This window comes from Triticum aestivum, chromosome 2A (genome assembly GCF_018294505.1).
Source record: "Triticum aestivum cultivar Chinese Spring chromosome 2A, IWGSC CS RefSeq v2.1, whole genome shotgun sequence".
NCBI lineage: Eukaryota > Viridiplantae > Streptophyta > Magnoliopsida > Poales > Poaceae > Triticum > Triticum aestivum.
The window spans coordinates 31813628-31876308 of record NC_057797.1 but is presented as its reverse complement, the minus strand read 5'-3'; the positions used below and the strand labels follow the sequence as shown (position 1 = coordinate 31876308).

Below are 62681 nucleotides of genomic sequence, written 5' to 3'. Positions count from 1 at the left end.
CCCCGTCCCGCCTAACCCTGTAGCGTTTGACCACGGGATCTAGCCCTTTGACTTTGCACGGACGGGCTTTGACCAGTGGACCTCCCCACCCGGTTGTGTTAGGTCAGCCCATAGGAACACTTTGGAGCAACATCCGGGCCAGACCCACAACAAGATCCCCTCCGTGTAGACCCCACGCCTCCGTTTTCCCCCTCCAAGTGCCGGCGGCGGCGCCGTCCGTGAGGGGCGGCACACCCCGGACACGCGTGCCGGGCGTTTGCAACCGCTACAACACTTCCAGACTTGTGAGAGGCCACCTACACAAGATTTGGCGGCATGCTAGCCCTCGGAGGCCGCCGGCCATAGCCATAGACGCGCGAAGGGCAATCTGCGTAGAGGGAATTTTTCGGATACTTCTCCATCACCAAAAATTATGAATAAATACCATCATTCCGATAGCACATGTGCCCACATCGTGCAAAAAAAACTCATGATTTTATCGCGCTCCGAGTATTTAGTAATATTGAGGCCACATCGTTACCGCAGAACGTCTACTACCGTGTCATCGCCGTCCGTGAGGGGGGGCCACGCCCCGGAGACGCGTCCCGCCTCTTCGGACATGCCACCACACCACCCCGCATGTATGAGGGCCCGGTGCGACGCTCCGTTGGCATTGCTACCCCCCTAGTGCCCCCGTCCCGCCTAACCCTGTAGCGTTTGACCACGGGATCTAGCCCTTTGACTTTGCACGGACGGGCTTTGACCAGTGGACCTCCCCACCCGGTTGTGTTAGGTCAGCCCATAGGAACACTTTGGAGCAACATCCGGGCCAGACCCACAGCAAGATCCCCTCCGTGTAGACCCCACGCGTCCGTTTCCCCCCTCCAGGTGCCGGCGGCGGCGCCGTCCGTGAGGGGGGCACACCCCGGACACGCGTGCCGGGCGTTTGCAACCGCCACAACACTTCTAGACTTGTGAGAGGCTACTACGCAAGATTTGGCGGCATGCTAGCCCCCGGAGGCCGCCGGCCACAGCCGTAGACGCGCGAAGGGCAATCCACGTAGAGGGAATTTTTCGGATACTTCTCCATCACCAAAAATTATGAAAAAATACCATCGTTCCTATAGCACATGTGCCCGCATCGTGCAAAAAAACTCATGATTTTATCGCGCTCCGAGTATTTAGTAATATTGACGCCGCATCGTTACCGCCGAACGTCTACTACCGTGTCATCGCCGTCCGTGAGGGGGGGCCACGCCCCGGAGACACGTCCCGCCTCTTCGGACATGCCACCACACCACCCCGCATGTATGAGGGCCCGGTGCAACGCTCCGGTGGCATTGCTACCCCCCCCCCCAAGTGCCCCCGTCCCGCCTAACCCTGTAGCGTTTGACCAAGGGATCTAGCCCTTTGACTTTGCACGGACGGGCTTTGACCAGTGGACCTCCCCACCCGGTTGTGTTAGGTCAGCCCATAGGAACACTTTGGAGCAACATCCGGGCCAGACCCACAACAAGATCCCCTCCGTGTAGACCCCACGCCTCCGTTTCCCCCCTCCAAGTGCCGGCGGCGGCGCCGTCCGTGAGGGGCGGCACACCCCGGACACGCGTGCCGGGCGTTTGCAACCGCCACAACACTTCCAGACTTGTGAGAGGCCACCTACGCAAGATTTGGCGGCATGCTAGCCCTCGGACGCCGCCGGCCATAGCCATAGACGCGCGAAGGGCAATCTGCGTAGAGGGAATTTTTCGGATACTTCTCCATCACCAAAAATTATGAATAAATACCATCATTCCGATAGCACATGTGCCCGCATCGTGCAAAAAAAACTCATGATTTTATCGCGCTCCGAGTATTTAGTAATATTGACGCCACATCGTTACCGCAGAACGTCTACTACCGTGTCATCGCCGTCCGTGAGGGGGGGCCACGCCCCGGAGACGCGTCCCGCCTCTTCGGACATGCCACCACACCATCCCGCATGTATGAGGGCCCGGTGCGACGCTCCGGTGGCATTGCTACCCCCCTAGTGCCCCCGTCCCGCCTAACCCTGTAGCGTTTGACCACGGGATCTAGCCCTTTGACTTTGCACGGACGGGCTTTGACCAGTGGACCTCCCCATCCGGTTGTGTTAGGTCAGCCCATAGGAACACTTTGGAGCAACATCCGGGCCAGACCCACAGCAAGATCCCCTCCGTGTAGACCCCACGCGTCCGTTTCCCCCCTCCAGGTGCCGGCGGCGGCGCCGTCCGTGAGGGGGGCACACCCCGGACACGCGTGCCGGGCGTTTGCAACCGCCACAACACTTCTAGACTTGTGAGAGGCTGCTACGCAAGATTTGGCGGCATGCTAGCCCCCGGAGGCCGCCGGCCACAGCCGTAGACGCGCGAAGGGCAATCCGCGTAGAGGGAATTTTTCGGATACTTCTCCATCACCAAAAATTATGAAAAAATACCATCGTTCCTATAGCACATGTGCCCGCATCGTGCAAAAAAACTCATGATTTTATCGCGCTCCGAGTATTTAGTAATATTGACGCCGCATCGTTACCGCAGAACGTCTACTACCGTGTCATCGCCGTCCGTGAGGGGGGGGCCACGCCCCGGAGACGCGTCCCGCCTCTTCGGACATGCCACCACACCACCCCGCATGTATGAGGGCCCGGTGCGACGCTCCGGTGGCATTGCTACCCCCCCCCCAAGTGCCCCCGTCTCGCCTAACCCTGTAGCGTTTGACCACGGGATCTAGCCCTTTGACTTTGCATGGACGGGCTTTGACCAGTGGACCTCCCCACCCGGTTGTGTTAGGTCAGCCGATAGGAACACTTTGGAGCAACATCCGGGCCAGACCCACAGCAAGATCCCCTCCGTGTAGACCCCACGCGTCCGTTTCCCCCCTCCAAGTGCCGGCGGCGGCGCCGTCCGTGAGGGGGGGCACACCCCGGACACGCGTGCCGGGCGTTTGCAACTGCCACAACACTTCCAGACTTGTGAGAGGCCACCTACGCAAGATTTGGCGGCATGCTAGCCCCCGGAGGCCGCCGGCCACAGCCGTAGACGCGCGAAGGGCAATCCGCGTAGAGGGAATTTTTCGGATACTTCTCCATCACCAAAAATTATGAAAAAATACCATCATTCCTATAGCACATTGCCCGTGTCATGCAAAAAAAAACTCATGATTTTATCGCGCTCTGAGTATTTAGTAATATTGACGCCGCATCGTTACCGCAGAACGTCTACTACCGTGTCATCGCCGTCCGTGAGGGGGGGCCACGCCCCGGAGACGCGTCCCACCTCTTCGGACATGCCACCGCACCACCCCGCATGTATGAGAGCCCGGTGCGACGCTCCGGTGGCATTCCTACCCCCCCAAGTGCCCCCGTCCCGCCTAACCCTGTAGCGTTTGACCACGGGATCTAGCCCTTTGACTTTGCACGGACGGACTTTGACCAGTGGACCTCCCCACCCGGTTGTGTTAGGTCAGCCCATAGGAACACTTTGGAGCAATATCCGGGCCAGACCCACAGCAAGATCCCCTCCGTGTAGACCCCACGCGTCCGTTACCCCCCTCCAGGTGGCGGCGGCGGCGCCGTCCGTGAGGGGGGGCACACCCCGGACACGCGTGTCGGGCGTCTATGCATGCATGAACACTTTCACATATGCATCGGGACCCGTGCGATGTTTCGGTGATATAGCTACACCCCGAACCCCCCCACCAACCAGAATTCCTTCCGTGTCGACCGTTTCCCCCCTCCGTGACACGGCGATAGCGACTTTCGTAACGGGGGGCAATCGATATACCATCGGGTATGTTTTTTAGATAAGGCATAATTATCTTATGCAAAAGCAAAAACTAAAATAAAGTAAAAATAACAAAACAAAGTAAAAATAAAAAAATAAAGTAATGCCCACGTATGCCGGCGGCAAGGCCATCGGCATACTTGCGCACACACGGATCGATGACGTGGCGTGGCACACGGATCGTTGACGTGGCAGAGGGGCCTATGCCGACGGCTGTGCCGTAGGCATACCTCTACCACAGATATGCCGACGGCCGCCGTTACCACCCGTCGGCGTAGGTTCAACGCCGTCAAATGGTCAGCGCTGACCGGGCAGGTGGGCCCGTGCTATGCCGACGGCCTGACCTATGCCGACGGGCCCCGTAGGCGTATCTCGGGCGGTCCCGACGGCCTGGTCTATGCCGACGGCCCCGTCGGCATAGATGGATGTATGCCGACGGCTTTTCTACGCCTACGGCCTATCCTTGGCCGTCGGCATAGGTCCGGCGATGCCGACGGTGGCCATTGGCATAGATTTGGCCGTCGGCAACCCCAGTTTTTCTGGTAGTGTCTCCGGCTGCCACATCACCCTCGCCGGCTTCCCGCGCCCGAAGTCCGTCGCCTCCAGCCCAAGCTTCTGCCAGCTGGAGACGGCGATCGCATGGTACCTCGGGGACGACATGAGCCTGCCCAGATCCACCACCGTGGCGGCACCGGCGTCCATCAACAGGTCCAGTATGTCCGCGTGGCCCTTCACAAGCTTCACCAGGTCCCTGATCTCGGCGCTCGCCACCGCGCTGCTCGTCGCCAGGACCAGCTGGCTGCCGAAGCAGTTGCCGTAGTAGCCACACTCGGCGCCGACCTTCTCGCGCATGTTTTTGGGGAAGAAGAGCATCGCGGGGGCGTCGGGGTCGGAGCCGGAGAAGATCGCGCGGGTGCGGCTCCGCCAGAGCGCCGCGGCCACGACCTCGAACGTCGTGCAGTCGCCGCCGCACTCGGCCTTGACGCGGCTGATCAGGCTGGAGGGGATCGTGACGTCCAGGGTCGCGAGCTCCTCAGTTAGGACCTGCATCTGGGACCTCAGCGCGGCGACCACGGGCGTCGGCATGGGCGGGATCGTGGCGCCCGACCTGACGGGGACAACGGACGGCGCCCCCATCCCGCGGGCGAGCTCGCCGAGGGCTTGCAGGAACTGCGCGATCCTGGCGCCGTCCGCCATGACGTGGTTCCACGTCACCCCGACGACGAACCCGCCGCAGGAGAACTCCGTCACCTGCATCAGCAGCAAGGCGTCGCTGAGGCAATAGAGCTCGCCAGGGTAACGGACGGTGAGCTCCTTGAGGAACGACGGCGACGTCATGGCTTCCTCCAGGGCACAGCTAGCCGACGCGGCCACGAAAGGCACGCCCTCGCCGGTGCACGCGATGCTGAGGTACGCGTCTTCATCGGCTCCGGCGACGAGCCGGCCGGCCATCGGGTAGTAGGGCACCAGCGCCCGCGACAGGGCCTTCTTGATGCTCTCGGCCAGGGGCGGAGCCAGGCTGGCCGCGTGCCCCGGGCCGCCTTCAAGCATTTCTCCTGGATTTGGGCCTCACGTATTAGGTAGCAGTACATTCACCAAAGAAGTTGGGCCTCACGCCCCAGGCCCAGGCCCTGGGGCCCTGGGGCCTGTCTCCGCCCCTGCTCTCGGCAGGGTCGTCGATCGGTTCGTCGAAGACGAGGAGGAGCGCCATCGGGATAGGAATCTGAACCTTGTCGAAGGAGGAGAGGCTGATGATGGCGGTTGGCGTCCCCGGCTCCGACGGGCCGACGACCACCGCCGGCGACTTTGTCACTACAGCGTCACTCATCATGGGAATGCGATGATGTTCTCTCAGATTAATTTGATTTGATGCTCCTAACACCCGGCTGGCCTGGCTGTTTATATAGGCACACAGAGCTTTGTGCTTGCGTCATTGCATGCATGGTGTGCCACTGTGCTTGTGCGAGAGTAGCATGCACATAGTTTAACACTCGTGATCCAGGCATCCAGCTCACGTTGCTTCGCGGTTGAGAATGAGATATATTTGTAAACAAAAACAGTGTGGCATGGCATGTGCATGGCATAATCAATCCAGTTCATCATTTTTATGCAGTTGACCCGGATATTCGGATAAGATTTTTGTGCAGGTTGCGAGGGGAGAGTATCTGGTAAACAAATTGGGGCGTGGGACGTGTGCGTGGCATAATCAATCCAGCCGCGATCTCCATCTGAAGATTTTGCCACAAGTAGGCATGTTCACCTGTCTCTTCTCTTTTTTCTAGAAATTTCATCGATCGTTATATCGAGCTGGTACAACCGCATTTATTGAATTTTTTTCCTTACCATGACTGTAGCCTCTCGATGCCTGGACGCGAACTTGGTGCTCTCGTGTACCCGTGCATCCTACATGTGGAAAAAAATTAGTAATTCAAAAAAAGTTCAAAAAATTTCAAATCTTTTTTGGAATCAAACATGATCAGGTATTGTACTCGTATAAAAAGTTTGGACACGAAATGATTCATATTGACTCCACGGCAAAAAAGACAAGTTTATGACGACAATATAGCGTGTATAGTACTTGTATATAGCGTTTTTTGCCGAATCTTCGACCCAAGATGCAACGAAAGTCATTCTCTGACAAATCTTTTTATATGACTACAATATTTGATCATGTTTAATACCAAAAGAGATTTGGAGTTTTTTGAACTTTTTTTGAATTACTATTTTTTTTGCATATAGGGTGCGCTGGTACCCAGGTTCTCCTTCATATTTTCCCTCGATGCCCACACTTCTATCGGATCGTGCCATCCCACGACTGAGCTCTCACATTGGGCACTCCTCTAGCGATTTCTGCAACTGGAGCTATGTTTCTGAAACATGCATCGTGTTGCAATGCTTGGCCTCATATGCTCTAACATTGGGCGCTCCTCCGATGCTTTGAAACTTTGTGAAGTAGACCCTGTTGATGAAAAAAACTTCACCACCGAACCTTTCTTTTTTCTTCTTAAACAAAACCTCTGTTGCAGAAACCTTCTGAAATAATACGTTTGTTGGAAAAAGAAACTGGCTGCACGGGACTGGTGGCCAGCGTGAGCACTCGGCCAAAATTGATCTCACAGCTACGTAGGTGGCGGACGTTGCGCGTGCATCAGCCAGCTGATGGATAGTGCTTTCCTTTTAGAAATTACAACTTACAATAGTGGAAACTTTCATGATTTTTGAAACTTCTAAAAAAATAACTTTAGAAATTGAATTTCTTGAAATTTCAAATTTTGTGAACGTTTAATTTTTTGGAACTTACAACAAAAAACTGGAATGCTACATGGGTGTGGGCCCAACCATGAAAATGAGAAGAGATGATAGAGAAGGGTTAAAATCATATGTGTGCCCCTCACCCACCGCGTCTCAATAGAGAAGCTCACCTCCTCCTCCCCACAGCTGCGTCCCAACAGAGATATCCCTCCCCAACGCGTGAGATGTGTGCACTCACACGCCAGGGAGTTAATCTAGAAGTATTGACCTTAGCCTTTCCATGCATTTATTAGCTGGAAGCCATTGTGCTAAAGAGATGTATATCTAACTCCAACCATTGTACCTTAACATGAATTTCACATAACAACAACAATCCTCCTTTTTCTTTCATCACTAATACAAACACATTTTTGATCCATCTTCAATCTTCACCTTGAGCATCTAGCCGGGTAGCTATCTAAGTGAGTCTCCGATAAAAACATCCAGATCCACATCTCGCTATACATCCAGCAAAGCTCAAACTACCGATCCGTTCCCGAAGCCCCGACAGTTCCAAGATAAGAGTATCATTGCTACTGGGGGTCACCTTCGTGGGTTGCTGCCAATTCTTTCAAAGTTTCACCGCGGCAAGGAAGCTATGCCTGGAAAATAAGCTTTGGTGTGGCGGCTGATGCAAGGCGAGGATGTTAATAAGAGATTTGCGCGAGAGGAGAGGCCTGATCAGACGGTTGTGAAGCGGATTGATTTTCTCAAAAATCGGCCGGTACATTTGTAGCGGCCGCCTAAAAAGGAGAAACACAAAGCAACGGTTTATGGAAGATATATATAAAAAAGAGCCTTTTATGGTTCCTTGTACTTTTTTTTAGAACGAAGGCTCAAGGGGAGCCCGACTTTGAATTAACAAAGCCATCAACCGGCCAGGGATTACACAAGGCCATCGTTACAAACACTAGACAGCTGCGAAAAGGAAAAGAAAAAGAAAAAAGCAGCGGGTACATAGTGTTGCCGAAGCAGCTTACACCAAAGACTACAAGTCCTATAGGGATAAGCAAAATAAGCACTAGCTAGAAGTTGATGGAGTCCCCCAAGAGAAGTAGATCAAGCTGAACAAAACGGAGGGGTTCTTCATACGGAGACAAAGTCCAGCGATGGTCGCATCCTCATCTACACCGAAGGTGACACCTTGTTCGGTCTGCTCCTCTCCAAATCCAGAAGGGACCCCTGCCCCTCGCGTTGGCTCGAAAGGCGCCGGACCGCTAGAAGATGGAGAAGCTCACCCTAGAGCCAGGATTGGACACGATGCCGGCCACCATGGGAGGTACTCAACCCGACACAGCGCTGCACGAGGATAACCAGACGAATTGCCACACCGCAAGTCACCGCTACCAGCACCAAGGAGAGAAAAAACTGCGCAAAGGCACTGACACTGAACAAACGAACAGCGAGCCAGATGAAGCAACCTTACAGGAAGCAGATCAAGCCCGTATGGCTAGGCTCCATGCCCACGCCACCGCATCAAGTTGCTGCTAGCAAAAGAGGGGAGCCCTCTCCCCTCCCTGCCCAAGAATGGCGCCAACCGGCGAGCAAGCAAGCAAGGATCCGGTGAGCAAGCCAAAGCAGAGCAACGCTGCTACATAAACAGAGCACCAAGCTTCATCTTCCTCGCTGCTGACGCAGCCAACCCGACACCCACCTCACAGCACTCTGCACACTCCTACCATGCCCAAGACGACACCTTCAAGAAGGTGGCGACGGCCGTTGCGCCGTTGCCGTCCAGTCTTGAAAAGACAAGGGTTTTCACCCGGGTCATGGAGCAGGAGGGAGAGGAAACGGACCTCGACGAAGCCTCCGAGGAGGAAAACAGCACCTTCTTGTGTCGCCGACGCCGTGGCTGGAGACCCAGCCAAGGATTTCTCTTGGTCCAGTTCCGAAGCTCCAGGCAACCCCACCAGCCATGGATCCGGCGTCTTGAGGCCACCGACGACCAGATCCGGCGAGGAGGAGCGCTCTAAGGGGAAGTGGGAGCCGCCTTCAGATCTAGGCGCGAACAGGGGCCGCGCCCCCGCTGCGACCGGCGCCAGCGCCCGCCGTCACTCGCCGCCCTCGCGACCAAGGAGACGGGGGGCAACACCCACGACGCCGCTCGCCGCAGAAACGGCGCCGCCGCACCACCCGAGGCCGCTGCCTCGGCGCCCGAAGCCCTCCGCGAGGAGCGAAGCAGCCAGATCCTCGCCGCCGCCGTCCTAGGCGACCACGCGGGCTTCGCCGGAGGCCTCCTCGGGCGGCGGCGAGGGAGGGAGGAGGGGGGGAGGGGGGCGGCGGCTAGGGTTTTCGTCGCCACCCGAGTCGCCCCGAGCGGAGCGATGCGGGGAACTTCACTTGTGTTATGTACTGGCGACTATCGGCCGTTCCTTGTACTGCTAGAGGGGGTCAAAGTATACATATCATTCGTCGCTGATTTTTTTTAGGATAGTACAGATGTTATGACCATGTATGAACTCCGCGTCTACCAATCGACTCTCACCGCAGCATGGCGCATGTTATAGCCTTGCCACCAAGCTAGTCCGCCGTGCTACCTCCATCGGCCTTCCACTGGCACCTTTGTTGTTGCCGTGCTAGTCGCTAAGAACATTGCTACTGAGGTGCGCAATGGGTGGCGACGGGGTTTGCAACATCGCTTTGTTGCAGGGATCGTTGGCGGTTGCAGTATTGCCTATGCTGCAGTGGCAACAAGGCTCGTGTTGCAAACGTTCTGATACGGCTGGCGGTGGCTCGCCGATCGGACGTCTCACGTTCATGAAATCTAATAAATCAGGAGACGGCTGATTTTCTCCTCACGTTAGCCGACAACCATAGCGCGCACTGGAGAAAAATCACAGCCACTGTTCCATGGAAGTGAAACCCAAATTGTAGATAAAAAAACAACTTCTTTGGCAAAAAAAAAAAAACAACTTAACCCAGCAGTTCACCCGTTTGGAATTTGTGTGTGTTATTGGGAGTTCATATGGGACGACCATTGAAGGAACCCTAAAACTGTATACTTGGCAACTAGTACTCCCGGTCCCCTAAAAAAACAAGTACTCTGGGTATTATTGGTGATCGATCGGGAGATCTTAACAGGCAGGGGAATGCCACTGTGACGACGACACTTGAACACCACTAAAAACTTGAGATACCCGTGGTACATCAAGCGCTCGTGGTACATCGAGCGCATATAAGCCGTCGCGAGCTCGACCACTAAGTAGAACGGTCCTCGTGTCCCGGTCCTTAACAAAAAAATGGAAAGGGTGAAACTCAACAAACACATTGTTGTCATACGTCAATTTAGGAACTGAGAGTAAATTACGTGTGACTGAAGGAACACGAAGGACATCAAGGAGACACAAAGTTTTAGTGGTACGCGAAAGAAGAGATGTCTGACCAACATGTGAGATGGGCATACCTGATCCATTGGCAGTGCGGACCTGATCATGACCGGTGTAGGGCTGGCGAGTAGCCAACTTGTCAAGCTGGCTCGTCAGGTGATCCGTTGCGCCTGTGTCCATGTACCAGGCAGGATCCACAAAATATGAAGGAGTGAACCCAGGCTCCTGTGTGACGAGAGCAGCTTGCTTCTCGTTACCCTTCCCATTGTTCCCAATGCCAAGGAAGTCACGTTTAAACCGACGATGGCACCGAGACGCCAAGTGTCCCTCAATGCCGCAAAGCTGACACTCCACCCCACCGCCACACGCCTCGCAGTGGAGCTGCTTGCGGCCGGCCGTTGGAGGAGCTGAAGCGGGCGGACGGGGCTGGTTGCCCGAGGATGGAGGCGGTTTCTGCTTAGCACCACGGGCACCCCCGCGGAGAGCAGCGTTCGCAAACGGGCCCTCCGTGTAGACTCCAATGGAGCGGCGAGCAGCTAGCCGCTGTTCGGTGTTGAGGAGGCGCGCGTAGAGGTCGCGAGGCGGCATCGGCGTGCCACGTCCATTGATGTTTTCAACAAGAGAGTCATAGTCCTCATCAAGCCCATTGAGAATAAATGAAGTAAACTCCTCGTCACGGAGAGGTTTCCCAATAGATGACAGTGTATCAGCCAAACTTTTGACCTTGTTGAAGAAGGTCGTGACGGAGAGATCATTTTTCTTGACCTCACCCAGCTGGTTACGAATGGCAGAGGAACGTGCCAGCGACTGCGAGGAGAAGATGGAGTCGAGCGTGGCCCATGCATCCCTCGACGCCGCGGCAAAGACCACCATGCCGGCCATGGAGGGAGTGAGCGAGGACTGAATGGCACCCAAAATAGCTTGATCCTGATCAATCCACCGACGATGAGCAGGGTTGGACACCATGACGGAGCCACCAGCAGCCGAGGGAACCGGAACCATGGCCGGGGGACACGGCAGCATACCGTCGACATACCCCTCAAGGTAGTGACTGCGCATCAGCGGCAACACCTGAGCATGCCACATGAGGTAGTTATCAGCAGAGAGCTTCACCGTCACCAGATGAGCGAAGTCGAACGGTCCTGGTTCAGCCACCGGTGCGGGGAGCTGCGATTCGTACGTCGGAGGAGTAATGTACAGAATCAGCACATCGGCTGACGGAGGCGCACGGTAGTGTTGGTGATGACCATAGGGCGCCGTAGGAGGTACGCCGTAGGGTTGCAGCGACGCGACGTACGGCACAGAGGCAGTGTAAGGCGCGCCATACGGCGCCTCGTAGGGCACCGTGGAGGATGAAGCATACGGCGGCGGCGCGACGGACGATGACGGCGGCGGCGCGACGTATGGCGCTGGATACGGCCCGCCGTAGGGCACCTGGACAGAGGCACCATGGGGACTGGGAGACGGCGGCGCAACATGCGATGGAATCCCGACGTAAGGCGGCGACGCAGCGTGCGATGGAATCCCGCCGTAAGAAGCATCGCGCTGCGCAGACACATCAACAACTCCGCCATACGGGCGAGCGGAGGCTGGATCGTGAGGCAGTTGCATGCGATTGTAGTAGTGTGATGGATCGCGAGGCAAGCCATGCTGCATGCGATCGCGAGGCAACTCATCACGAACGAGCGGCGGCTGGGCAGCGGGCGATCGGGGCGATGGAGGGCGCTATCCTAATGCGGCCGGACGGGCCCAGGCAAGCGGGGTTGACGCCATGAACGGCGACTTCGTCGCCAGGGTTGACGGAGGCGGCACGGCGGCGGAAGAGGAAGCGGAAGCACGGCGCGGATCGAACGCATCGACTGATATCATGTTAGACAAAATTAGAGTTTGAACAATGCTCGATACCTTAAGCGGGTACGACTGTTATGTACATATAGGACAGAACGTACAGGTACATGTATTGTGTTACAACATGTATATCTACAATATACCTAGTCTAACAGAGGCCACCCGCGGTGGTTTCCTTACGCCGAGGCCGCCGAACACCATGGTTGCCGCCCGCTCACCGCCGCCGCCCCGGAGGCTCTGGCAGCTCGCCTCCGAAACCGCTCACCGCCTGACTATCGGTGAGCACCGCCGGTGACTTGCCGCCGAGCAAAGACCCCCGTCACCACGCCGCCTTTCACCTCGTGCTCTTCGCCGTCGCGAACAGATTTTCCAAAACATGAAACCGTTCTAATCCGATTAGAAAATCACGGGAACGTGAGCTATATCCCCTAAACGGTTAGCAAATAAAATGACGTTGATGCCAAGGGAGAAAAAAAAATATTGACCCGTTCACGTGTCAGGATCAGTAAATTTACCTCCAGAAGGACAAATCTTACGGGACACCGCCCATCGGTGGGGTGGGGTGCGATTCAAGACAACCCAATTCTCTGGCTTGGTCGTTCAACCGGGGTGAGGAATAAGTTATTCTTCACCCTGGGTCGTGATATTCGTCACCCTGCGTGAGGAACAGTTATTCTTCACTCCCCCTCTATTTTACCATCAATGCATCGTAATTTTACGTTTCATAAGTTTTTTTATTTCCGACGCAAAAAGAGACCGTAAAGAAAATATAATTGCCGTAGAAAATATTTTATGTTATATAAAATTACAAACGTAAAACATAGTCTAAAATACACATAAACTGCAAATTTTCTTGTCTTATGACTTATATTTTTATTTTCTTATGTCAAATTTTACGTAGTGAATCAATAGGAATGTAAATATTTGAATTCAAAATGTAATTTAATTACGAAATGATTGTAAGATTACCTGGATGAAGAATAACTTATTCTGTACCCTGGGTGATGAATAATAACACTATATGTATAATTCGTCGCTGATTTTTTTTATAGGATAGTACAGATGTTATGACCATGTATGAACTCCGCGTCTACCAACCAACTGTCACCGTGGCATGGCGCACCAAGCTAGTCCGCCGTGCTACCTCCATCGGCCTCCCACTGGCACCTTTGTTGTTGTCGTGCTAGTCGCTAAGAACATTGGTACTGAGGTGCGCGATGAGTGGCGACGGGGTTTGCAACATCGCTTTGTTGCAGGGATCGTTGGCGGTTGCAGTATTGCCTATGTTGCAGTGACAACAAGGCTCGTGTTGCAAACGTTTTGATACGGCTGGGGGTGGCTCGCCAATCGGACGTCTCACGTTCATGAATGAAATCTAATAAATCAGGAGACGGCTGATTTTCTCCTCACGTTAGCCGAAGACCATAGCATGCATTGGAGAAAAATCACAGCCACCGTTCCATGGAAGGGAAACCCAAATTGCAGATAAAAAAACAACTTTTTTGGCAAAAAAAAAAAACAACTTAACCCAGCAGTTCACCGTTTGGAATTTGTGTGTGTTATTGGGAGTTCATATGGGACGACCATTGAAGGAAACCCTAAATAAATCTGTATACTTGGCAACTAGTACTCCCGGTCCCCTAAAAAAACCAGTACTCCGGGTATTATTGGCGATCGATCGGGAGATCGCAACAGGCAGGGGAGGCGAAGTCGCATCTGGCTAGCTAGCGCAGGCGATCAAGGTAAGGATGCCACGGGAATTGTCCTCGGACGTGCTCGTGAACATCGTCCTGCGGCTCCCTCCGAGCACCCGGCGGCTGACCCGCCTGGTCTGCCGGCACTGGCGCGACGTCGTGGACACGCGCACGGCCAAGATGCAGAGCTGCGCCAAGCTTCTCGTCGGCACCGGCGAGGGCTCCGCGTACATCGTGGACGATCCATCAACATCAACAGGGAGCCCCGGAAGATATCTTTGGAAAAACAACGACGCCAACGCCCGCCCTGGCCCCCGCGAAGGCACGATGCCGATGGTGGTCGGCACCTGCAACGGCCTGATCTGCCTCCGCGACAAGCGGATGTCCGACACCGCCATCACTCTGGTCAACCCGGTCACCGGCGAGAGGCTGTCCCTCCCGCCGCTGCCGTCCGCCCCGGAAAGGACCTGCCTCGTAGGCTGGCACGAGGCGTACGGCTTCGGGTACCACCCCACGGCCGGGCGGTACAAGATCGTGCATGTGGACGCATACGCTAAGAGAGGAAGCTTGCAGCAGTTGAAGGTGTTCACGTTGGGGGAGTCGTCATGGCGGGACGTTGCCACGGGCTCTCTCCCGAGATGCAATTACAGCGCCGGCATCGTGGGCGTCGACGGCACCATGTACTGGGCCGCCAAGAAGGGGAAGAAGCTCATGGCGTTCGACCTCGGCCACGAGCGCCTCAGCTTCATCAAGTCGCCACCGGATGCGCCGTCTGACGGCTGGCATCTGACGGAGGTGCGGGCGAGGTTGGCGATCCTCTATTCTCTCTCGCCGGCTGAAAAGTCCGAGGTATGTATTTACAGAATTATTATAAACTTAGGATCGGTCTATGCCTAAGTAGGCTTATGTCCCAATCAATTCAGAAAGGGGAAATTATGTTTAGAAAAAGTGTATCGTGTAACATTAATTTACTAAATTAAAGCCGATCCTTTCTAAATTGATCGAGGCTTAAGAATAAGTAGCAAAACCTGGGTAATTGAATTTTTCCATTGGATAAGAAAATTACATTGTTCACTTAAGTTCTGCACTCTTCATTATCGTGTAAAGAGTGGGCAGTCTATTGAATTTGTTTGTTCATATGGAAGTATTGCATCTTTAAATTTGTTTGAGTTACGTGTGCAGGTGTGGGTTCTAGAGGACGCGTTGACAATGAAAGAGCACACATGGAGCCGGTTGTACATAGTGGAGTCGGACATACCGCCACACTCATTGCCGATGTCCTGTCATCTCATTAGGGATGTCGTGAGTAAACACAAGTTGAGCAACGATAACGGTGTGGAAGAGATCCATGAGAAAAGTTGGGGAAGGATAATCCTCAATAGGCACACATTCGCCTACGTGGAGACAACAGAGCCGCTATGTGTTTATAGGTGTTGGTCTCTTTTTTTCGATTACACATAGCATGTGTATCATTTTATAAAGAGAGGGAAAAGGCATACAGAACTCTCCACTGATGTGACATTACATTTTACATGTTACACCTCGACGCTTAGTCCACTCCACTCCACACTTGTGGTCAACCTCGATGTTTATAGGTGTTGGTCTTAGAGGTAGCACCAGTATTTGCCTACATGAGATTTTTTTTGCTTCTTTTAAATGTCAAGATCTTTTACAGTACTCTCAATTCAATATGTATCAACTAATTTTATCTAAGCATGAATTTGGTTCAGATATGAATTTTCAACTAATTTTATCCTTGAGAGAGGAGTCATCGTCTTTTCTTCATGCAGATTCCTGTACACATGCAATAATGCACTGAAAACTGAGCTTGCTGCTTGCTTGGAGGGCATGTCGCTCATTTTTTTTTAGGAAAGGCCATTATGGGTAGCTTTATTAAATTAAATCAAACAACAAGTACATCGTTTACTAGCGGGCTGATCAAGAACCCCGGTGGTTCCTCGGTCCAACTATTATCACACTTATTACAAAAGCTAAATTTAGCTAACTCATGAGCTGTTGAATTTGCTTCACGAAAACAATGACTAAAGATGACCTTTCCTATCGACGTAGCCGCGTCCGTGCATTCTGCAAAAATGGCAGCAGCCGCATCCCACCATTGTTGTTGTCCTTGACAACAGTTCACCACATTAAGCGAGTCAGACCGCGCTTCCACTCTGTTACAACCCAAGGTAATTGCCAAGTTTAACCCGTCCCGCATTGCCATGGCTTCAGTTGTAGCTGCGTCTGCTGCGTACTGAATAAATTTGCATTGAGCCACTATGAATCGTCCTTTTTCATCTCTTAGGACTGCTGCAGTTGCACCTGATCCCTCGTCCGCATGATAGGACGCATCAACGTTCAACTTAATAAATCTCGCTTCAGGTTTCTTCCATTTGTGCTGAACCATCCCGCTTCTTGTTCACAGATTTTACATAGTTTCCAACAATCGCCAGAATTGAGGCGGTCCACCTGGACGCAGGGGGACATGAATCGTGATGAGTATGCTGTCTCCATAACCACCAGATGTACCAACACCCTGCTGCAATTACCTCCTTAAAATTTAAACTTGGCATGATATCCAAGGGCGAGTCAGGTTCCAGAAAAAGATATTCAAGGATTGCAGATCCCGATCTGTCCACTAGCACAGCATGGTTTATGCGGTCCATCTGTCCCAGCCCCGACCATAGTTTTCTTGCGATGTCACACTGGAAGAGCATATGTCTCATATCCTCAGCCCCCCTATGACAGATCGGACATTCTCCACTAATAGCGATGTGTCTATTAGCGAGTATGGATTTTAATGGAATGATTCCACATAGCGCTCGCCAGCATAATATTTGAATTTTCCTTGGCACTTGTAAACTCCATAGCTGCTTCCAAATCAATGAATACTTAGCACTGCTGGACGTCAACTCTTCAAGAGAATGACCCATGTACTTGTGTGTCCATTGTTCCACATAAGCAGTTCTAACTGAAAATTTTCCATGCTTAGTCAGGTGCCATGCAATAAAATCATCGAAAGCCTGGAAATTGATTGGTATTTGTAAAATTCTGTTGGCATCCACTGGATAGAATATATCACAAATCAACTGGTCATCCCACTGTGTGGTAACTGGATCAATAAGCTCAACAACTCTTGATATAATTGTATGGCCCCGCGGGGTTAACACTTTCCTGTCAGGACTTGAGGGGATCCACGGATCTTCCCAAATATTCACATTCTCCCCCAAGCCTATTCGCCAAATATACCCTCTTTTAAAGGTAGTCAAGCCAGCGACAATGCTCTGCCATGTAACAGAGGAACCATTTTTCGAGCCTGCATGCAACAAATCAGTGTTTGGAAAATACTTTGCCTTCAAGATCTTAGCACAAATAGAGTCTGGGTTGATAATCATTCTCCAACACTGTTTTGCGAGGAGTGCCAAGTTAAAAGAATGCAGGTCTCTAAATCACATACCCCCCCCCCCCCCCTCACACTTTGGAATACACATTTTCCACCATGAAAACCAATGCATTTTTTTGTTCTCCTCATCATCTCCCCACCAATATTGAGAAATAACATCAGTGATATCCTTGCAAACTCCTTTTGGCAATTGGAAAACTGACATAGCAAAAACAGGAATAGACTGGGCCACTGCTTTTAATAAGATTTCTTTCCCTCCAGTTGATAGTTGTTTCTCCATCCATCCCTTTAACTATTTCTTTATCTTTTCACAAAAATGTTTAAAACAATCACTTCTATCAGCTCCCACCATAGCACGCAAACCAAGGTATTTATCTGAGATAGCTTGGTTGTTAATATTCAGATGTTGGCATATTTCATCTTTTGTTTGCTCATTTGTATTTGGGCTGAAGAAAATACTAGATTTCCCCAAACTTACCATCTGGCCGGAATTGTTACAGTTGTTGTAAGGAAGTTGCATTCAACATATTTGCTCTCATGAGAATTAGAGAATCGTCAGTGAATAAAAGGTGTGACACTGACGGTGCATTCCTGCACACTCTTATCCTATCGATGCCACCAACTTCTTCTTCATACTGCAGCAAGCTAGAAAGACCTTCCGCACAAATCAAGAACAGGTAAGGTGATAATGGGTCACCCTGCCTAAACCCCTTGAAGGTATAAACATTTCAGTTTCTTGGGAATTGAACCGGACTTTATATCTGACTGAGCTCACACAAGCCATAACAAGGTCAATCCACTATTATCAAAACCCAATTTGTGCATCATATTTCTCAAGAAAATTCACTCTCTATCATATGCTTTATGCATATCCAACTTAACAGCACACAAACCAGAAAGACTATTCTTGGTATTCTTAATTTTATGAATGCATTCATATGCTACCAAAATGTTGTCAGTAATCATTCTACCAGGGACGAAGGCACTTTGAGTAGGAGATATTATGTCTGGTGAAATGCTTTTCAAACGGACAGAGAGCATTTTGGAGATAATCTTGTACAAAACATTGCAAAGACTAATGGGACGGTACTAAGTTACCAATTCAGGAGAGTCTACCTTTGGAATCAAAATAGTGGATGTGTCATTCCATTCCGGAGGGATTTGCTTGGAATTTATAGCATGCAAGACAGCAACAGTAATTTCCTCCCCAAGAATATGCCAATATTTCTTAAAGAAAATTGCATGTAGCTGTTAGCGTCCAACTCGATCTAGCCCACATTCTACTTACGTTCTGGACGTTTATGCGCACATGGGCCAACATTCAGCGGAGAGCCCACTCCATCCCAAAAGCCCGGACTGAAGGAGGAGGGATACTCTCCCTTATAAGTTGGTCATGGCCTCCTCCCGTAAGCGAGGTGGGACTAAACCAAGCCAGCCTCCACTGATGGACAGCAGCCCTAACATCCCATCCCCCTGAGAAGCCCCTCAGGAAGGCATGGCGATGTTGGCTCTGATACCAGATGGTAGCGTCCAACTCGATCTAGCCCACACTCTACTTACGTTCTGGATGTTTATGCGCACATGGGCCAACATTCAGTGGAGAGCCCACTCCATCTCAAAAGCCCGGACTGAAAGGAGGAGGGATACTCTCCCTTATAAGTTGGTCATGGCCTCCTCCCGTAAGCGAGGTGGGACTAAACCAAGCCAGCCTCCACTGATGGACATCAGCCCTAACATCTCATCCCCCTGAGAAGCCCCTCAGAAAGGCATGGCGATGCTGGCTCCGATACCAGATGTTAGCGTGCAACTCGATCTAGCCCACACTCTACTTACGTTCTGGACGTTTATGCGCACATGGGCCAACATTCAGCGGAGAGCCCACTCCATCTCAAAAGCCCGGACTGAAGGAGGAGGGATACTCTCCCTTATAAGTTGGTCATGGCCTCTTCTTTAGCACAGAGCGTGCGGAAGAAATGGCTAAGCTCGGCAAGCACTCGCCAGACATGCTCGGGGACATAGCCTCGAACCATCACCGGCATTATCCGCTCAATCCATACATGGTAGTCATGACTCTTCAGGCCGGTCACTTTGCCCGTTGAAAGATTGACTCCCTTACTTATATTCGATGCATAACCATCGGTGAACTTCAAAATTTGTTTCAGCCAGATAAGTATTTCTTTTTTTTCTGGTGGTTTAAGGACAAAGTCAGCATCTGGCTTGAACCAGTTTTTTCGACCGCCTGTGGGAGGCTTCATGTTCAGGCGTGGTCTATCACAAATTCTCTGTTGATTGGCTCTAGCTTTTACATTATCCTTCGTCTTATCAGGAATGTTGAGGATCGTGTGAAAAAGGGACTCTGCCACATTCTTTTCGGTGTGCATCACATCAATATTGTAAGGAAGTTTGAGGTCCTTGAAATAGGGAAGCTGCGAGAAGGGGGTGAGTAGTGTTGTGTTGTGTGAAATTTGAAATTAAGATGATAGAATCAGTGCATCCCTAATTAATAACTTCGTCTATAGCAAAAAGTTTCTGATCTCCTCGACTGAAGATGTGGATCAGTTTATTAGTATTCTACAGTATAAATCAACAAAGGAATCGAGGAGACTCACCGGAGGATTATTCTGCCATCTAAACCGGCGCTGCCGATCCATTTGTACGCATGGCCTGGTCGAACTTGCCGGCGGCTACCGGAAGCGAGCGCCTGTGCGTCGGCGCCGAAACGATCTAGCAGAGGATGCCTAGATCGTGACCTCGTCAGTTGCCTGGCTGTTTGTTTCTTCTAGTTTGGGCTGACCAACAATTACATGGGCTTCAACTTACAAAGTTCGTGGGCTTCATGCTTTGAGCGCACTGTTAGGGGGGACTAATTAGTCATAAATTTATTGGACGTGGCTTTCTTAGATTACGATTACGATACTTCGTTACGAGGCAGCCGTTGGGGGGGGGTGGCCCCTGCTCGTCCCCCCGTAGCTCCGCCCCTGCCCCTGGGACTGTAGGATCATTTTTCATTTGGTCCCCCTGTACCAATCCTGCGAACTATTCTTCTCTCAACCATTTGGCTTCAAACCTCTTCGCCCCCTCCCCCCCCCCGGACTGGCCTTGTATTCGAGTTCGAGTAGTATTTTGTATCAACCGGTAACGGTCTGTGATCAGAATGGTTGAAGTTATAATGCTCTGTTGGGGAACATAGTAATTTCAAAATTTTCCTACGCACATGCAAGATCATGGTGATGCATAACAACGAGAGGGGAAGAGTGTTGTCCACGTATCCTCGTAGACCGTAAGCGGAAGCGTTATGACAACGCGGTTGATGTAGTCGTACGTCTTCACGATTGACCGATCCTAGTACCGAAAGCACTGCACCTCCGTGATCTGCACACGTTCGGCTCGGTGACGTCCCACGAACTCACGATCCAGCAGAGTGTCGAGGGAGAGCTTCATCAGCATGATGGCGTGATGACGGTGATGATGATGCTACCGGAACAGGACTTACCGCTACGATATGACCAAGGTGGATTATGGTGGGGAGGGGCACCGCACACGGCTAAGAGATCAATGATCAACTTGTGTGTCTATGGGATGCCCCCTGGCCACGTATATAAAGGATGAAGGGAGGAGGAGGCCCGCCCTCATAGGGCGCGCCCAAAGTGTGGAGTCCTACTAGGACTCCCTAGTCCTAGTAGGATTCCACCTCCCACATGGAATAGGAAAAAGGGAAGGGAGAAGGAGAAGGAAGGAAGGGGGCGCCCCCTTTCCCTAGTCCAATTCGGACCAGTTCATGGGGAAGGGGCGCGGCCACCCTTGAGGCCTTTCTCTCCTTTCCCGTATGGCCCATTAAGGCCCAATACGAATTCCCGTAACTCTCCGGTACTTCGAAAAATACCCGAATCACTCGAAATCTTTCCGATGTCCGAATATAGCCTTCCAATATATCGATCTTTACGTCTCGACCATTTCGAGACTCCTCATCATGTCCCTGATCTCATCCGGGACTCCGAACAAACTTCGGTCATCAAATCACATAACTCATAATACAAATTGTCACAGAACGTTAAGCGTCCGGACCCTACGGGTTCGAGAACTATGTAGACATGACCGAGACTCATCTCCAGTCAATAACCAATAGCGGAACCTGGATGCTCATATTGGTTCCTACATATTATGCGAAGATCTTTATCGGTCAAACCGCATAACGATATACGTTGTTCCCTTTGTCATCGGTATGTTACTTGTCCGAGATTCGATCGTCGGTATCTCAATACCTAGTTCAATCTCGTTACCGGCAAGTCTCTTTACTCATTCCGTAATGCATCATCCCACAAATAACTCATTAGTCACATTGCTTGCAAGGCTTATAGTCATATGCATTACCGAGAGGGCCCAGAGATACCTCTCTGATAGACGGAGTGACAAATCCTAATCTCGATCTATGCCAAATCAACAAACACCATTGGAGACATCTGTAGAGCATCTTTATAATCACCCAGTTACGTTGTGACGTTTGATAGCACACAAGGTGTTCCTCTGGTATTCGGGAGTTGCATAATCTCGTAGTCAGAGGAACATGTATAAGTCATGAAGAAAGCAGTAGCAATAAAACTGAATGATTATTATGCTAAGCTAACGGATGGGTCTTGGCTAGTAAACTTAACCATTTTTGATTAACGAGCTAGTCAAGTAGAGGCATACTAGGGACACTCTGTTTGTCTATGTATTCACGCATTTATTAAGTTTCTGGTTAATACAATTCTAGCATGAATAATAAACATTTATCATGATATAAAAAAATATAAATAACAACGGACCAGGCGCAGGCCGTCGCCCCTCCGCCTCGTCTTATCACGGACCAGGACCGTGCGGAGCACAGTCGGCGGCAACGCCGCCTCCTCATCGCCGAGGAGGACGAGCGAGCCATGGCGGAGTGGCGCCGACGCCACCCGGAGGACGTCACCAACGAGTGCGCCTACTGGGCGGAGAGGACGGTAAGGCGCCGCGCGGAGCGGTTGGACCGGCGTCGGTGGAAGGCACTGGCCATATCGCAGTGCGATATTGTTGAAGCAGGTGGGAAGTCGATCTTCACGTCAGACGATGAACATTGGCACCACATATGGATCGATACCTCGGACAACACCACCGAGGATGAGGGTGATGATGAGGACGACTCGGAGTAGTTCTAGCTGCACTAGTTGCACCGTAGTTTATCTATGCACGGTTTATCTAGTTTATCTAATTTTTATGTAGTTGCGCCGTAATTTATCTTGTTGCACCGTAGTTTTGTTTTGTCTATCTATGCTATGCCTATGTAACGATTATCTATGCTATGGAGAATTATGTATGTTTTTTTTAATCTATGCAGCGTAGTGTTTGTGCGAGAGCGCACGCTGTGTATTTTAGCGCGTCTGTTAAAGTTATGCGCGGGCGCTGTATTTTACCGTGGCTGCTGGAGCCAGTACTGCCTGCCACGTCAAGCCAAACGATAGGCGTGCTGCAAATTAATTTTTAGCGCATCGCGTGTTGGGTGGCTGTTGGAGATGCTCTTATAAAGAGGTTGACACGATCAATTTGTGACGTGTATAAACACAAGCCGAGCGACGGCGGTGTGGTGGAGATCAGCGAGCGGAGAGGAGAGACGACCATAGTCCTCCACACGAAATCTGATTGCTTCTACAACCATAGCCACGTGTTCGCATACGTGGAGATGACCGAGCCGCTAAGTGTTTACAAGTGCTCGTCTTAGAAAAGATATATAGCACCGCCAGTATATTATTGTGTCTACATGAGTATTTGCATCAATATGTTATATGTTACATGAGTAGTTGCACCGTAGTTTATCTATGCACCGTATTTTATGGATTCTTTTCGTCAATTAATTTGGAAGCTAGGGTTTCTCTTGCCTCCCACCGGCGCCGGCGCCGGTCCGCCCCGTCTCCGGTGGCCTTAGGGCCATGGAGGTGGAGTGGATCTCGGCCCTTGCTGGTGGGAGGGCTTCGTTTTTAAATCTTTTTTCGAGTTTTGTTAGGGTTTGTGTCCTATTTAGGAAGGCAAGACGGTTGCGACTTCCTGAAGATAGAATAAAGGTCTCCCCGCCTAGCCCCCGTTCCGATGATGTGTCTAGCATTGCCGGTGGGCGTGTGGAGGCGTGTGTCCGACGGATCTGTCTTTGGTGGATTTGCTCGGTGATGTAGACCGGACCTCGTGGCGAGATCCGATCCGTTGTTGCGGCCCGACCTTTCACGACACTCCATCTTCATCAGTAGTAGCTTCTCGCCGCGCACGCGATGTACGTGAAGTAGAGGGATTGAACCTTACAGTTCAGCACAAGAAAACCAATCTCAACGACGGTACTCACGCGCAAAATAATTTCCACGAAGAGAAATCGCAACACAAAGGTTTTCTAAAGCTTCCTCCGAAACTTAGGGATTTGTAGACAGCTTCCCCCAAAACTCGATACGGGTATTTACCCTAAGAACACATCGTGTCTATTCATAAATCATAACCTCATCTCTACTCCTAATGGAGCAGTTGGTGAATAGTCTTCACGGTTTATTTTTGCTGGGTTTTTTTCGTCTCTCCTCCCACCATCCCCTCCCACCCTGGTCCATCGGTTTATTTTTCTCTTCACTCTTTATTACAACTAGCACTTTCCTAACGTATAACAAATCACGGATCTAACTTCCTTAAATTGCAAATCAATCGATTCCTTTTATTGATTCAATTTGTCTTAGAAAACAAATAACAGATTTTCAGAAAACAAAAAATATATTTTAATCTAACTTTGCTAACTTATCTAAATCAATCGATTTCTCTCATTAGTTAAATTTGTTTTAGGAAGCAAATAACAGACACGTCACAAACTTTCCTCCCAATAAATAGTTTCTTAACATTTGCAAACTTTCCTAATCAGACACGTCACAAACGGGCAGGTACTGATATCACGTTACCAAACAATAAAACTCCATTTGCATAGAAATCAGTTCAAAATCCTAACTTTCCTAAAATTTTCGCTGGTTTATTTTTGCTGGGTTTTTTCGTCTCTCCTCCCACCACCCCCTCCCACCCTGGTTCATCGGTTTATTTTTCTCTCCACTCTTTATTACAACCAGAACTTTCCTAACGTATAACAAATCATGGATCTAACTTCCTTAAATTATGCAAATCAATTGATTCCTTTTATTGGTTCAATTTGTCTTAGGAAACAAATAGCAGATTTTCAGGAAACAAATAATATATTTTAATCTAACTTTCCTAAGTTATCTAAATCAATCAATTTCTCTCGTTAGTGAAATTTGTTTTAGGAAACAAATAACGGACACGTCACAAACTTTCCTCCCAATAAATAGATTCTTAACATTTGCAAACTTTCCTAATCAGACACGTCACAAACGGGCAGGTACTGATATCACGTTACCAAACAATAAAACCCCATTTGCATAGAAATCGGTTCAAAATCCTAACTTTCCTAAATTTTTACCTTTCCTTGATAACAACCAATATTTCCTATGTTTTCCACCTATAGAAGGAAATCACCCCTCCATCGATATTAGCATTTTTGGAATGAGTTCTCTAGGTTATGATTTTTTTGCAATTCTTTCCAATTGTGACATCTCCTTCCGCTCCGGCTCCTTCTCGCATAAACACCACCACCACAGCTAGTTGACGCCACCCCAGACCTCCTGCCTCTGCACACCTTCTCCGCCACCTCCTCCTCATAATCCATTGACAATCCCTCCGCCATGTTTGTCCACGGCGGCGTCGAGGACATGGCGCAGCAGCATACCAGCGGTAGAGCAGCGCATAGCAGCAGGAAGCGGCACGCAACAGGCGAGGCAAGCGGCCGGCGTGGCTGAGGGGGCGGCCGGCAGAAGATGGCCGTGACAGGAGGGGGCGCGAGGCAGGGGCGTGACTGCGGGGCGAGCGAAGGGATAGGCGGCAGCAGACGGGGCGAGCGCAGCTCGCAAGAGTGTGGCGCGTGGCCAGGGTGTGCGTCGCGCGGGTCACAGTGGTGCGGTGGCTGCGGCGAGCGCGACGGCAGTGACGGGCACGATCGACGCGGTGTGGCACAGGCGTGGGCATGGAGTGGGAGTGGCCCAGCGGGCGCGGAAGAAGAGCAGCAGGCTCGGGCATGGGCGCACATAGGAGCGGGCATGTGCCACAGGGTCAATCCGAGGAGCTCGGTGGCTACCCCTGCAATGGCCATGGCGGACGGCGGTTCTCGGCCACGGCGAAATACCTAACGAGAGCAAACGAGAGGGAAAACAGGGGAAAGGCAAGAGGAGATCACGGCGGTGTCAATGGCGCCATAGGGGAAGACAGGGGAGCTCGGGGCGGCGCGGATCGAACGGCAATGTTACGGTGGCCGAAGGTTAAGGGAGACGGCAGCAACGTCGATGCGGGGGTGCTGGACTTGATCTCGTTGGCGCAGACGAAGTAGCGGAGGAGTTCGGAGCTCCTCGACAAGCTCATAGCCTGCAGGGAGAGCAGTGGCTGTGTGGACGGGGTCGGTCATGGTGGTCGTGACGTCTGACTTCGTCCAGATCGACGGGATCGAGCGAGCGAGGAGGAGAAGTGGATCTGGGAGGGGGCGTCGAGGAGTGAGGCCATGGGGGGCAGGGGAGGCAGGGCGTCACCCTTATCCATTCCCCTTCGATGCGGGCGAGGTGGTCGGGCGGGAGCTCGGCTCTGTAGCGACGCGGCTCGGGGAAATATAAGTTGGGGTGGCAAATATAATACACATAATCCATATTGTTATGCACTAGCGCGTCTGCGTGTGAAATAGGTGGATTATGATCCCGTACCCAATAAGATGGATATGTGTGTGTTAGAGAGAGAGAGGGAGAGAGGGGGAGAGAGAGTGAGGAAGAGGGAGGGAGAGAGTGTGTGTGTGAGAATTTGATGGTAAAAAATGTCGTCAATGTCACTTGATATGTATGAATACTAAAATAACTGATATTGAACTCTTAAAGTTAATGTGTCCCTGTTACAACGCACGGGCGTTCTTCTAGTCTTTACAATGGCCGATCTATGGCTATTTATAGTAGTATAGCTGACCAAACCATGGTTTGGTCTAACACGCTAGCCACACCCCTAATTCAAGGAAAGCACAAACTTGACCTATCAAAACATACTAACCGACTTGATTTATCTAATCTGATCTAAGGAAACAAAAGCAACGACGACTTGTTTGATGGTGCGGCTTCTTGTGCTATGTGTAGGTGGACCCCCCCCCCCCCCCCCCCCCCCCATCATGTTCCTTTTAAAGAAAGCAATTCTTCAATCTTCATAGTCGTCTACGAGTATACTCCTTGATCGGATGGCCGCACCTGATGAAAAAACGTACTTGGTCAGGATTCCGTACAGGACTAATATCTTACGGATGCACGTGGCCTTGTTTATCTCTGGACCAAACAAAAACTGATCAAATTTGCATGCAGATTCCTTTGTTTGCTCAATCCTAATTCTACACGTCATTGCTTGCATGCATGGATGACTTGGTAACATGTGTCTAGCTCGTTCCTTGACATGCACCTTCCTCCTCTTGTCAGTGCAATGCAAATTAGTAGTCTCACTTGTGATAATCGAGACAAAGTTTATTGCATCTTCAGATGAAATAACAGTAACCTCGGTAGCGACAGAACACGTGGTCGTATCACTCGGATCTCTTCGTCGTTCGTCTGTGTTCCTGTGTCTTCAGGTTGGATCCTTCTAATCTACACTCTTCATCGGCGGCGGTTACTGTTCTGGTGCGTTGGTTCTATGGGGCCTTAACACGACGACTTTCCGACTGTCTACTACAACAAGGTTTGCCCGGCTCCGGCGATGGAGGGGTGATGACAGCGGCGCGCCTTCGGCTCGCTTCAGTGCTTGTAGTCGTCGCTAGGTGGTTTACGAATCTGGATGTAATTTTTATTATTTCTAATGTTCATTGTACTATCATGATTGAAGATGAATAGATTGAAGGTTTTTCTCGCAAAAAAAATTTAATTTGGTCTGAGCATGCATTTGGGTAGATATCACCAAATATTCTGATTGACAAGTGTTGTCTTTCAGCTTTTACCTACGTTCATGGTTGAAGTAGTGCATTTAGCTTCGGCACGAACTTATTAGCTCGATGCCATTGTATCAAAGGAGAAATATTGTCAATTTTTTCCAGAGAAAAGGATAATACCATCTGTGCACATGAATTTAAGGATTTTTGAAACTTTTAAAATTATAACTTTGAGAAAACGAACTTCAAGAATTTTTGAACTTTTTCCTGAACAAAACTTCCGCCAGATTTGCAACAACGGCGGAGAGAATGCCTCTACGACAGGGATAAACATGGAGGAAAAAAAGAAGCCACAAGCTCGTTACCAGTCCCTAAGGGCTGACCTTCCGTCATCAATGCCACTACTTACGTACATCACCACTATCACCAGAAAAGGCTGGAAAAAAGACCACATTACGTCGATACCAACATGAAGACACACGAAGTCCCTGTCCAGACCCGAAGGACCCGAGATGGCACAGACGTCGCTTACCAGATCCGAGAATGACCACTAATTGGGAGATTGGAGGAAACTTTTTCGTCCCCGCCTTTGCCACCACCAGAGTTAAAGCCATGGGCGGTCCGGCCCAGATATATGAAATTCAGGTGGGGAAATCTCCGCCCCCCCCCCCCCCCCCCCCCCCCCTCTGAAAAATTTCAAAAAAAAAGAGTTAAAGCCATGGACAACCAAAAATCTAAGTATGGCAGAGTGTTGAGCGCCCGCGGAAACAAGCTTTCGTAGTTCCCCTCCCTCCAACTGTTGCTGGAGTAGGCATCGGCGATGAGGGGAACCATGGTGACTCCCAAATATGGGGTGTGTGCTTGCTCCTTTCGTTGGGTCTCATCTAGCGGCTGCAACTAGGGTTTTTTATGTCTAAGTTGATTGAGATTTTCTTAAAATTCAAATCAACCCAGAAAAGAAAATGCAATTTTAATTCGGTGAAAAATGTAACTTGCAATTTTCCATACACATTTTTCCTAGAAAATTGTAACGTGCGCTTTTTACTAAACCAAAGTGCCACTTTTGAAAGTTGATTGGGACTATACAAAAATCTCATTTGTCTCATAATTAGGAAAACCGTTACACATATTCACCCATGTAATTGCTTCTCGTTAAATATGAAAAATAACTTAGTTCTTCTGATCTCCTTTACATATTAATACCCATGCACCATTAGTTATCATCAATATTGTTAAGGACTAATTGGCTATGGTTAATTAGCGATAATTCATGTCTTCCCTCTAACCCTCGATGGTCACAATTTAGACCCGACAAGTCTACGAAGTGCCTTTTGAATTCAACGAACAAGTCAGAACGATTCTCTTATAGATAAAATACACAAGAAACAAGGTTGTGGCTGGTGACAAATATGATGGACAAGTCAAGATATGTGCTTTTTCCTTGTTGTTCTAGTGGATCTGACTACATGATAGTGATTGACGGGTGTATCCACTTAAGTACAACTTCAACACGTTGCATCAAAACATCAAAATGGAAACCCTAAATGTCTGCGGGCACGTCTGGACGTGTACATGGAGAGTGCTAGGAGGGAAGGTCATCCAACCGTGGTCACAAAATCCAGAGTGGGCTAGGTGAACCTAAAGAAAAAAAATATGTGCTCTGGTGACACGTGGTCCAACTAAAAGTGGGTTGGGCAGACGTTCGGACTCCCCCAAACCTCCCCAAAGTTTGATACCGATTTGTGGGACTCCCCCTACACCAGCTATAGCTTTTCCTTTCTCCCCTTTGATGAGGAGGCAATCTTTTTGCTACTTCCCGCTAAATCTCAACTGCATTAATCCTCTCATTGTTAAGCAACCATGCATGAAGGGGATTGAGGAGTGTACAGGGGCTTACCAATTGTAGTCGCTCTGATGAAACTATATGCTTCGAATTTGAAATATGTTGCCCAAATCATTACTCATAATTAAATATCAACAGCATCCATTCAAATATCATGACACTGATGTAAGCTTGGTAGAGAAAAAAGGAATGTGCTATATTAGCATTGAAGTGTTGAAGACAAAAGGAGCTTGACTCCTTGGCTTTTCAACATTTTTTTTCTTGACCGGACGGTTTTTCATTTACTTGTTCACCCACTTCACACGATAGGAGTGTGCTACTCATACACTGAGATATTGGCAAAGGAAAAAAAAGGCAACAAACTTGTAATAAGCAATCATGCAACAAATTCATATAATGACTACACAGTTTGTGTGTGGCTTCACCGCTGCCTACATAGGATGAATTCAAAAGCAAAAGTGAGTTGTAGGTACACCAAGTCATATATATCGTTTGCAAGAAAATGAATGTGACTGTGGCAACTTGTATCGGTTTTTGCAGAATGAATTAAAAGTTTCATTCCCATCAAAAAATAAAGAATGAAAAGTATCGTCTTTAAGGGCAACACATGGAAATACGACCACTGAACCCTAGTTTGGCAGGCTGGGTTGGCCAGGAATTCCAGAGATCGTCATCTTCTCCAAACCCAAAAGTACCCACATTATTTCATACACCTAGCTGACCTGGGCGACGAATAATGCAAAGAGCGAACCAGATTTGAGCCGGCCCATTAGCTAGCTCGGTGCTATATCAATCCTGGTTTTTGTAACCTGGAAGGTCTTGTTCAGCTTTTTACTGGTTTTGGGAACCTTTTAGAAGGTTTTAATCTATTTGTTCTATTTTATGTTGTTTCCTTCAAAAAAAAATTATTTTTCCCTATTTTTTGCAAAAAAATGTTCCTGAAATTTAAAGTTTTTCACATTTCAAGAACTTTGTTGATTTTTTTTTAGAATTGTTCGTGTTTCTCGAATTTTGTTCTCATTATTTCAATATGTAAGAAATGTTTGGAATTTTCAAATTTTGGTCGACTTTTTAAGTGTATAAAGGATCACTTTTCATATAAATATTCATTTTAATAATTTTAAAAATTCCAAAAAAATATTCGTATTTTCAATAAAAATTAATCCCATTTTATTATTAAATAAATGTTTTCCGATTTTCAAACAAAATGGTTTTAGGAAACGTGTCTCTAAGAAATTTCAAAAGAAATTTAGGATTTCAGAAAATGTTCTCGATTTTTTTAAAAAATATTTGTTTTCTATAGGACCAGAATAGAAAAACTAATTAAACCAACAAAACAGAGCAAATGTTTAAAACCAATAAAACGACAGGGGGGAATGGCAGTACGTTATTTTTCTTGTACCGTGGCCTGAAATGGGCCGGCCCAGTCGGACCTCCCTGCTCAGAAAAAAAAAGATTTCGTCCTGCGCCGCGCCGCCGCCGCCGCCGCCTTGAGGACGCCGGCGTGCTCTTCTTCCCCTGGCTAGCTGAGCTGGCCTTCTCTCCGGAGGTACTTGGACGACGCCCTGGCCTACCCACCACCACGCTTGTTTTTCCTTTTGTTGCGACGGCGCCCTGGCGTGCTTGAATCCTTTTATCTTGGGCTGCACTTTGATTTCCAGAAGAAGAAGAAAAAGAAAATACTGTTGCTGTTGCAAGTTGTCGCCATCCCTACCTAGCTACTCCCTCCGTTCCGAATTACTTGTCTTGGATTTGTCTAGATACGGATGTATCTAGACTCATTTTAGTGCTAGATACCTCCGTATCTAGACAAATTTAAGACAAGTAATTCGGAATGGAGGGAGTACCTTATAGAAGGTTAATACGTACTTGGATTTTCACATCGTCCAGCTAAAAGTTAACAAAAAGAAGCTATGAGGGCTCCTGGTCATGCTAACAAGGTAACTCCAATGGCACAACTGTCATCAGATATTGTTATCCTGATGCTTAGGTTGCACACTGGTGTCATTGGCCCTAAACAACTATATTTTCTGCTCTAATTGGAACTGCGAACTGGTATATCAGTATGTATCCACAACTACATTAACAAACATTTTTGCAGGTGAAAAATGTGACGAACCATGTGATTGACGGCAAGCGGGGCATGATCTACATTGCAGACCAGAAGGTTTGTGTCTGATTTTTTTTTATTAACAGTTGTGAAGTTTAAATTTTGACCTATCTGTATACTAATCCGCTTCATGTTTTCTTTTACTGAAGATTTCAAAATTGACCTTGACAAGCGACATAAAGGGTCTGAAGCGGGTGCGCCGTGACGCCAGGAAAAACAAGGGGCGTTCGAAGAAGCAAAAGGTCAACCCTGAGTGAATAATAGTGTCGAACATATTTTGTTTTTCATCATCAATATCATTGATGCTTGTTCCAGATTATTATAAGTCTGCATTGCAGTATGGAGTCAGCTAGGTAGTTTTGTTTGTATCAATTTTTAGATATAATAGTGTCATTGGCCTTGGTCACCATAACAATGTCCATATTCTTCAGCTTCAATCACGTACCGTAGGTCTTCATCATCTATCAAAATGAAGTTTCACTGTGCTTGTTTCAGAGTTGATGTGACAAGTCAGCTAAATAACGTTCTGTATAGATCTAAACGCTAACGGAGCTACAACTTCAATTCTTTTAACTTCATGTTTCTTTAACTAGATTTGTGTTGTGTACTGTTTTCCATATCTGCTGTGGTAAATCATCGATCTTCCAGTTCTCTAAGAGTCCACTCAGTACAGATTTCCATCACTGCCAGCCGCTAACATTAACTCTGTTTCAACACTTTATTTTCAGCTGAGGAAGAAGAAGAAGAAGAAGCTTGCTCACAAGAATGCAAAATGAAGGCAGAGTGATAGCAATGAAGCCGCTAACATTAACTCTGTTTCTGTTGATCAACGCAGCAGCTAAATTTTGGCAGATGTTGCTTTGCTCCCTGCCAATCACAGTAGACACATCAGTGTAGTCCAACTGGCAGTCTGCACAACCCTTAGGCTATGGATATACACATATGTACACCTGACAACTTCTGTCATAAAAAGAAGAAATGGTAATTCATAAACTGATCGAACTGAAATGTCATGGGTGACTACACCGACTCATCTAGCTAGATACAGTAGAGCAGATTTAGTCATGGCTAAACCAGAGGAATCCACAAGCCCACATCGAGAAACAATCAGTTGTACAATCAAATCAACCGCAACATCAAATTGCAGCAAGTTGATTCTTGTCTAGAAACTACAACAAGTGGCATTCTGATGGAACAGTTTCAGAAGCCACTTCACATGCACTCTAAGCATCTAAACATACACTGCTAGAAGAAAAACAAGTATAGACACAATGACAGACATAAGCATTCCCCCGTTACTTGGTTCCCAACTCTAGGGCCATCCATCTCTCTCTGAACAAAAAAACCCAGGGCCATCTTGTTTGATTCTTCATTATCAAAATCAACTTACTATGAAAGAATTGCCTGACGCTATCAGTTCAAATAATGTTCATAACTCGCCCTGGCATGCGGAAGGAGAGGTCTGTCCATCACTAAACACCTTAACAGAGCAGAGCGTTCCTCCAGCTTCATCCGCGAACGTTATCTTCCTACGTTTCCTCGGCACTTGTGGATGTGGAACAGCCTTCTTTCCCTCCAGCGTCTATAATTAGGATTTTAGTAGTGGTGAGCGGTGACACAAATGCAAGCTGAGAGTTCAGAGAACACTGCAGTACTATTAAACAAGCTTAAAAGCAGGAATACCAACCAATATTTTGCAAAAGCGGTTGCAATCCTTGTTCATTATAGACAACCATTTCCTTGTAGTTCTCTCGACATCTAATGCATCCTTGGATGCTGCTCTCATCTGTGAATGATAATCATAAGATATCAGTCAAGTATCTGACCAGATTGCTGTGAACTTCAAACAGCTCCTAATTCATGATCTGACAATATCTTAAGCTCTGGTAAGCCTAAACAAGTCCCGCCTAATTCCAAGGAAAGAAGGTAGACTTGCACTAATTAATGCACAGACAGGACAAAGCACATTTAAGTACACCAATAATTAATAAGGCATGTGATATTTTCAGTCCCAACAGATGGTTTACATCACAACCGCAAATGTAAATCAATAGTAATTCTGCTGTACAACAAGAAACTAACTTTGAACAAATCATAGCATCATCATAGTACTAGTAATGGAAGGAGCTTTAGCTTTATATTATGTGATATAAATAGAAGCAACTAACAGAAACAAAATTAGAGAAACGCAGAAAGACAAATCTGAAATGCAACTTTTTGTGCTCCAAAGCCAATATATGATGTAACTTCATTGAGCAACAATATTATCTACTTATTTTGTTGGATCATCAGTCGGTTGCACAGCAGTAAAATCAAATGAGTTCACAAGTATCTAGTACAATTAATAATGTCTCACCTCGGCAGTGTTAAAACTGGGAAGCAAAGAATGTGATTCCGATGACAAATTTGCGTCCACTAAACTTCTCATGTGCTTCAAGCTCCTGATAAGATTTGCTGCAATGTTCTCTATATCATGCATCTGCCTTTGTGAAAACTCAACAGCTTTCTCAGTGTCCAAAAGAACAGATGGACTTGTCATCTGAGGAGATGGAGATTCTGTTGACTTGACATCTCCTTTGCTTGTGGAGATAGAAGTTCTGCTCTTAAGTTTGCTGTCTGTGGTTAACATAGATTGGTCTTCAAGATTAATCTTTCTCTCTGAAAACAGCAATGGTAACATGAACAATAAGAAATACTATAAAATTAACTACTCTGCTAAAAAAACACTGCAGATAGCATAGATTGCTTACTCGTCCTTTGGACTCCACACAAATCGATATCAGCCCAAGCATTGCAAAACTTCTCCTGACAAGCTGGCGACATAGTCTGAAAAAAAAGGGTAGTGTAAAAGATGAGAAACTCGTTCACAACTATTCTTTGAAACATGATTAAAAGAGCTCTGCAGACCTTTCTCTTGGACAACAGTTTTTTTGGAGTATGAACTTCAATTGATCCTTCATCAATGGAAAAATCAGACGCCCTAGTTTGCGCATGAGTTCCCAGGCAGGATGGAGTTGAAATTGAAGCTTCAGCAGAAATTTCCTGTGTTTCTTCAAGATTAGAGGAGCTATCTGATATTGCACATCCAATTTTGCCCATGTTAACACAAGCCTGGGATAACTCTTGTTGAACAACATATGCTTCTCTTGATTCTTGATCATTAACAGATCTACAAATGTCAACATTCATTGTACCACTTAGCTGATTCATATCCTTTGATGACTCATCCATGTTGGCGAGTAAGATGTGACCATCATGTGAAACATCTGCTACAGTTGGTGGGCTCAGAACCACAACAGTATCTGGAACTACAACAGAAGTTTTTGTTTCAAAACAATTCCGCTGCACATGATTATTCAGAGCATCATAAACTATATTTTCTAGCCGCCCATCTTGGGCGTCAAAATGGGCAGTATGAGCCAAATCAAGAGTTTTGTCATAAGCGAAATTGTAGCCTGTGGCTGCTTGCTCAACATTCATATGCAGTAATATATCCTTTGTTTTCACATCATGGCAGACCAGTGAATCTGATTGACCCTCCACCGGCATCTGCACAACCTCCTCAAGTGAAGTACAAATCTTGTCTGTGCTTCCACATGAATCAGGTTGCATGACTACCAATGTGCGCCTCATATATGTTTTAAACTCATAAATTGGAGAAGACTCTTCCACAGGTTTTATGCTTTCTGATGTATTGACTTGAACAACTTCTGGATACCTGTATTCATTGTTATCTGTCTGATCTTCACAAGAACGATTAACAGAAGACAACAGAAGTTCATTCCCAGCAGAAGACTTATTCACATCTGAATTACTTGTATCATCCAATGATTTATGATGGTTGCACACTTCATCAATGGGATCAAGTGAAGAAAAATTGTGATCCATCTTTTTTTGTTCCACATTGTCATGCAAATGCACTTCAGCGTCAGAAACATCCTGTTCAATTGCTTGGGTGATGGAACCAGGCTGCTGTCCACATCCATTATCTTCTATGGGAAACTGATGCAGCACAACAGATAAATGGTCACGGGTGTGAAACACTGTATTTTCCATTTCGGCACAGCAGATGTCCTCCCCAGGTATTTCTTCATTATGTTCTGCCAGTACAGAAAAAAAATTGTAAGTTTTGATGCAAAAAGGATCCTCAAAAAGGTTTGCTTCAAGAAAAAAGTAATGGCTGAAAGACAGAAGTCATGTGGATTGATCTTCGATATTGAGATAACAAAGAACTGGAATATAAGGATTTTATTTTTGCTTGGGTAACAATACCCACCAATGGCAATTGTGCAGTGCTCTTGATCTACAGCTCTTGTTTCAAGCTTCACTGTCACTGGGTCATGGAGTGTTGACTCAAATAGGAAAGTTTGCACAGGACTGACTTCATCGCCCTTTGGTGATGTATCAACTGGTTTTGTAGCATGTGGAGAAGATGATGCATTCATCTTTCTGTTTGCTTTACAAGGTGGTATCTTTCCTTTGTTCTGTTTCAAAGCAATAAGAGGCTCATCAAGATCAACTTCCACATCTGATCTTTCATCCCCAAAATCCCCACACTGAGATTGATTCTTGGTGCCAGATTCTTCAGAAATAGTTTTTGGAGCCTTCTTATTCTTAGGTTTACGCCGAGCTCTGAGATCCTTGAGTTCTGAGGGTGAAGTTAAGGCGAATTCTTCAGAATCAATCATCTCGGTCTTGACAGGCTTTAAACTGGTGAAATCCACTTCATAACTATCGCTGTATATATCACTTAATACACGGGTCTTCTTGAATTTTGCAGGTCTTCTGAGGGTCGAATCTATTCTGTTAACCACGCAAGACATCGTGGCTAAATGACAGTCAACTGATTGAGCGCCTTATCTGTAGCAAAATCTATTCAGGGAAGCAATAAAAGGACCCCTGTAGACATTTAAAAAATAGGTGTTATAATCAAGTAAATGGTGCAGATAAGCATCAATATCTTCACTAGAAATGAAGCCATCTTTCAGAAACAGACACCATATTATAATATGGGATCCCTATATTCATGAAAGCATCTTCGAAGAATCACAATATGTGGCATTGCAATTAACTCGTGTATTCTTCATAACAGAGCAGAAGAAGAAAAAAGAGCTTGACACAAGATTAAAAAACAGAGCATATATACATATATATATATATATATATATATATATATATAAGTGAAATCTTTTAATAAACAACTGTGCTTCCAGTAGGGGGGATGGATGAAGAACATTGAACAGGCAATTTGTATAGAGACGGAAAAAAATTGCAGCCTTTTACTGACGAAAATCACATCCCTGTGGTCGTCAAGAGAGAAAACCCTCAAATTTGTCATCAATCTTCAAGTACGATATAATCAGTAATAAAATTAATAACGAATCCCTCAACAAGCCCTGGCTCAGAGCTAAGAACTGCGCCTCCAGCGCCTGCTGTCAGTCTATAACCCTCTCATCGGCCTAGAACGCTACTAGCTCACAAAAATTACAGCTTTACAAGAGTCCTGGCCATGGCAGATTCAACACAACCCACACACAGATCTGCTACGTAGTATTCATTTCATCAGCTCGGATACCGTATGCGGAAATAAACACAGATCTAGACCCTGCAGGTACCTGAAGCCGCCCCAGCCCCTGGTAAATCGAGGAAAAGCCGCGGGAAGGTCGGTGTCGAACTCAAAGAGGGCGACCGGCCGCTCCGTCCGGGGAGGCGCTGACCTTGAGGTTGAGGACGGAGGGGCTGAAGAAGGGCGGAGGGAGCGGCGGCGGCGAGCCCTGAAGCCGCCCTAGCCCCGGGTAAATCGAGGAAGAGCCGCGGCACGGCCGGCGTCGAACTCGAAGAGGGCGACCGCCCGCTCCGTCCGGGGAGGCGCCGGCCTTGAGGAGGGAGGGAAGGAGCGGCGGCGGCGGCGGGCGGGCAGAGATCTCGGTGCCGGAAGTGGAACCCTACTCTGCTTCTCGACTGTGGATATCGGCGTATGTATGAGGAGCGTGGAGAGGGGGAGGCGGCTTGGCGCGAAGGAGGGAAAGTTGGCGCCACGGTTGGCGTTGGTTGGCGGGAAGGGGAGCGAGATTTTGGGGTTGTAGCGGGACAGTGTTTGGGCTTTGGACTCGACTTTGGATCCGGGACAACGAGAGGACGAGGAGAGACGCGGCGTGGAGAACGACGGTATCTTCAAGTCGATCAACTTTACAAGAACATCCTTATGAAGATTAATAATTACAGATAGATCATTGGAGAATATATTTTTTGCATTGGAGAAACCGACGACGGCTCCCTCCTACGCTGGCCGGCATCGCGCCGTGAGCAAAATTCAATGGGCCCTCTGGATCTCCGAGACACCACCGCGGTAAGGGAAACGGTTTTGACACAACGTATGAAAGCCGTCGGTCGGAGCCAGAAGACGTCGACAACAACCACGAGAAGAATGCGACAAAGAGTATTGGACGACCACCCCAGATCTGGCCTGGCGGTTTCAGTGAGATCTAGGCACAGTTCTTTTGCCAGAATCTGGGGATTCTCCCAAAATCCGACCCCTACCCAGCTTCTCCCAGAATCTTTGAGCCCCATTTGTTTTACAATCCTATCTAGTTATGGTCTAATTAGATAGAATTGTAAAACAAATGGGGCTCAAAGATTCTGGGAGAAACTGGATAGGGGTCGGATTCTGGGATAATCCCCAGATTCTGGCAAAAGAACTGGGCCCTAACCTCACGGGCTCCCTAGTGATGCAGAAAACAGGTTGAACATCACCGGTCAAGTCGCAGAAGCAGAACGAGGCCCACGAAACGACGTCGTCTGCTCAGCCAAAAGACTTCGAAGTAGCCGCGTGACACGAAAACACAACCAGGTCCACCACTCCAGAAAAGCAGTGACCGAACAATCTCATACCCTCCTCTGCGATGTCGACGAGACCACCACCGACTAAGTGAACGAGGAGTTGGGAAAACCTTATTCTTAATCCACACGGCGCCGCCATCATCACTGCAATCTCGTCGCTGGGAAGCCAAACTCTAGCCCTGAGAGAGTCTAACTACAACACGCGCCACATATCATGGTCCCCCGTCCCACATTGGGAACGGGGCCCGCAACCACCACAAACGGAGTCGATGGTGGCACGGGCAAGGAGGGTGATGTGTTTACCCGGTTCATCAATTTGGAAATTGTTTGTCTTTTTTGAAGTTCACTCGGGATGATTGATTCTCCGGATAGAATTGCTGACCAATCAAAATCACAACAACCAAGCCGAGCTCCCATCTAGCTAAAACACGGGAATAGCAGTAGCTAGCAGCCTAGCGAAGAGGGAGTAACAAGCATATAACCACCACGACTGCGACATCATTAGCAATATAACACCATTTTTTGGCGAAAAACACCGCACATGACGTTAATTTTTCATATAAAACATTGACCGAGCGATAAACGCATTTCGGACACGATCATGATAATCTGGGCCCGCCTGACGTGGCAAGAATAAATGGTGTTGTCAAACGCCTGTTGAATTGGTTGCGGGGCCCACTAGTAAGCAGTCTCCTCCCTCCTTTTCTCTCTCTTTGATTAACTAGGTAGGGGAGTGTGCCTTGGCGCACATTGCCTAGTCCATCAACCATCATGCATGTTGGTCCAGCGTCCAAAACGATGGCAAATTCAAAATAACAAACTATGCATATAGATCACCAGGTTGCACATTTAATCATTCGGTAAAGTTTTTACACTCAAAGTTGCATGTTTAATCTCTCAGTTAAAGATCAAAATCATTAGTTGTAAACAATGTTTTTTGGGTACAGCCAGTAGTGGCATCTTAGAAGTAGTTACGCGGTTGTCTTCTAAGTTGCTACTAGTGGTTGTTCCAACTCTTTAAACATAACCATCTTTTCTTTTGTTGGTCATAGACTTTCATACCGTGAAATCAGCGAAACCGAAAACACATGGTATAGTTTGAAGCAAAGAAGCAACATAGGCATAGGTGGAGTAATAGTAGTAGATGCAGATGGATGTCGGTCTACTTATCTCGGACGTAATGCCTATATATTGATCATGTCGTTGTTATGCTCATTGAGAGAGATGCCTCTATGGATCAGCTGCTCAATACTAATTTGTTTACACACCGTTGCTATGCCAATGAGAGAGATGCCTCTAGCGAGCATTATGGTCCCCGAGTCCATTCACTCTATATTTACTAAAACCCTAAATATCCTTGTTGCAATTTATTTATTATTATTTTCTTTTACATTTTATTTATCTATCACTGTCAGAATTAATCTTTGCAATTAACGAGTACAAGGGGTTGACAACTCTCTTGCCCGCGTTGGGTGCAAGTATTTTGTTTGTGTGTGTGCATGTGTTGTTGATGTACAAAAAATTAGTATCACCTCGGATCGAAAAAATATATATATTCGACGGTGAACGGATAAAAAATCGGATAAACGCACCTTACTTTATTAGTAGGTATAGACATGTGTTGCAACCTAATCTTTAAGTATTGTTCTATTATGCAATGTGGTGTTCGGTTGCACTGTTTGGTTCAATTATACGGTGTGGTGTTTAGTTGCACTGTTTGGTTCAATTATGCAATATGATGTTCACTTGTTGGGGTATAATTTTGCATTGCTAATTAAGTAATTATACATGTGAAAAATAAATCAAATTTGATTGTACTAAATACATGAGAAATATATACAATTGCTATATTTTTTGGGTGTTAAACATGCACGTTGTGATTACCTGGCCTTTTCAACTTGAATTTGTTAGGTCGGCAATGTGTTTATTCTTCATTAACCTATTTTTATTCATAGAGTGTCAATTCATACTTAACCTGATTAATATTTACCTTATGTAATTACATGGTAACACTGGGAGACACTTAGATTTAACATCGAGGTTTGCTCAGGGTCCTTTGGGTAATATAACAGTATTGTGCAATTGCAATAAAATTTATAATATTTAGGTTTTAATCTTGCATGTAGGTCCCAGTGTCAATGGTTTAGACCCATTGTTCAACCCGTTTTGCATATGAGAAAATGATAATCCATGAATATCAGTCAAGTCAAGAAATCCAGGAAAGATTGTTAAGAGAAAAACTAATGAGGAAAAACAACAAATTCTTTGTGTGCGTAATGAAGAAGACATGATGGTATTAACTGGCTTACCTTATTTTTTTCCTTGCACACCATTTCAATATCTAGAAAATATATTTATAACTATCTTTGTTTTCAGTCCTTTGCAAAGCAGTTCACTAATGATTACATGTGGAACCACATATATGCTCAAGAAGTAAGGAATGTATTCATACAACACCCACGGTATAATATTAAAGTCTTCCTCAAAAGAGCGAAGGATTGGCTGGCTATCATCCACAGGCGTTGCCCTGAAGCAGGGTCACTGAAAACTACTAAAGCGGAAGGCGAATGTTAAGCCTTCGACATGTTGAAGGTCCTTGCAACTTTAGGGCAACGGTTGTGGATGATTGTCCTCCCATCCTTCATCCTCTTGAATAAGACTTCAATATTATATTGTGAGTGTTGTATGAATACCTTCCTTGCCTCTTGAGCATACATGTGGTTTTAGAGGTAATCATCCATGAACTACTTTAAAAAGGACTCAAAACAAATATACACATAAAATATATTTTCTAAATATTGAAATGGTATGCATGGGAAAAAGTTAAGGTAAGACAATTAGTACCGGAAAAATACACAGGAGCACCCGGGTGCTCCACCCCTGCACGAAAACTAAATAAAAAAATACCATGAAAATTCAAAAAAAAATCTGAAATCTTGGGATCTCAAACTTGGATACCCAATCTACTCCCGTATGAAGTCTCATAGAAAAATACCAGAAAGTGTATCCGTGATGAAGAAATTACAGTTCTAACTAAAATCCATCCAAATAGTTTTTTCTATACATAGAGATTTTTTGTCTTTTTGCCACCGATATGTTTCCTAGTATTTTCTCATAAAATTTCACATGGAAGCAGATTGGACCCAGGTTTCATATCCCAAATCCCCACTTGTTGTTTTTAAAATTTCCCGGTATTCTTTTAAAACTTAATGTTCATATAGGGGTCTGGAGCACCCAAGTGCTACAAATCCTCTTCCAGTTACTGCCATCCTATAGTTGACTAATGTTTATATTGCGCACACAAATATTTGTTGTTGGTCCTCTCTAGTTTTTCATCCTAACAATCTTTCTGAGTTTTTTGATTTTCTAGCTCTATAATCACCTCGTTGTGTGTGTTTTGCTGCAAAAAAACAGGGACGAAGAAGAGTTAAAGTCGTGCATCGGTTCAAGATGGTGATTGTTAAAGCTTATCTTAAGGGTCAAGGGTGGGTGCTGACGACGCGATAGACTGCTGGTTGATGAGCTTCAATTGCTTGCGCTAATATGGATCTGATTCATTGATGTGTGCTTGTTATTCTGCGTATGCGCTGAAGTCTGGCTTTTGCTTGGGCCTGTAATAGTGCTAGCCATAGATAGGTTATTAAGAATTGCATTCAGATTTGTTTTTGTTTTCGCAAGCTTTTGAGGTTTTTTTTCAAATTGAGGAGTATAGCTCCATGAAATTGATAAAAAAGATCCTACCATAGACAGGTGCATGTCGCAACGATAGTCATCGGTATGAAAGCTAACTGGTCCTATAACATAGCCAAACATTCGCTACGTGGAGACAACAAAGATAAAATGTTTACATGTGTTGGTCTTTGAGGTATAACACTAGTATTCTTTCTACATGAGATTTTTGCTACTTTAGAATGCCAAGCTGTTTTACAGTACCCTCAATTCATTATGTCTAATCTATCTTTATGGATTCTTACACTCAACTAATTTGATCTAAGCAGGTGTGACCATTTTTTTTGATTGAGAAGCGTTGCCTTACAGCTTGTAGCTACTGTTGATTGAAGCGGTCGGCGCCCTTTGGCCTCTCAAGGGACCTATTTCCCCCGTTTTAGAAACTTCCATTTTTGGCACTTCCCATTTTCCATAACTTTCTATTTTTGGCACTTTCAGGCATTATAGTTTCCACTCTCATAAAATCATTCCCTAGTTTCATGATTGGAAATTTGGGTTTTTTTGAAAATTTTGAAATTATAAACTTTCAGAAATGAACTTCAAGAAATTTTGAACTTTTAAATTTTCTGAGCAAAACTTACGTCAGATTTGCAAGACCGGCAAAGAGAACCCTCGTTACGACAGAGAGGGAGCATGAACAAAAAAGTTGAACATTTCAATTTTCTGAATAGAACTTCCGTGAGCTTTGCAACAACTGCGACAGGGGGATACCCATGAGGAGATACAAGCTTGTCACTGCCGCAAAAGGTCGGGGAACATAACACAAGACCCCAAGGGATGGCCTTCCGCCACCGACGCCTCTATAGCTATGTGCAACACCACCAACACAAAAGGCAGGAAGAAGACCACATTACCACAATACCAACACGAAGACACGCAAAGCCCCCGCCCAGATCCGAAGGACCCGACACGGTACAAACACCGACTACAAGATCCAACACCGATAGCCAAGAGAATGACTGCTCAATGGGAGATTTGTAGGAAAATTATTTCGTCCTGCCTTCCCCACCACTAGAGCTGATGTCATATACAACCAAAATTCTATCTAAGACACCTAGACTATTGTGTGACCGTGGAAACAAGCTTTCATGGTTCCCCTTCCTCACACCGTCGTCTAGGAAACTTTTTCGTCCTGCCTTCGCCACTACCAAAGCGTAAGTCATGGACAACCAAAATTCTAACTAAGATACCTAAACTATTGAGCGCCCACGAAAACAAGCTATCATGGTTCCCCTCCCGCATGGCGTCGTCGGAGCAGGCAACAGCGGTGAGGGAACCACAATGAGACTGAAATATGGGTGTGTGCTTGCTCCTCTCGTTGGGTCTCCTCTAGGTGCTACACATAGGGTTTGTTTATGTCCAGGTTGACTGTGGTTTTCTTACAGTCTTTTTTTTTGTGAATAATGGTTTTCTTAAATTCAAATCAACCCAGAAAAGAAAGTCCAATTTTAATTCAGTAAAAAATGCAACTTGCATTTTTTCATATACATTTCTAGAAAAATTGGAAGTTGCACTTTTATTACTAAACTAAAGTATCACTTTTCAAAGTTGATTGAGACCCAGAATCAAAAATCTCAGTCAACTCAGAATTAGGAAAATCCTTACACATATTCACCCATGTGATTGTTTTTTTGTTAAATATGAAAAAAATAACTTAGTATGTCTGTTTTCTTTCGAAAATTCACTTTGGCCCATAGGTGTATATGCACCCATTGTCTAAATACACATTTTAAAAAGTTAAAAAATTCAAGAAAAAACCCTGCGTGTAAATCCGGACATTATATGTGTGTGCACCAAGTTTCGATGAAAAATGACATTTTTTGTGGCTTGTGTAAAGAAAACAATTTTCGATGCTTGACTACTGCTATTCACGAGACATTTTTTTAATTTTTTTATACATGCCACAAAAAAAATGTTCTTTTTACCAAAAAATTTGTGCAAACATAGGATGTCCGGATGTACACTCGGGATTTTTTCACGCTTTTTTAACATTTTGAAATGTGTCTTTATACATCTTTCATAATAGGTGTATCTACACCTAGGAGCCAAAACGTCACTCTTGCTTTCTTTTACATTTACATGGGTGAATAACTTACTACCCCTGCACAGTTAGTTATCATCAGCAATAATGTTAAGAATTAATTAACTCTCATCGCAAAAAAAGAATTAATTAACTCTGGTTAATTAGCGATAACTCATGTTTTTCCCTCTAACCACTGGCGGTCACAATTTAGACTCCACAACTTTATGAAGTGCCTTTTGAATTCAACGAACCAGTCTGAAGAATACTTTTACAGATAAAGTATACAAGAAACAAGGTTACGGCCTGAGCAACCAGTATTTCTACTCTCAGCCCAAGACCACTCTTGTCGAATGATGAACGATTGACCCCCTGTATTACAGCAAACGGATGGTGAATTGCCCACCAGCTACAGCTTTTCCTTCTGCCCCTCTAATTGCTTGATCAAAAACAGTGTCATGGCTAACACAGAGGAATCCGCAAACATAGTGTCATGGCTAAAACAGAGGAATCCACATGGCTAAACAATCAGTTGTACAATGAAATCGCCAGAACAATCAAATTGCAGAAGTTGATTCTTGTCTACAAATTACAGCAAGTGGAGCTTTGATGGAACAGTTTCAGAAGCCACTTCATATGGACTCTAGCATCTAAACATACAATGGGAGGGAAACATTCCCCAGTTACTTGGTTCCTGACTAGGGCCATCCATCTCTCGTTCGAAAAAAATAAAAAACAGGGCCATCTTGTTTGATTCTTCATTGTCAAAAGTCAACTTATTATGACAAAATTGCCTGCTGCAATCAGCCCAAAAAATGTTTATAACTCACCCTCGCATGCAGAAGGAGAGGTCTGTACATCACTAAACACATTAACATAGCAGAGCGTTCCTCCAGCTTCATCCGCGAACGTTATCTTCCTACGTTTCCTCGGCAATTCTGGATGCAAAACAGCCTTCTTTCCTTCTAGTGTCTGTCATTAAGTTTTTAACAATGTAAGCTGAGAGTTCAGAAAACACTTCAATACTAAACAATCTTAAAAGCAGAGATACCAACCAATATTTTACAAAAGCGATTGCAATCTTTGTTCATTATTGTCAACCATTTCCTTGTAGTTCTCTCCACCTTTAATGCATCCTCGGATGCGGCTCTCATCTGTGAATGATAATTATAAGATATCAGTCAAATATCTGACCAGACTAGAGTTGGGCCTCATCTAATTCAGAGGGAAAAAGGTAGACTTGCGCTAATTAATGCACAGACAGGAGAAAGCACATACTAAGTAGGAGTAAATAAATAATTGATAAGGCGTGTGATCAATAGTAATTAATAGTAATTCTGCTGTACAAGAAGAAACTAACTTTGTACAGATCATAGCGTCAAATTACTAGTAACAGAAGGAGCTTTAGCCTTATATTATGTACTATTATAAAGAGAAGCAGCTGACAGGGAAAAAACAGAGGAACGTATAAGACAAATCTTAAATACAGCTTTTTGTGCTCCAGAGTCAATATATGGTGTAACTTTATCAAACAACAATTTTGTGTTATTTTGTTGTTCATCAATCGGTTGCACAGCAGTAAAATCAAATGAGCTCAATTATATTTAATAATGTCTCACCTCGGCAGTGTTAGAACTGGGAAGCAAAGAATGTGCTTCCGATGACAAATTTTCATCCACTAAACTTCTCATGTGCTTCAAGCTCCTGATAAGATTTGCTGCAATGCTCTCTATATCATGCATCTGCCTTTGTGAAAACTCAACAGCTTTCTCAGTGTCCAAAAGAACAGATGAACTTGTCAGCTGAGGAGATGGGGATTCTGTTGACTTAAGAATTCCTTTGCTTGTAAAGGAGATAGAAGTTCTGCTCTTAAGTTTCCTGTCTGTGGTTAACACAGATCGGTATTGCTTGTTTGTTGTCTGAGGTAATGCTTGATTACTTGCATCACAATCTTCAAGATTAATCTTTCTCTCTGAAATCGGCAATGGTAACATGAACAATAAGAAATACTATAATAATTAACCACTTTGCTGAAAAAACAAAAACACTACAGATGGCATAGATTGCTTACCAAGCCTTTGGACTCCACACAAATCGATACCAGCCAAAGCATTGCAAAACTTCTCCTGAGAACTTGGTGACATAATCTGAAGAAAATAAAAGGATAGTTTGATGAGAAACTTGTTCACAACTATTCTTTGAAACTTGATTTAAAGAGCTGTGCAGACCTTTCTCTGGGACAACAGTTTTTTTGGAGTATGATCTTCAATTGATCCTTCGTCAATGAAAAAATCAGACGCCCTAGTTTGCCCATCAGAAATTTCTTGTGTTTCTTCAGGATTAGTGGAGCTATCTGATATTGCATGTCCAGTTTTGCCCATGTTAACACAAGCCTGGAATAACTTTTGTTGAACAACATATGCTTCTCTTGATTCTTGATCATTAACAGATCTACAAATGTCAGCATTCACTGTACCACTTAACTGATCCATATCCTTTGATGACCCCTCCATGTTGGCAAGTAAGAGGCAACCATCATGTGAAACATTTGCTGCAATTGGTGAGCTCAGAGTCACAACTGAATCAGGAACTCCAACAGAAGTTTTTGTTTCAAAACACTTCCGCTGCACATTATTATTCAGAGCACCATAAACTATATTTTCTAACCGCCCATCTTGAGTGTCAAAATTGGCAGTATGAGCCAAATCAAGAGTCCTATCAAAAGCAAAATTGTAGCCTGTGGCTGCTTGTTCAACATTCATATGCAGTAATATATCCTTTGTTTTCACACCATGGCAGACTAGTGAATCTAATTGACCCTCCACCGGCATCTGCATAACCTCCTCATGCAAACTGCAAACCCTGCCTGTGCTTCCACATGAATCAGGTTGCATGACCACCGATGTGCACCTCACATCTGTGTAATTAATTATATCATCTAAAGATTTCTGATGGTTGCTCACTTCATCAATGGGATCTAGTGAAGAAAAATTGTTATCAGTCTTTTTTTGTTCCACACCGTCATGCAAATGCGCTTTGGCGTCAGAAACATCTGGCTCAGTTGGTTGGGTGATGAAACCAGGCTGCTGCCCACATTCATTATCTTCGATGGGAAACTGAGGCAGCACAACAGATAAATGGTCACAGGTGTGTTCTGCAAGTACAGAACAAAAACAATATTTATCAATGTTTATGAAAAAGGGATCCAAAAAAGGCTTACTTTAAGAAAAAAAGTACTAGCTGAATGACAGAAGTCGCTGTGAGGATTGATCTTCAATATTGAGATAACAAAGAACTGGAATATAAGAATTGTATTTTGTTTGGCTAACAATACTCACCAATAGCAATTCTCGAGTGCTCTTGATCTACAGCTCTTCTTCCAAGCTTCTGTGTCACTAAGTCATGCAGTTTTGACTCGAATAGGGAAGTTTGTACAGGACTAATTTCATCTCTCTTTGTTGATGTATCTAGTTTTGTAGCATGTGGAGAAGATGATGCACCGGTCTTTCTTTTTGCCTTAGAAGGGGGTATCTTTTCTTTCTTCTGTTTCAAAGCAATAAGAGGCTCATCAAGATCAACTTCCTCATTCGATCTTTCAACCCCAAGACCCCCACACTGAGACTGATCCTTAGTGCCAGATCCTTGAGAAATAGTTTTTGGGGCCTTCTTATTCTTAACTTTAGACCGAGTTCTTCGATCCTTACGAGACACACTGCGAGAATCTTGTTCACCGGAGTTATTATCAACAGAAGCAACATTAATTTCTGAGGGTGAAGGAGAGGCAACTTCTTCAGAATAAATTATCTCAGTCTTGGAATCTTCTTCAGAATCATCATTGTATATTACACGGGTGTTCTTGCATCTTTCAGATCTTCTGAGAGTCGAAACTATTTTGTGGGCCAAATCTACAGACATTGTGGCCGAATGACAGTCTACAGATTGCGTGCCTTGTTTGTAGTCAAATCTACTCAGAGAAGTGAAGGTTAAAATGATCCCTGCAGACATGAAAAAACAGCTGTCATAATCAAGTAAATGTCGCGTATAAGCATCAACATCTTCACTAGAAATGATGTCATCTTTCAAAAACAGACACCGGATTATGATATTCATGCAAGCATCTTTTATGCCTGAAGAATCACAATATGTTTGAGAACATTGCAATTAGCTTGTGTGTTCTTCATAAGAGGGCAGCAGAAGAAAAAAGAGCTTGACACAAGATTAAAAAAAACAGAACATACAAGTGAAATCTTGTACTACTAATAAATTGTGCTTCCAGTGGGGGAGATGAATTGAGAACGTTGAACAGACAATTTGTATAGAGATGGGCAAATTGCAGCCTTTTATTACTGACAAAACCACATCCCGTGGTCGTGAAGAGGGACGCCCTCAAATTTGTTATCAATAATCACGAATTTCTCAACAAGCCCCCTGCTCTGAGCTAAGAACTGTGCCCCCAGCGCCTGCTGTCAGGCCTGGGATGCAAAAAATAAACAAGAGTCCTAGCCACGGTAGATTCAGAGTCAACGCAACGCACACACAGATCTACTAGTCCTACAATTCATTTCATCGGCCTGCCTGAGATGCGAAAAATAAACACAGATCTAGACCCTGCGGGGTACCTGAACCTGAAGAACCCCGGCCCCGGGTGAATCGAGGAAAAGGCCGCGGGAGTACGGCCGGTGTCGAACTCGAAGAGGGCGACCGCCCGCTCCGTCCGGGGAGGCGCTGACCTTGAGGAGGGATGGACTGAAAGACGGAGGGAGTGGCGGCGGCGAGCGGAGATCTCGGTGCCGGAAGTGGAACCCTACTCTGCTTGTCGACTCTGGATATCGGCATATGTATGAGGAGGATGCTTGGCGCGGAGGGAGGCAGAGCGAGGGAAAGTTGGCGCGGAGGGAGGGTTTGGTGTTCGCTGGCGGGAAAGGGGAGCGAAATTTTGTGGCCGCTTCGACTGGTTTTTTTTTTTTTAAACATAGACGTCAGAGACGTCCGGATTTAAATTAATAAAGCCCACAACATTAGGCAGCGTGCGAACAAGTATCAGACCAAACTAAACCGAGGCTAGACAGCCAAGTTTCAAAACAGAGCCAAGAGGCGAGAAAAACACATTATTTGAAAACTATGCCACCACTTATTTACGAGCGATTGAACTACTCCCTACGTCCCATAATATAAGAGCGTTTTTTACACTAGTGTAGTGTCAAAAACGCTCTTATATTATGGGACGGAGGGAGTAGAAAGGAAGCGACAAGCAAACGGTTCGGCCCATACCATAAGAGTTGGGGAAAATGATGTTGATGCAGTGGCTAGAAAGTCGTCGGTTGGAGCCAAAAGACGTCGGTGACAACGATGTGGAAAATACATTGCCCTTTCATGAGAAGAAGGTGACAAAATGGATTGGACAACTAACCCAGATTCGATCAAACAGTTTCAGGGAGACCTAACCTCACAAGTTGCACGATGATGCATAAACTAGCTGAACATCAATAGACCGAGAAGGAGCTCGAGGCCCAAGACACGAAGCGACATCGTCCGCTCCACTAGAATACACCTTTCGAGTTACATGCATGACACCAAGACACAAAATAGACCCACCACTATAGAAGAACAATGGACAGACAATCGCATGCCTTATGTATGATGTCGATGAGAACACCCCCGGTGAGGTGGACGAGGAGTTGGGGAAACCTTATTCTTGATCTACACGATGCCACCATCGCCTCCACAACGCCACCACCAGGAAAACCAAACTCAAACCCTAAGAGAGTCAACTAGAGCGCCCAAGACGGATCTGAGGTCCCCGGTCCCTTTGGGAGCAGGGCCAACCACCACCACAAACGGACCACATGGTAGCATCGGCGATGTAACATCCCAATTTTTCAAAAATTTAGAATGTTAATTAGTTAAATTAGAAAAAAAAACTTGCTTGTGTTTCTTGAATATTAAACAAGAGAGCATTACACGTTTTCCCGGATATTAATTTTGGATCTTATTTGGATTTTCTTATTTTAAAAGTCCACCTAAAAACAAAATTAAATGAGAGAAGGTAATATGACTCATTAAGTATACAAAGGGTCACCCGCAAAAAAAGTATACAAAGGGTCAAAATGTTATAATATTATTATTTGTTTTGGAGTTCAAAATATTCTGGGAATTTTTTAGAACCCTAAATTAATCTACAGGGAAAATTTATAAAGCCCAAAATAAAGTTTGTAAAAATGTTATATGTATTTCAAATAACTTTTGTGCTGGAAGTGTTTTCCTAAGCTATAATTATTATGTCGTATATATGTGTATTATTGCATAATTTCCCAATGTGTAATAGTTTGATTTAAAGTCAAATTCATCTCAGAAGTAGAATATGAAAAGGACATTATAGAAAACTAAATTATGTCACTCGGGCCGCAACCCAGTACTGCACGCCCGCAACTCGTAGCTATTCACCGCGGGCGTGCAGCGCAGCCACAGATCCTATTTGACGCTTGCGACCGTCAAAACGATGCGGCTTCGCTCAAGCTCGGCCTCCCGACCCCCAGTTTGGCCCGGCCCACTGTCGCTCTACTGTTTCTTTTTCTTTTCTTTTCCATTTTTCTTTTCCATTTTATTCTTTCTTTCGTGTATTATACAAATTTCATTGCGTGTTTATATACAAAAATGTTCATCATATATTTTAAACTAAATATTCAGCCTATATTAAGAAAATGTTCAACATATATTAAAAAATGATCATTGTGTATCTTCAAATTACTCAGCGTATCTCACAAAAAGTTCATTGTGTATTTTATACAACTATTAAAAATAAATCAAAAAATGTTAGATGTGTAAATATTATTCAGTGTATATCACAAAATGTTCAATTTATTTTTAAATATTGTTCAACATATATCACAAAAAAAATTCAGTGAGTGATTTAAAGATTGTTTGACATATATCGCAAAACTACTCAATCTATATTTAAAAAAATTCATAGTGTATAAATAAGTCAATAAACGTTCGCATTTTCAAAAGTTTTTTGTCATGTTTTTCAAATTTTATTACCTATTTAAAAATCACGTTTTGTATGTTTGTTTGAATTCAAAATTCTTCCACTAATTTCAAACATTACTCAGGTTTTTTAAAATTGCTCACATTGTTTTGCAAAAAATGCTGACAAAGTTGAAATAAAATGAAACTGCCGCTGAGCTTAGTCCTTCAGTTTTTGTGCTGTGCTTTAGCCACAGTCTGTCGCCGTCTCTACTCAGTAGCAATGTAGCTATCCATCGGGAGGTCGGGAGTTTCCCACGCGTGCCATTTCAGTTTTTTTGCGACATCTGTACATTCGTTCAATGCCTGTAAATGGGCCGCCCCGTTTGCACGCCTGCTTCAGCGAAAGCTCACCTATTGAACACACGCGGGCTTTCAATAGGAGCTCCCGCAACAACCCAACCAACCCTCTCTTCATTTCCATCGACCCACAACCCATTTTCCAATCCTACTACTATTGAATTAATAAATTTTGCGATGCGACGATTAGGATCGATGCCCTAAATCCAATACAAGATTGGTATTAATATTTTTAGTATAGATATTGTGTCTAGATTTGCCACTAGCCACGCCTAGTGTTTATTTATAGTCTGCATGACAGATAAAGTTTCTAGGATATTTGCAACTACACCAACAGATATTGCTCTAGAATTTCCACAATTCTAGAGTTCTCTATAAATAGCCTTCTATTGTCATCTTTGATTCGTCTAGAACCTTCTCCTCAAGTCTAGCTCATTATCATTAATTGGTACTTTTTAGTTATCAGGTCACAAAATCTAGCGATAATATGTCGTTCTTTCGCAATCATGACAAGATATGAGAATCAAACAAGAAATAGGGTTCACACATGCGGTCTTAACACAAGAAGCAACCCATCTTCAGTTATCTGCCAGTCCACAGAAAACTGGTGTGTCAATGAGTCTCACAACCAAGTGTAGCTCATAAACAGACCATCGTTATGACTGAATAATGCATAGAGCTAAATTTACATCAAGAGGCGTGCAACATACTCAGATTAAAGGCAACATTAAAACACTGAAACTTTAAGCTTTCTAGTAGAAATATAAGCTGAAATCACCGTACATATATACATGAAAACAAATACGTAAGGTGGGGCAAGGTGATGCTGCCTCTGTTCCTTTAACTGACATTGTCCCCTTCGACTCAGACCATATATGTCACACTGACAAGCGACAACCAATAATACAGATGGTTTTGCACTTGTCATTGTAAAATAATAGGTACAATACAATTGTCTAATACAATTACTATTTGTAGATTGTACCTATTATGTATGACCGGGGGCAAAATATTTGCCTAGTTTCATTAATGTGACAAGTTACAGTCACAGTATAAGGCAGAACCCAAATCAAATATTACTGACCTCTAGGTCTCAGGTTTCAATTAATCATAGATTGTCTATGAACAGGGAGAATCCCATAAACTCAAAAAGAAGTGATGCTTGGATAGATAATCAACAAAAGGATTTACTGCACAAATTCCATCTTCGGTTCATTAATCTAGAGGTCTGACTAGCTTTTTCAAGCATGAAAATTTGTAGAGAAACAACTGTTTTATTGAATGATACACTCATAACAAACAGGCCTCCAAAATATTTCATAATGTAAATGATATATGATGCTCCCAACTGGCTTAATGTAACTATGTATGTTGGAATTAAATTTTCAAGGCAACACACACCGAGCACTGTGACAGCGTAGATGTGAATCCTACTAATGGTGTTTAATTCCAGGAGTAGCACGCTATTGTTGTGATTGGCACTGTTCCGTTGTGATAGAGAAGGCCTCATAGCATTGCATTCAAATGTAGACCATATGGGTATAAAATGCTCAAAAGAAAGACAAGTTTTGCTTAAGATTAACAGTAACTTTCATGCAGTGAGAACCTTAAACTCGCAAGAAAGCACTCAGTCTGTATATTCATCTGATCGATGGCTAAAATCAGCTGCAACCTGATAAATCAAACTTCAAGACTAAACTAATCATTTACAGGTTCAGTTTTGGATGGGCTGATCTAGGAAAACTAGCGCACCATTCATAAAACTTGAGAATCCACATGTGCTGACTATCCCGATAATAATGTTAACATGCGATTTAACAAAAACCGGCACATATATAGGTCAGGCAAAACAAGTCATGCATTGCGAACCTTTGTTGTCCTCTCCAACAGATCCACTATGAGAGACGGGTCAGTCACTTTGAGATTCTTATAGCCTGGGGTTTCCACCACAGCATCCATGGCATTCGAATAAGCGATGTATTCAAGGCAAGCATCCCTAAGCTTGTCGCAGCTATGCTGGTCAGCCAAAGCTCATGTGGTTGCCACGGTGTCCACGTTCAGATTCTCGCAAAGGATACTTTGGCAAGCCAGCTTGAGCCTCTCCATGGCATATCTGTCTGCAGCCACCAGTAAATGCCGGATCATATCAGTATTCTTATCACCATCGGGCAAAGAATCGGTATATATGAAATGGAGCAGGGCAGTGAAAACATCAGGTTGCATGTCTTTGATGGTAACACACCGCGGTGTCTTCGCCTCCCTCATCGGCCCAAAGAGCTCCGCTTTGAAGACAGGTGACCGGGCGGCGAGTATGGACCTGTGAGCACCGATGGTCTTTCTTCGAACACAGAAAGTGACATCGAATCCCTTGTCGTCTTTCAGAAGCTTGCCGAGATGCTCGGCGATGTCGGAGGGTGGCACCGGCACCTCGATTTTGGGGAACGGTTTGGATTCAGTCACGCATGGCTCTTTGATAACAATGACAATGCATTCGATCGTGAGGCGATCGTTCGCGAGGAATGCAGACTCAACATCCTCTCTCCTTTTGAAATTACTAGTCTGTGGAGCAAACTTACTGAGGTCAGCCGGATCAAAGGTCCTCAGCTCTGTCTTGTGCACTGAAGCCGATATTCCGGTGCTGTGGTCGACCAACCGCAGGTCGCAGGACCCCCGCACCTTGGCTCCCTTGCTCATGAGCTCGAGATAAACTGAAACATAATCCTTTTCGACTTTTTCCGTGTTGTACCCGTCTGGGTAGAAGCGGATGGACCAGTCGTGGCCGCCGACGGAGAAAGTACCGGACCTGATGAACTTCTCGTTGCCCATGCCCCTGTGCTTGCTGTAACCGAAGATGTCGAACACGTGGGTGACTTGCACCGAATTCGGGGTGCACATCGAAATCGACTTAGATTGCTCCATGGCGCGACGGCGATTGCGATGGCGATTGCGTGCCCTAGATTGGTATTAATCTGATGGTTGGGAAGAACAACACATTACTTATCAAGGGGGAGGAGAGGGGAGAGCAAAGGACGTGGTGAAGACGTGAAGTCGACCGAACCTTCGGAACCCAGCATATGACCGGAGACGGCGGCGGCGCAAACGGTGAAGACGGAGATGAAGGCTGAAGCCGACTCAGCTTTCCTTTTTCTCTGGAGTTGATGGGCCTGGGTTCGCTTGTGTGCTGGCTGGATCTTATCTTATCCCAACTCGGCGCGTCTTTTTCTTTTTCTTTTATATACTCCTTTCATTTTCTCTCCCTATTTTTTCGATAAAGAATGGATTTTATTGACTCAAAACAAAGTATCAAGAGAATACAAATATAATGAGCACACACTCGGCCTCTGCATAGGTAGGATGCACACAACCAACACTAACACACACAAAAGCACACGCAGGCAAATAACAAAGTCATATAAGACCAAAGCTATGCATAGGCGAGGAAAAAAAAAGAAAAAAACTAAGTGATCAGACCATTGATCGGCAAACTATAGAAAAGACCATATCCGCACCAACCATCTCATGACAACATGTAAACGACGAGATTCTTCAACAGCAACGCCTTCATAAAAGGAGCGACGCTTAGGCGCCCGCGTCACCGGATCCAACCATCGAAGGATAGAATCTAGGTTTTCACCTTGAAGAAACGGTCCGAGCATATCTGAGCAATGCCTTCAACAAGGTAACGACGTATGAATGTCGCCATTATCAGGTATAACCAACTCGGGTCAGACCTGGGCTTTCACCCCGGAGCTCGATACTAGGTGCTCGAGAAGCACCACCACTGTAGTCATTCATGTGACGTTGCCAAAACTTTTCCGCAATCCGATCAGCTACACGCTACCAACGCTGCCACTGCATAACCATTCCTCTGCGTCAAGCCGCCATCCATAGTTTGCATCTCATCGCCGAAGCACCGAATCTAGAAAGATGAACCCTCACAAAGATTTTCAGTGGCCACAACCGCCATGGAGCCGTAGGAGGTCAAAGCTATTTTGCATCCACCACCAAATAGGCCAATCAAAATCTAGATCACCACCACCGCCTGAGCGCCCGCCCACCGGCGAGGGGAGGCCAGACCGAAACAAGTGCTTGCCCACCCGTGAGGATGCATGCAGCCATACGCTATGGAACAATTCCACACATTGCTGGAACAAATCCATTGCCCTGGCCAGCGGCATCACCCATCCAGCGCCCTTCCATCTAGGCTTGTGCGCGCCCACCGTTGCTGTCCAAGACCTTCCTATTTTGCTCTTTCCCTTTTATGCTTTTACATTTTGCAATCATATTTTGGGAAACGCTTACCTTCAGCCGACTGATCGCATGCGAGTGTCCGTCTTCTTTGTGTCGGTCGGATTGGCTCTTCATCATACGGTCGAGAGCAACCACCTCCGTGTTCACGTTTTCTGCAACTGATCACGTGTGAGCGTTCGTCGTCTTTGTGTCCGTCGGATTGACTCTTCATCATACGGTCGAGAGCAACCCCCCTCCGTGTTCACGTTTTATGCAACCGAGCCTTTGTTTCAGAAAAGAGAGTTTGCAACTCGCCACCAAAGAGGAGTTAGATCCTGCAGAGGCGGAGACTTGTGCGGCTAGGAGGGTGACGACGGCGAGGATTCCAGCCGGATCTCACCGGTTCATACGACATAATCACGACAGGACCACGTGGTTAGTGGGTCGGCCCACTACCGGTTCCTAGCAGGTAACACGGTTTGCTGTCTCGCAGGAAGCGGGACATAAACGCGCATGAAAGCGCCTCTTCGTCGTTTGTCCCCCTATTGGATATTGGATGCCCATGCGCATCAAAAACTGCACCTGACGCCTGGCCGAGAGCAAAATAGGCCGACCTATTCGGGTGATAAACTCATGGCATAGCACGAGGCCTTGAGGAGAGAGCGCCTTTCTTCAGGACATTCGGCCTCTCGCATGCGAGCATAGGCCACAGGCCAACCTGGCACTACGATTAGCTAGGCTCAGCTCGCTTTTTCTGAATTAAAAAAAATGACCCTCTGATTTTGTGTAGATGAAAAGATTAGTAAATTAGAAAATGTCTGAAGATTTAAAGAAACTTCACAAAATTCTAAAAATGATGGATAATTTTAAAGAAGTTCATGAGTTTGACAAAAATGTTCATGAATTTGGCAAAGTTTTACAAATTTGAGGAAAGTTTCTGGATTTTGAAAAAGTTCACACATTTGAAAAAAGTTCGTGGATCTGAAAAAAGAAAATGAAAAAGAGAAAGAGAATATGGAAAATAAAAAACAAACAGAGAACCAAAAAAAAGGTTCGAAGCCTCTAGAAGCTTCCAAAACCACCCGGAAACTTCCCCAAACTGAGATTAGTTTTCGAGGCATGTCGCCTGGTATGGTATAGTCAGATCGTTAATGACAAAATCCACTAAATCGAAGTTATCCCCACTATCTGGCATTTTGCCCCGGGGAAGTCACTTTCTGAAATTCTTTATCCATGTTCCAAGATGTTTTGGCATCTTACACTTCTCAGCTTCAAATTCAGTTGTTACAGTTGATATACAACAATGGATGCACGACAGAGTGGTTATTCAAGCAGGCAAGAAGAGAACGGAGAGAGTTTTCCTAGAAGGGGATATAGTATTCTTAAAGCTACAAACATATGTTCAATCTTCGGTTATTCATCGTGCTCATAATAAGTTAACGTTCAAATTCTATGGCCCGTACAAAATTCTTCAGAAGATTGGTTATGCCGTATGCAAGCTTGAGCTTTGAGTTTTCAGTCGCATCCATCCGATGTTTCAAATGTCTCAACTAAAGCAATTCATGCCTCCAACAGTCCAACTCATCAGGTGACTACAAGGCTACCTTCTCTTAATGTTAATGTGAAGGTTCCTGTTAAGGTTCTTCGCCCTGGTGTCTGGCAATGGGATCATCGTACAATTGCTCAAGTTCTTGTCGAATGGAGCGAAGCTGATCCTAAGCCACAACCTGGGAGGATTTTGAGTCTCAGTGACAAAAGTTTTTGCGTGCTCTGGCTTGGGACAAGGTGACAAGAACCAGACACGTCCTAAATGGCTTTTTTTAAGATTGCTTGCAGGTCAGGAGTGGGCCCGCTAGGCCTTGTAATTGTCTATTAATTAATAAGTACCATGTTAGTGTCTTATGCTCGCCTGGAACATTTTTGTAAGCTGCGAGGGTGGATGGGAGAAACAACTACAGTAGCAATGCAATTCAAATTCGCCATTGATTCTTAGTCGGATCTTTAATTTCTCGGTGAATAGTAGTTGTAGCTTACAATATAGAACTCAAAGTAACCATGACACCCACAAGAAATAAAAAACAGACTAGAAGCAGCAACTCGATATCAAAACAGTGCCCATTTAAATTTAAGGTCTCGTTTTGCATTTTGTTCTGGTGCCTTGAATTGCTAGAGACGACCTGCCAGCCACGTTAAAATAACAGTCATAACTGGTGCGAACCAATCCAGCCCACCAGGTTCAAGTCTGGTGCTCGCATTTTTCAGGATTTATTTCAGCATTTTCGACGATGCATGTTCAATAAGAAAAGATGTCTCCGTTGACTACGAGGCACCTATAATGACGTCGTAAATCTTATAATGATATGCCGGATTAGTTTCTCAAAGGTGCTCATAGAGAAAAGGTATGTATATGTGCGTTTATATGGACGAGTGTATGCACGTATATATACGAGTGTTTACGTGTGTTACCATAACTGGTGGGTGGATGGGGACGAGGCTCCCCTGACGTGCCGTGGCGCCTACTGACATGTTGCCTCAGGCCCACACGTCAATGACTCAGCATCAGAGGGCCGTATGTCAGAAGATCTGTTAGACTTTGTATTTAGGCTAGTTTGTAGCTTCCATACATATCTTGTATTTGTACATGTCCCTCATATAAATATATGTACCAGGCCACCTCTAGAGGTTAAGCCGACCCAAACCAAATCTTAAGTCTAATATGATATCAGACTAATCGATCCTACCTACGCTCCGCCGCTGCCGCAAGCATCGCCGAGTTGATCGATCGATTCGATCTGCCGTACGTAGCTAGCTAGCCTCGTCTCAAATCCATCCACGCCCCTGTGTGCTAGCTTGTGCCCGTCCGCGGTGCTGCCGTCGCCCTCGTTCGCTTCTCATGATGGCGTCCTCCGGCGCACCTGGCTCCTCCGCTGCCTTCGGCCTCCCCCCAACGCTCCAGACGCTCTTAGCCGGCGGCTCCACGTCAAGCTCTGCCGCCGGTCTTCCGCAGTTCACCATCGAAACCCTAGCCGCCGGGGCCATGTTCTCCAACAACTCACCGGCCGCTCAGTCCTTCTTCACCAACGGGGGCCTACTTACCACCCCCTCCATCGGTCATGGCTCTTTGACTGCTCTGTCGACCGCCGCTGCCATCGAACCCGTGATGGCTGAGGCGCCGCTGCCGGCGCCGTTTCACTTTGCTCACCTCCTCACGGTCAAGCTCACCGCCGACAACTATCTCCAGGGGCGGAGCTAGAAAGTTTAGCCATTGGGTTCACTCGTTTTATGACAGCAATGCGATTACCTAGGTGGGATTGCTTGCCGACAACTGTGTCCTAGTGACCCCTTTTCCATGGACATCCCGGCTTGTGGGGACAAAAACATTCCCATCCCCATCAAGGTTTTTCCTTCCCAAGAAAAAAAATTAGGTTAGACAAACAGGATTAGCTTAAGGCTAATGATTTTTTTGGGACCACATGTGAGGTGTTCATAGGTAAGGTGGGTGCCCGTATAGGTAACACATTGCTCATTGGGTACCATATTTGGCTCATATTCGACCTAGTAGTTTCCTTGTCTGTAGGGATGCAGGGCGGCGTCCCGCATACGCCCATAAGAGTAGGGGCTAGTTTAAACTCAAACCTAGTCATAACTACGAAACGGGGTGGATCGGGCACCGCCTTTCATCTTTATCGTCTGGATTAAAATTGCTTCATCCCAGCTCCAGCTTCATCTGGTGATGGATTCTCTTTGAGAAATGTCGCCATAGTCTAGATTGATCAAAGTTTAGGGGAAAATCAATTAGAAAACTAGGGCAAAGGCGTTGAATTAGGCTACTAGGCTAAATAGGAGATGCACAAGGGAAGAGATGTGGATGTGATTTGATTACCTTCAAATATATACTGCAATTGTCGCTGCCGACCTTTCCTTTGGCGGCCGGATGATGAGCGAACATCACAGGAGAGATCTCGTTTTTTTTCCGAGGGGGCACAGGAGAGATCTCGTGATGTGGGTGCAGACTGCAAACAGGGGACAGGGGAGACGAGAGGCTCGCTTTTGTGGCCTGCAGAGTACTACACATTAGCGCATTTAGTTGTGGGCTTTTTTGTTTTGTTTTTTACAACCATTTGTGGGCTTTTTTGTTTGTTTTTTTACAACCATTTATGGGCTTTTGGTTGGGCATTCATCTGATAAATTTTCAAGGGGCCGAAAAGCAGGCTGGTGCGTTCCAAGTTCGATGGGTTCAGGCGTGAGTTTCTATTGGGTTCATAACAAACTCGTACCCATATACACGTACGTGCAGCAAAAAGATCGTTGGGTTCAACTGAACCCAACGGCTATACGCTAGCTCCGCCACTGACTATCTCTATTGGCGTGCCTAGTTTCTTCCGCTCCTTCGCAGCCACTACCTCGAAGGGTTCATCGACAGAACGTTGCCCTGCCCCGTACAGTTGCTTTCAACAAATGGGTCTAGTGGTGCTCGCATCAATCCGGCGTACCGCGTCTGGCTTGCTCAAGACCAGGCGATCCTCTCCGCCATCCGCTCGTCTCTCTCTGAAGGGATTGCCGGCATGGTTCTCTTTGCTGCTACCTCTCAAGATGCATGGTCGGTGCTCGAGGGGAGTTTTGCCTCTCAGTCAACCGCGCGCTTTATGGTGATCCGTCAACAGCTACAAGACATGAAGAAACGTGACCTCTCTGCTTCCGTCTTCTTCAACAAGATCAAGGCCCTCTCCGACACAGTCACCTCGATTGGACGTCCACTAGGTGACGAGGAATTTACTTCATTTGTTCTCAATGGCCTTGACTGTGAATATGATTCGCTTGTTGAGGCGGTTCACGGACGCGACACCCCGATTGCGCCGCGTGATCTTTACGCTCGCCTCCTTGCGACGGAAGACCTTCTTGAGACTCGGCGCGCAGCGGAGGTCTACACCGACCACTCCTCCAGGAACGCCGCGTACCGCAACAGCCCTCGCTCCTGCCTGCCTAGTGGTGCCAGCAGCAAGCCGCCACTCCTCTCCAGTCCTTCACAGAAGGCACCGGCTTACTCCGGCGTGGTTGGTGGTCGTCAAGGGGGCCAGAGGAACCCTCGCTCTGGTTGCCCGGTGTGTGGCGCCTAGGGAAATCGCCCCCATGTCAGTTGTGTGGTATCCCGGGCCACCTAGCCTCCCGTTGTCATAAACGCTTTAAGCATGATTTTCTGGGTATAGGCAACGATGGACGCAACAATGAACGTCAGGCTGCCATGGTGACGCACGGACAAGCGCCGCAAGGGTACAATCCATCCTACCCTGTTGATTCTAGCTGGTACATGGATACTGGCGCGACGGATCACTTGACAAGCGAGCTCGGAAAGCTCACTTCACACGAGCCCTACCAAGGCCATGACAAAATTCATACAGCAAATGGGGCAGGTATGCATATCTCTCATATTTGTCGGAGTAATTGGACACGGATACCTCGAAGACGGCGAGACAAGAATTCAAGACATCGGGGCTAGCAAAGCCCCTCAGGCCGACTGTTGGCTGCCGACTGCTGGCTGTTGACTGCTCCACCAGGCCGACTGCTGGCTGCCGACTGCTCCACCAGGCCGACTGCTGGCTGCCGACTGCTCCACCGGGCCGACTGCTGGCTCCCGACTGCTCCACCGGGCCGACTGCTGGCTCCCGACTGCTCCACCAGGCCGACTGCTGGCTGCCGACTACTCCACCAGGCCGACTGCTGGCTGCCGACTCCTCCACCAGGCCGACTGCTGGCTGCCGACTCCTCCACCAGGCCGACTGCTGGCTGCCGACTCCTCCACCAGGCCGACTGTCCGAAGTCAACTGCAGTCTGACGAGACACCGACGAGATGACCATACCGCGACGTCATCTACAGTGTACCGTGTCCCCTGGGTACTGATTTATTAAGTACCCCAGGAGACAAACATGACATGCACCATGCCACTAGCCATGCCTACATAACTTGGCTTGTAAGCTACCCAAAGTAGCTTACAACCGAAGCCGCTACCACCCATGCCAACTCCTATATATATAGGCACACATCCATCCATCAGGGGATGGACTCACTCACGCACACACACAAGCAAGCTAGCTAGCAAGCCATCCACACACACCCATGAGCATACACATGCTCACGACCATGAGCCATGAGCATGGCCGGCCACTAGAGCATGCCATATACATGCATATATGAAACCGGATGCATGTGGCACTGCTTTCAGATACAGCTCCAGGAACAACTCTGTACCAGATATACTCAGACATGCAGGAGTAGGGGTGTTATCTCTCCGGAGAGCCCTGAACCTGGGTAAACTAGCGCGTGCTACTCGCATACCCGTCCCTGGATATTCCGGCAGCAGTCTTGCCCTCACACGAAGCCACCTTGTGACATATGTCGTCTTGCACCCCCCGTGAGAATACCACGACATTTGGCGCCCACCTTGGAGCGGTACTATGCTACCGCCCTGCTGCTGGTTTCGCAGTCCGGGCGGGACCCTTTTTTATTCATCGCCTTGGCCGCGGCGTCGCACCGTCTCTCCGGTAGCGCTCGGGGGCTCGACATCGACCCGCCCCCAGAGCGGCCGCGAGGGGTGGCGCGTCCTCGCCATCGGCCTCTTCGTCATCACCACCACAACGCTGGCCGTCCGTCCGCGCGCGCGCCGCGCCGGGCCTCGCTTCGGTCGGCTGCGTTCATCCACGCGCCGCTTGCGTCTGTTCCTCTCCGCGCTACGCCTTGCTCTGGCCGGAATGCGCTTTCGGTCCTCCACATACCATCTATGCAAGCTAGCTAGATGCAAGTCAAACTCTAGTCATACATCTCCCAGATACTAGCCACATAATCCCTGTACATTGGTCGGATGCGAACCAGATATATCCCATACACTAGCAAAATACTACTACCCAGACTACCCCATGAAGGAAATATGCCCTAGAGGCAATAATAAAGTTATTATTTATTTCCTTATAATCATGATAAATGTTTATTATTCATGCTAGAATTGTATTTTCCGGAAACATAATACATGTGTGAATACATAGACAAACAGAGTGTCACTAGTATGCCTCTACTTGGCTAGCTCGTTAATCAAAGATGGTTATGTTTCCTAACCATGAACAATGAGTTGTTATTTGATTAACGAGGTCACATCATTAGTAGAATGATCTGATTGACATGACCCATTCCATTAGCTTAGCACCTGATCGTTTAGTATGTTGCTATTGCTTTCTTCATGACTTATACATGTTCCTATGACTATGAGA

General features: G+C 46.4%; 6 protein-coding genes across 7 annotated transcripts; 2 read left to right on the top strand and 4 right to left on the bottom strand.

Annotated features, from left to right (window-relative positions):
* Positions 1 to 3751: 3751 nt before the first annotated feature.
* Positions 3752 to 5613, bottom strand: LOC123184477 (acyl transferase 15-like). The gene has a single exon (XM_044596579.1). The coding sequence runs from the start codon at positions 5328 to 5330 to the stop codon at positions 4230 to 4232; it is 1101 nt and encodes a 366-aa protein (XP_044452514.1). The 5' UTR covers positions 5331 to 5613; the 3' UTR covers positions 3752 to 4229.
* An 8263-nt stretch (positions 5614 to 13876) lies between these two features.
* On the top strand, positions 13877 to 15605 carry LOC123184476 (F-box protein At3g07870-like). Its single transcript, XM_044596578.1, has 2 exons — positions 13877 to 14787; positions 15121 to 15605. Exons 1-2 carry the CDS (start codon positions 13993 to 13995, stop codon positions 15397 to 15399), a joined length of 1074 nt encoding a protein of 357 aa, XP_044452513.1. The 5' UTR covers positions 13877 to 13992; the 3' UTR covers positions 15400 to 15605.
* A 15477-nt stretch (positions 15606 to 31082) lies between these two features.
* On the top strand, positions 31083 to 32055 carry LOC123187187 (ribosome production factor 2 homolog). Its single transcript, XM_044598977.1, has 4 exons — positions 31083 to 31109; positions 31271 to 31336; positions 31429 to 31521; positions 32008 to 32055. Exons 1-4 carry the CDS (start codon positions 31083 to 31085, stop codon positions 32053 to 32055), a joined length of 234 nt encoding a protein of 77 aa, XP_044454912.1.
* A 169-nt stretch (positions 32056 to 32224) lies between these two features.
* LOC123187186 (uncharacterized) lies at positions 32225 to 37368 on the bottom strand. Of its 2 annotated transcripts, none has more exons than XM_044598975.1 (7): positions 36997 to 37368; positions 35556 to 36178; positions 34187 to 35379; positions 34030 to 34105; positions 33636 to 33937; positions 32967 to 33065; positions 32225 to 32861 (listed from the first exon to the last, which is right to left on the bottom strand). In XM_044598975.1, the coding sequence occupies exons 2-7, from the start codon at positions 36100 to 36102 to the stop codon at positions 32709 to 32711; spliced, it is 2370 nt and encodes a 789-aa protein (XP_044454910.1). In that variant the 5' UTR covers positions 36103 to 36178; positions 36997 to 37368; the 3' UTR covers positions 32225 to 32708. The 2 variants fall into 2 exon arrangements, with proteins under 2 accessions (XP_044454910.1, XP_044454909.1); XM_044598974.1 differs by having other exon boundaries at positions 36895 to 37367.
* A 7035-nt stretch (positions 37369 to 44403) lies between these two features.
* On the bottom strand, positions 44404 to 48743 carry LOC123187185 (uncharacterized). Its single transcript, XM_044598973.1, has 7 exons — positions 48488 to 48743; positions 47207 to 47863; positions 46097 to 47022; positions 45940 to 46015; positions 45488 to 45840; positions 44924 to 45022; positions 44404 to 44840 (listed from the first exon to the last, which is right to left on the bottom strand). The coding sequence occupies exons 1-7, from the start codon at positions 48702 to 48704 to the stop codon at positions 44688 to 44690; spliced, it is 2481 nt and encodes an 826-aa protein (XP_044454908.1). The 5' UTR covers positions 48705 to 48743; the 3' UTR covers positions 44404 to 44687.
* Positions 48744 to 53027: 4284 nt separating this feature from the next.
* LOC123184475 (BTB/POZ and MATH domain-containing protein 1) lies at positions 53028 to 54379 on the bottom strand. The gene is made up of 2 exons (XM_044596577.1): positions 54250 to 54379; positions 53028 to 54160 (listed from the first exon to the last, which is right to left on the bottom strand). Exon 2 carries the CDS (start codon positions 54108 to 54110, stop codon positions 53223 to 53225), a length of 888 nt encoding a protein of 295 aa, XP_044452512.1. The 5' UTR covers positions 54111 to 54160; positions 54250 to 54379; the 3' UTR covers positions 53028 to 53222.
* Positions 54380 to 62681: the final 8302 nt, after the last annotated feature.

Excerpts from the sequence above, each read along its gene's own strand:
- LOC123187186 (XM_044598975.1), bottom strand. The coding sequence starts at position 36,102 with ATGTCTTGCGTGGTTAACAGAATAGATTCGACCCTCAGAAGACCTGCA. Across the intron at positions 34,106-34,186 it reads AACTGTTGTCCAAGAGAAAG|ACTATGTCGCCAGCTTGTCA; the intron begins GTCTGCAGAGCT and ends CTTTTTTTTCAG. Across the intron at positions 33,066-33,635 it reads CCAGTTTTAACACTGCCGAG|ATGAGAGCAGCATCCAAGGA; the intron begins GTGAGACATTAT and ends TATCATTCACAG.
- LOC123184477 (XM_044596579.1), bottom strand. The coding sequence starts at position 5,330 with ATGCTTGAAGGCGGCCCGGGGCACGCGGCCAGCCTGGCTCCGCCCCTG.
- LOC123187185 (XM_044598973.1), bottom strand. The coding sequence starts at position 48,704 with ATGCCGATATCCAGAGTCGACAAGCAGAGTAGGGTTCCACTTCCGGCA. Across the intron at positions 47,023-47,206 it reads GCACTCGAGAATTGCTATTG|AACACACCTGTGACCATTTA; the intron begins GTGAGTATTGTT and ends CTGTACTTGCAG. Across the intron at positions 45,841-45,939 it reads GTGTGGAGTCCAAAGGCTTG|AGAGAAAGATTAATCTTGAA; the intron begins GTAAGCAATCTA and ends TGCCGATTTCAG.
- LOC123184476 (XM_044596578.1), top strand. The coding sequence starts at position 13,993 with ATGCCACGGGAATTGTCCTCGGACGTGCTCGTGAACATCGTCCTGCGG. Across the intron at positions 14,788-15,120 it reads CGCCGGCTGAAAAGTCCGAG|GTGTGGGTTCTAGAGGACGC; the intron begins GTATGTATTTAC and ends TTACGTGTGCAG.
- LOC123187187 (XM_044598977.1), top strand. The coding sequence starts at position 31,083 with ATGAGGGCTCCTGGTCATGCTAACAAG. Across the intron at positions 31,337-31,428 it reads TCTACATTGCAGACCAGAAG|ATTTCAAAATTGACCTTGAC; the intron begins GTTTGTGTCTGA and ends CTTTTACTGAAG. Across the intron at positions 31,522-32,007 it reads GGCGTTCGAAGAAGCAAAAG|CTGAGGAAGAAGAAGAAGAA; the intron begins GTCAACCCTGAG and ends CTTTATTTTCAG.
- LOC123184475 (XM_044596577.1), bottom strand. The coding sequence starts at position 54,110 with ATGGAGCAATCTAAGTCGATTTCGATGTGCACCCCGAATTCGGTGCAA.